Source organism: Arachis hypogaea, chromosome 19 (genome assembly GCF_003086295.3).
Source record: "Arachis hypogaea cultivar Tifrunner chromosome 19, arahy.Tifrunner.gnm2.J5K5, whole genome shotgun sequence".
Classification (NCBI taxonomy): Eukaryota; Viridiplantae; Streptophyta; class Magnoliopsida; order Fabales; family Fabaceae; genus Arachis; species Arachis hypogaea.
In genome coordinates this window covers 91,622,890-91,694,978 of record NC_092054.1, presented here as the reverse complement: position 1 = coordinate 91,694,978, position 72,089 = coordinate 91,622,890, and the positions used below count along the sequence as shown (strand labels likewise).

At 38.7% G+C, this 72,089-nt stretch overlaps 1 long non-coding RNA gene and 1 other non-coding gene across 2 annotated transcripts; both read right to left on the bottom strand.

Annotated features, from left to right (window-relative positions):
- Positions 1 to 29,782: 29,782 nt before the first annotated feature.
- On the bottom strand, positions 29,783 to 29,886 carry LOC112781972 (small nucleolar RNA R71). Its single transcript, XR_003192718.1, has one exon. It is a non-coding gene; the product is annotated as a small nucleolar RNA R71 (small nucleolar RNA).
- Positions 29,887 to 42,341: 12,455 nt separating this feature from the next.
- On the bottom strand, positions 42,342 to 46,203 carry LOC140181796 (uncharacterized). The gene is made up of 4 exons (XR_011877173.1): positions 46,124 to 46,203; positions 45,972 to 46,021; positions 45,265 to 45,854; positions 42,342 to 44,496 (listed from the first exon to the last, which is right to left on the bottom strand). It is a non-coding gene; the product is annotated as an uncharacterized lncRNA (long non-coding RNA).
- Between the last annotated feature and the right edge of the window lie 25,886 nt (positions 46,204 to 72,089).

The following is a 72,089-nucleotide window of genomic DNA, read 5'->3' as shown; positions in this document are numbered from 1 at the left end:
AATTTGACACCCATTTAACGAAAGGACTTGATTGATGCAAATCAAATCTTTTTAGGATTTAAATAGAACAGTTTAAACGTTGGGGACTAAAATAGAATTCACCCCAAACGTAGGGGACCAAAATAATAGTTTACCCTGTGGTAAAATATAGAACAAATGGGATTTAAAGGCTCAAAGTGGCTAACAAAGGTAATTGAAAGGGTAGGCTTAATTTGGATAAGTGAGCTAAACAATTAATGGCCTCAATCATATGCAAACATATAAATATAATAAACATTGGACATATAGGATGGAACAAAATATAGATCACAATCATAGAGAAGTAAACACACAAGAATAAAATAATTATGGTTAAATAATGTAACCATGCATAAAGGCTCAAATCTCACAGGTTGTGTGTTCTTTAGCTCAAAATTCATGTTCCAAATACAATTTCAAGCAAATTTAACATAAACATTTTAATTAAAATTAGTGAAATTTTGTTCCAAAGATAGAGTCTTACAAGAAACTTATTGTCTTTTCAATCAAGTAGAACATGCATGCAACTAATCTATTACTATGCAATTTATCCTATTCTACAAAAGAAAAACTAACTAAATATCCTAATTTATTGGTGTTTAGGGAAGAGAAATTACCTCCGGAAGTCAGGTACTGACCGACCTCCCCACACTTAAGTCTTTGCACCGTCCTCGGTGCCATCTGTCAGGAACAGGGGTGGGCTGGTAGCAGTATCTCCACAGTCGGGATCGTCATGGCTCCCTGTGCTGGTAAAGAAAGTAGAGTCCGGGGTGTCTGAGTCCTTGAATTTTTCCATAATCAGCTCCTTGAGGTATGTGAATCGGCGCTTGTTACGGCGCTCTCTCATCTTAGCTTTGTGTTCCTGCCGATCCAACCTTTCGAGTATCTGATGGAGCAGTTGGTCTGTTGTAGGTGCTTGTGGTACGAAAGGAGGAATGTCCTGAGCCGGTTCAGTGGGCTGACTTGTAGTGGCTGCTGAGGGTCTGATATATTTTCCATTAGGGACATATTGATCATCCCGTGGAAGTATAGCTTTGCTGTCCCTAGCTTTGAAGGAGACTCCGACTGTTGAGACAAGATCTGAGACCAAGGCAGGGAAAGGTAAGTTGCCCGCGATTTGTACGTGTCCCATGGCATTCTGGATGTGTCTTGGTAGGTTCAGAGGCTGGTCAGTAAGGATGCACCATAGTAGAACGGCCATGTCCGCAGTGAAGGAGGACTCGTGAGTGCTCAGAAAGACGTAATGGGACATGATCTGTGCCCATACGCGAGCCTCCAAGGTAAGTGCTGAAGCCGATATTCCCTTAGGGCTGGTACGATGGTATCCATAGATCCAATGGCTGTCAGGTAGTACGATAACTCTGAGAACGGCGTCCCAGTCAAATTGGTACATCTGGCACTTGAGTGCGGCTTCTTGAAAGGCATCCAATCCTTCTGGAACAGGGGGAAGACCTAAAGCTTTTTGAATGGCCTCTTCTGTAATGGGGACTTGCTTCTGACGGACAAAGACAGACTGCAGGGTTGGCAGGTGGAAGTTGGAGTAGAACTCGACTACCCAAGAAAGATTGACCTGCCTCGGCTGTCTCTGTAGGAAACCCCATTGTCTTTGTGCAATTTGTGGCTCAACAAATGTGGCAATATGGTTTGGGAGGAGAAGAAGGTATTCATTGTTGTAACTCCTTTTTGCCCGGATGGGGAACATCTGCTCACAGTAGTTATTAGGAAATTGCGCAGTGTCCTTTGCTGGGAAGGCTTTTTCTTTATCATCAACCTTTATAATCCTCTTAAGTCTCTTTGTTGAGGGCTTTACCGCATTTGAAGAGGGTTCTGCCACTAGTGCTCTCTTTGTTCCTCTCCTTACTGTTGATTTGGGAGTAGCTTTCTCTTTGCCCTTCTTGGTGGTCATTCTGAAAAAGGGAAGAGAAAGTAAATTAAATTCAAAGAGATAGAGCAAGGAAGAGAACGGAAAAGGGTGGTTATGAATGCACAGTAAAAGGTAAATGATGTTAACACATGGTCATGACTACATGTGAAAAGTCATTAATGGAAAATAGTTAGTGCATATGATGACAAGTGAATGCAAGGTGTTTATTGGCATGCTGGCAAAGGCATGAGTAGCATAGATCAAGCATCACTCGTAATAAACCATCACGTTTGTATTGACAATTAATTTCAATGAATACAATAGTAAAGAGAATTTGTGAAAAGCAAGCATTGAATAGTAGAGTAACGTAGAAAAATGCATAATGCCATATGGGCTTTTTCACAAACACATAGCATGCATGAGAATTAGGGTATAGAAAGTATTAAATTGAACATGCAAGCAATCCTTTAAAAAGTAATATATAATTGCCAAACAAATTTAGAACAATCCACAAGCATATAATGAGAAATAATGATTCAAATGAATTTCTAACACCAAGTAAAAAGGAAAAAGAAGGAAAAAAGAAAATATGGATAATGAAAGTAAAAAGAAAAGAAAAGAAGATAACATATAAAAATAAGAAGAATAATAGAAAAATAAGGGGAGGAAAGAAGAAAAGAAAACCCTTGTTAATGGGAGTGAGAGAGAGAGAGTGAGAGTGTAAAAGTTGAGAAAGAAGGAAGAAGGAAGAAGGGAGGAGGAAGAAATAAGGAGGGAAAAGAGAAAATAGGATTTGGGGAGAAGAAGATAAGATAAGTGGCAAATCAGGGAAGCTGTGCGGCGCAAGCGACACGGTCGCGTAAGGCACGCGGTCACGCGACTTGCGCTGATACTGATTGATGCGGTCGCGTCGGTCACGCGGTCGCGTGACCCGTTTTATGCCACTGGCGCAAGGGCAGCCTCGCGCTCGCACAACTCTATGTTCGAAATTATATTGTTGCCAAATCTTGGGTGACGCGATCGCGTGGGGCATGCGATTGCGTGAGTGGTCATGAAAAGGATATGACGTGGTCGCGTCGGTCATGCGGCCATGTGGGAAGGATTGTGTGTTCAGCACCAATCCAGCATCACTCTAGCACAACTTTCGGTCGTGCACCCTTTTTACATCGAAGTCCAGGGCACGCGGCCGCGTGGGTGACGCGGTTGCGTGGGAGGCCAATGTTCCCACTCGACGCGGACGCGTCGGTGACGCGGTCGCGTGGGGCAATTTATGCCATTGGCACACCTCCAGCCACACTCCTGCGTGACTCTCTGTTCGCTTTTTTATTTTCTCCCATCTCCTGCGACGCGAACACGTCAATGATGCGGTCGCGTCACGTGAAATTTTTTTTTTTTAAAGTAAAAGTATGTAAATGTAGATGCACGAAATGTACTAATAAAGAGAAGAGTTATTGAATAGGAAAATTAAAAATAAAGAAAAGAACGATCATACCATGGTGGGTTGTCTCCCACCTAGCACTTTGCTTTAACGTCCGTAAGTTGGACGCTCCACTAGCTCAGTTTTCGACTATGTGGGGATCTTCCAAGAGGAAGATCTTCAGCTCCTTGTTTTTCTTTAGCTGCTCACCATGGTACAGTTTTAAACGATGTCCATTGACTCTGATGAGTTCAGAGCTTGAAGGATGGCTTAGGTGATAAACTCCGTACGGTTTGGCCTTCTCTACTCTATATGGACCTTTCCATCTTGATCTCAACTTGCCTGGCATGAGCCTCAGTCGAGATTCGTAAAGGAGGACTAAATCTCCAGGTTGGAACTCTTTTCTCTTGATGTGCGGATCATGTACAGCCTTCATCTTCTCCTTGTATAGTCTCGAGTTCTCATAAGCTTCTAGGTGAAGGCTTTCCAATTCTTGCAGTTGCAATTTCCTTTCAGCTCCGGCTTCCTCAATTCCCATGTTGCACTCCTTTACTGCCCAAAAGGCTTTGTGCTCTACTTCAACAGGGAGATGACAAGCTTTTCCATAGACTAAGCGGAAAGGACTCATCCCAATGGGTGTCTTGTATGCGGTTCTGTATGCCCAAAGTGCATCTTGTAGCCTGGTGCTCCAGTCTCTTCTATGAAGTTTGACTATCTTCTGCAAGATACGCTTTATCTCTCTGTTTGACACCTCAGCTTGCCCATTAGTCTAAGGATGGTATGATGTTGCAACCTTATGAATGATCCCATGATTCTTCATTAACCCTGTTAGTCTCCTGTTACAAAAATGGGTGCCTTGATCACTCACGATTGCTCGTGGTGATCCAAAGCGACAAATAATGTGATTTCTCACAAAGGAAACAACAGTGTTAGCATCATCAGTGCGGGTAGGAATTGCTTCCACCCATTTGGAAATGTAATCCACAGCTAACAATATATAAAAATAACCATTAGAATTTGGAAATGGACCCATGAAGTCAATGCCCCAAACATAAAAAATTTCACAGAAAAGCATAATTTGTTGAGGCATCTCATCCCTCCTGGATATATTACCATATTTTTGGCATGGGAAACAAGATTTACAAAACTTAGCAGCGTCTCTAAAAAGTGTAGGCCACTAGAATCCACAGTCCAAGATTTTTCTGGCTGTTCTTTGGGGGCCAAAATGTCCTCCACTCTCAGATGAGTGACAGGCCTCTAAGATGGACTGGAATTCTGATTGAGGCACACACCGTCTAATTACTTGGTCAGCGCCATATCTCCATAAATATGGGTCATCCCATATATAATATTTAGACTCGCTTTTCAGCTTGTCTCTTTGATGCTTATAAAAGTTTGGGGGAAAGGTGCGGCTAACTAGATAATTAGCTACAGGTGCATACCAAGGGACTACCTCAGATACTGCTTGCATGTTATCAAATGGGAAACTATCAGCTATAGGAGTGGGGTCATCTGTAATGTGCTCAAGGCGACTCAAGTGGTTTGCCACTAAATTCTGGTTACCACTCCTATCCTTAATTTCTAAATCAAATTCTTGTAATAGCAGTATCCAACGTACAAGCCTTGGTTTGGGCTCCTTTTTAGCTAATAGATACTTTAGAGTTGCGTGGTCTGAGTACACTACTACTTTCGTACCAAGTAAATAGGCTCGGAATTTATCCAGAGCAAAAACAATAGCAAGAAGCTCTTTCTCAGTAGTAGTGTAATTGGACTGTGCGGCATCTAGAGCTTTAGACGCATAAGCAATAACAAAAGGATCCTTACCTTCACGCTGAGCCAGTGCTGCTCCTACAACATGTCCTAGTACAATACCTTGTTGTACTATAAAGTGACATTTTTCAAAATTAAATACAAGGTTTGTATTGACACATCTATCTAATACTCTAGATAATCTATCTAAGAAAAGGCTAAAGGAATCACCATAAACACTAAAATCATCCATAAAAACTTCCATACAGTCCTCAATAAGATCAGAGAAAAGACTCATCATGCACCTTTGGAAAGTAGCTGGTGCATTGCACAAGCCAAAGGGCATCCTCTTGTAAGCATAAGTCCCAAAAGGACATGTAAAAGTTGTCTTTTCCTGATCCTCAGGAGCTATATGAATCTGGAAATAACCTGTGTAACCATCTAAAAAACAATAATGTGATTTACCTGACAGGCGATCCAGCATTTGATCAATGAATGGAAGAGGATAGTGATCCTTACGGGTGGCCTGGTTGAGGCATCTGTAGTCAATACAGACCCTCCAAGCGTTCTGAACTCTGGTTGCAATGAGATCTCCATGCTTATTCTTCACTGTAGTGACTCCAGACTTCTTGGGCACCACTTGTACTGGGCTTACCCATTCACTGTCTGAGATGGGATAGATGATATCTGCCTCCAGTAGTCTGGTCACTTCCTTTTTGACAACCTCTAAGATAGTGGGGTTCAGTTTTCTCTGGGGTTGATGAACGGGCCTTGCTCCCTCTTCTAAAAATATTCTGTGCTCACATACTTGAGGGTTGATGCCTACTATATCCGCAAAACTCCATCCAATTGCCTTCTTGTGCCTCCTCAGCACACTAAGTAACTGCTCTTCTTGTTGAGAAGTGAGTTTCCTTGAAATGATAACTGGACTCTTTTGCTTGTCCTTAAGGTAAGCATATTTGAGGTGTAGAGGAAGGGGTTTTAACTCTAACTTCTGCTCATGGTCAGGCTCTGGATTGTCTGAAGCTGGTGAAAATGGCGAAGTGCCATCATTGTCGTTCAAGAGTATCCCCACACTCGGACCTTGTCCTGTGTGCTTCTCTTCTAACTCCTCCTGGTGAACTTCAGCTATGGTTTCGTCAATGATGTCACACTGGAAGATAGAATGATCTTCTGGAGGGTGCTTCATAACTTTGATGTCTTCAGGAAAGGTCTTCCAAGTAGGATTGATGATAGCTTCTCTGAGTCATTTTGGGACATCTCCAGAATATAAAAATCAGTGGGGAATGTAAGCCCCTTAATGCCTACTAATACATCTTCAGCAACTCCAACCACTGTAATAATGCTTTTATCTGCTAACACAAAACGAGCTGCCAACCTTTTTAAGGGAGGGAGCCTCAAAATATCATATATAGACAAAGGCATTATACTCACACATGCTCCTAAATCACATATGCAGTCAGAAATTATCACACCACCAATAGTAAAATTAACCATACAAGGACCTGGGTCACTACACTTTTCAGGTAAACCTCCCATTAAATTAGATATGGAACTACCTAAAGGAATAGTTTCTAATTCATTAATTTTGTCTTTATGTATACATAAATCTTTTAGAAACTTTGCATACTTAGGTACCTGTTGAATAACATCAAAAAGAGGAACAGTTACCTCAACCTTTTTGAATATCTCTACCATTTTTGGATCAGGTTCCAGCTGCTTCCTGGGCTTCCTTACAAGTTGTGGAAAAGGAATAGGAGTGGTGTCTTCTGCAGTGTCTGCGCCTTTTGATGCTTCCTCCTGTAGTTGAACTTCTTCTTTTTTAGCTATGTCCTGTATGTCTTCTTCCTCTTCAACATCTTCTATTTCCACTACCTCTTCAGCTGAGGTGTGTTCTGGTGGGCTTGGCTCCTCCTGGTTCCTCTCCTGCAGTGTGGTTCCGGACCTTAGGGTGATGGCATTAATGCCACCCTTGGGATTGGGTAATGGTTGAGAGAGAATTCCACTGGAGCTCAAAGGCTGGTTATTGGAGTTATTCATTGATCCAATCTGTGAGACAAGAGCTTGCAAAGTAGCGTTCAGACCATTTAGAGTGGCATTAATGTTATTTTCCATAGTCTGTTGTCTCCGATCAATAGATTGTAATAAGTCATCATTAGTAGATGAAGAAGGATAGGTAATTTGAGAGGTTTGCTGTTGGTATTCTGTGGTCCTTGGGATTGCCTCAGGTGAAGTGCTCTGTAAGGCTGGTATTAGTTCTGTTGCCTGTTGTTGTTATTATTCTACCTCTGATTTCTCTGATTATCTCTACCTCCTCTGTTGTTATTGTCCCTCCAATTCTGGTTAGAATTGTCCTGCCATGCATGGCTGTAATTGCCACCTTGATTGTACCCTTGGTTGGGGCGGTCATAGAAGTTATGAGTGGCTACCACGGTGTTGTCTTCTTGCTGGAGCTGCGGACATTCATTAGTATAGTGGCTATAATCAGCACAGATTTCGCAAACTCTCTATGGGACTAACTGTGGGTTTTGCTGTGGTGGAGAAGGTTGAGCTTGCTGAACTTATTGTTGATTCAATTGTATCTGCTTCAGCAAGTTGGTCATTTCACAGATACTCTGAGTTAGAGCAGCAGTCTCTCTGCTAGAGGATACTTCTACAATGGCTTTTGAACGGCCTTGTTTCTGCCTGTGATTCCGAGTAGATTCAGCTAAGTTGCTGATCAATTGCCATGCCTCATCAGTGGTCTTGTACTTCTTCATAGACCCATTGCTAGCACTTTCCAATGTGGTCTTATCTTGGGGCCTCATGCCCTATGTGACGTAATCGAGTAACACTATCTTGTCAATCATATAGTGGGGACATGCTTCCAGAAGATTATTAAAACGCTTCCAGTATTCATAGAGAGTCTCGGATTCATCCTGAACAATCATGGAAATGTCTTTCCTCAGTTTATCAGTAACTTCAGCTGGAAAGAACTTTTCCAAATATTCTCTTCTAAGTGTATCCCAGTTGGATACACTTGCTGTGGGTTGAGTGTAGTACCACTCTCTCGCCTTTCCCTCAAGAGAGAACGGGAAGGCTTTTAGCAAAATAGAAGTTTCATCTGCACCATCACACCTGATAGTAGAACAGGCTGCTTGAAAATCTCTCAGGTGCTTGATAGGCTCTTGAGCAGGTAAGCCATGAAACTTGGGCATCAAATTGAGCAGTGCAGTCTTTATTTCAAAGTCTGTAGCCACCGCTGGGTGATGCGCTTGAAACGGTTGCATTGTAAAATTAGGGGCTCCAGCCTCCTAGATAGTAACTCTCCTAGGTGCTGCCATGTCACCTATACGTAAATCAACCGAATCAGTAGAACGGGGGCTGGTTTCTTCCTCAAACGACGTATCAGATCCACCCTCAGAGAGGACTAACCGACGCCGAGCTTGCCTTATTTGTGAAATAGTTCTTTCAATCTCAGGATCGAATACTGGCAAGCTTGGATTAGGAAGTGAACACGTCATCTAACGAAAGAAACAAGCAGCTCATAGTAGCAAAATAAAATAAAATACAAATAAATAAAATTCCAATTAATAACTTTAGCACTCTATTGCAAGTCCCCGGCAATGGCGCCGAAAATTGACGTGGCGAAAATTGGCGAGTTAAGAATTGTTATAAGATATGCGTTGCAAGTATAGTTCTTAACCAACCAGAAATCCGCTTATCAATTTAGAAGGGTTGTCACAAAAATTAAAATTAAAATACTGGGAGTATGAATCCCAGGTCGTCTCCTAACGAGTTGCAGAAAGGTGTGCTATTTTATTAATCAGGTGTTTTCAAAAAGAGTTTGAGTTGAATAAACAGGAAATTAAATTGGAGAAATTAAGTAATTTAAATAAAAGCCTTGACTGGGAGTAGATTAGTTGGAAGCCCTATTCTTGTTGCAGTACTCTCAAGATTAATTGATAATTGAAGGTTGTTCTGTTTAGTTATCCCTTACTAGGTAAGGGAAAGTCAAACAAGTTGGAATGCTGTTTCTATTCACAAGTCCCAATCCGCTTACATGGAGGGACTGGCGTTAGTGACTAGAGAGCAATCCAACAATAAACCCAATTACAATTTCTCTTTTGAGCATTCCAACTCAAAGGTTCCGTTCAATCAACTCCCCATCAAGTTAGGGAACTACTCGCTCATTGTGAATGTAGAACTCATAACATAGGAAAGGGAATTAAAGAAAGACATGATAAATAAAACTTCAAAGGAATTAATTAAAAATAAAAGTAACTCTTGTATTAATAAATTCTAAAATAATCCAATAGTAAAATTGAGTAAATCAAAGGACATGGAAGAGTAAAGCCAAGTAAAGAAAATGAACTAGAATGATGAAGTCTTGATGAGGTAATAACTCTTCTCAATATCCCAATGCAAAGAGCAATAGAAATAAAAATCCTAAGAAGTATGAATGTGTAGAGAGAAAACTTAGAGGAGGAGTAAAACTAGATCTAAAAACTAAAAATTATGTAGAATGAATGTTGTTTTCTGGTTTCTGCATGTTCTCTGGCTCTAGTCTGCTTTTCTGGGACGAAAACTGGGTCAAAACAGGGCCCAAAATCGCCCCCAGCGAATTCTACAGATTATGCAGGTCGCGCATGTCATGTGATCGCGTCATTCATGCGGACGCGTCATTCGGCATTTTGCTTTGCCACGCGGGCGCGTCGTCCACGCTTCCGCGTCACTTGTGCTATTCCAATCCGCACGGTCGCGTGAGCAATGCGGCCGCATCACTGCGATTTCCTCTCTTTCGTGCGGTCGCGTGAGCCATGCGGCCGCGTCACTTCTCGCTGGTCATCTCTTCAATTTCTTGTGTTCCTTCCATTTTTGCAAGCTTCCTTTCCAATCTCCAACTCATTTATGCCCTATAAAGCCTGAAACACTTAACACAAAGATCACGACATCGAATGGAATAAAGGAGAATTAAAATACACAATTAAAAGTCTCTAGGAAGCAAGTTTTCAATCATGTAATAATTTTAGGAAGGAAATATAATTACATGCTAATCATATGAATAAGTGAGTAAAGATCATGATAAAACCACACAGTTAAACACATTATAAACCATAAAATAGTGGTTTATCACTACTTCTTCTTCAACCTTGTCTTGTACTTCATCTTCCTCTTCAGCATCTACCATTTCGACATCTTCTACTTCCACTGTGTCATCAATTGCAGCGTGTTCTATTGGGCTTGGCTCCTCCTGATTCCTCCCTGGCAGTGTGGTTCCAGACCTCAAAGTGATGGCATTGATGCGACCCTTGGGATTAGGTAAGGGTTGAGAAGGAATTCCACTGGAGCTTAAAGGTTGGTTAGTGGAAGTGGGTAATGAATCTATCCAGGCGGCGAGAGCTTGTAAAGTGGCATTCAGACCATTTAGAGTGGAGTTAAGTGTAATCTGCATCTCTTGTTGTCCCTGTGCAAGAGAACGTAGCATCTCGTCATTTGATGAGGAAGTGGGATAAGTAATCTGAGGTACTTGTTGCTGGTTTTGCTAGGGTACTTGTAATTGTCTTAAGTGAGGAGCTCTGTAAGGTTGGTTCTGATTTTGCTATCTGTTATTGTTATTCCACCTCTAGTTTCCATTATTGTCTCTGCCTCCTCTGTTATAGTTGTCCCTCCAGCCATGGTTAGAATTATCCCTCCAACCTTGGTTGGAGTTGTCTTGCCATCCTTGGTTACAGTACTCACCTTGGTTGTGGTTGCCGCCTTGTTGATTGTATCCTTAATTCGGGCGGTCATAGAAGTTATGAGTTGCTGCCACAGTATTGTCTTCTTGTTGGAGCTACGGGCATTCATCAGTATAATGACTATAATCAGCACATATGCCACATACTCTTTGGGGAACTAACTATTGGCTTTGCTGTGGTGGGGAAGGCTGAGCTTGTTGTTATTGATTCAACTGTAATTGCTTCAGTAGGTTGGTCATTTCACATATACTCTGTGTAAGAGCAGAATGCTTAGTGCTAGAGAAAATTTATGCAACAGCTTTTGAGTGGGTGCTCCTGTGCCTGTGATTCCTAGTAGACTCAGCTAAGCCGCTGATTAGTTGCCATGCTTCATCTGCGGTCTTGTACTTTTTCAGAGAACCATTACTAGCACCATCTAGTGTAGTCTTATCCCGAGGCTTCATGCCTTGAGTGAAATAGCTGATCAACACTAGTCTGTCAATCATGTCATGGGAGCATGCGTCCAGAAGGTTCTTAAATTGCTCTCAGTACTCATAGAGAGTTTCTGATTCACCTTGAACAATGCATGAGATCTCTTTTCTCAATCTATCCGTAACTTTAGATGGAAAATATTTTTCCAGAAATTCTCTCCTGAGCATATCCCAGTTAGTAACAGTTGCTTCAGGTTGGGAGTAGTACCACTCCCTCGTCTTTCCCTCAAGAGAAAACGGGAAGACAGTTAACAGAATAGAAGTTTCATTCGTACCCTAACACCTAACAGTAGAACAGGCTGTCTGAAAATCCCTAAGGTGCTTGATGGGTTCCTGAGCAGGTAAGCCATAAAACTTAGGCATCAAGTTGATTAGTGCAGTCTTTAGTTCAAAATCTGTAGCCAGAGCTGGATGATGCACTTGATACGACTGCATTGTAAAATCTGGGGCTCCAGCTTCCTGGATAGTAATCCTCCTAGGTGCTGCCATTCTATCTGCACGTGAATTAACTGAATCAATAGTAAAGGAGCTTGTTTTGCTCTCAGATGGTGGTTCAGATTCGCCCTCAGATGAGACTGGTGAATCGATAACAATCACTTCACCACCCTCAGAGGCTAACCGACGTCGAGCTCGCCTAATACGTGAAATAGTTCTTTCAATTTCAGGATCAAATACGGCTAATCTCAGATCAGGCAGTGAACGCGTCATTCAATGAAAGAAACATATAGCTCATGGTAATAAAATAAAAAAAATAAAATATGCAAATAAAAATAAAAATATGTACACCAATTAATAATTTAGCACACAATTGCAACTCCCGGCAACGGCGCCAAAAACTGGTGTGTGGCAGAAGTTAGGCCAATTAAGAGATTATAATATAATAGAACAGCGTTGCAAGTATAGCTCCTGACCAGCTAAAATCCGCCTCACCAATTTAGAAGAGTGTCACAAAAATTTAGAATATAAAAATACTGGGAGTATGAGTCCTAGGTCGTCTCCCAACGAGTTGCAAGGAAGGGTGCTATTTTATTAATTATGAGTTTCAAAGAGTTTTGAGAGTTGAATAATGAGCAATTTAAATAAATGTAAATGAAAGCAATAAAAACTAAGAACGATTATTAATATTCTAAATAAAAAGCCTTGACTGGGGGAATGATTAATTGGAAGTTCTATCCTTGTTGGGATCTCTTAAGTGTAGTATTAAAAAGGTTGTTGTTTTCACTTAGTTAACCCTTCTAAATAAAGGAAAGTCAAGTGATTGAGCTAACTCTTATTCACAAATCCTAGTCCTCTCCCATGGGAAGGTCTAGCGTTAGTAAATATAAAACTAGCCAACAATTTCCAGTTTAAACTAGCCTTCCAACTCAAGTGTCTCCTTTTAATCAACCCCGATGTCAAGTATGGAGTCTACTCCATTGACATAAATTTAACGCTCATAGAAATAATAGAAGAAGACATGATAAATTAAATAAAATAGGGATTCAAAATTAATCAAAAATAAAAGTAATCCTTTGCACTAACAATTCATGAAAATAATCCAATTACTACTTTAAACAGGAATTAAGAATATGGAATGAATAAAAGAGTAAGTAAGGAAATAAACTAGAATAGTATCTTCAATGGAGGTAATGACTCTTCAATATCCAAAAGCAAAAGTAATAAACTGGGAATGTCAAGAGAACCTAGAGGAAGAATAATTCACTCTAGATTTCCAATCTAAAAACCTAAAAAGTATCCTAATGAGAATGTGTGAATGTATCTAGAATTGGGTAAAGAGGTGTAAAGTTGTGTGTTGAGTCTCTGCATGTTCTATGGCTTTATTCTATGTTTCTGGGCCAAAAACTGGGTTAAAACGCAGCCCGAAATCGCCCTAGCATTTTCTGTTAATTATGCAGATCGCGCAGGTCACGCGTACGCATCATCCACGCGTTCGCATCATTCAGCGATTTTCCTTGTCACGCGTATGCGTCGTCCACACGTTCGCGTCATTCGTGCAAACTCCAATCCACGCGTACGCGTCAGGCACGCACACGCGTTGCTGTAATTTTCTCCATTTTGCGCGCTCGCCTGAGCCATGCGCGCGCGTCGGTGTTCGCTGGTCATCTCCTTAGTTTCTTGTGTTCCTTCCATTTTTGCAAGCTTCCTCTCCATTCTCTAAGCCATTCCTGCCCTATAAGGCCTGAAACACTTAACACACGGATCACGGCATCGAATGGTATAAAGGAGAATTAAAATATACTAACAAAAGATCTCTAGGAAGCAAGTTTTCAACCATATAATAAAACTAGGATGGAAAATGTAAAATCATGCAATTAGTATGAATAAGTGGGTGATGACTTGATGAAACCACTCAATAAAACACAAGATAAACCATGAAATAGTGGTTTATCAAGCTCTTATTGGGAGGCAACCCAACCATGAGTAGAGTACTTTTGTTTCTCTTTCTTTTGTTCTTTTAAATTGAGTTAATGTTAGTTTATTTTCATAGTTTTCCCTTGCTTTTTAAATGTTTGTGATCATTTGCACCACTTAGAACAGAGACAGAGACGCTTGAGATGGAAAATAGAATATCCTGGGGAGAGCCCCTTGCTGGCATTAAACGCCACACAAGGAGGAAGCTGGGTGTTCAACGCCCACTGTGAAGTACTTACTGGCGTTGAACGCCAGAATAGGAGCAACTGTGGCGTCTAACGCCCATTCAGCAAGAGCTCTGGACCAATTTTTCGTCCCCTTTGGGTGTTCAACGCCCATTCTTGGCGTTGAACGCTAGAATTTTTCATCCCTTTCTAACACTCTTACCTTATGTTTTCAGTTTTCTTTGTTTGAGGATAAGCAAACTTTTTAAGTTTGGTGTTGCAGACCGAGCTCTAGGTTTTTATTATCATCAATGGCACCATGGGAAGCTGGATCATCTTCACAGAAGCACAGCCTGAGCAACCATTAGTACTAAGGTGGTTGAGTTTCATTCCCCCTTTTCTTTCTGTTTTTCAGTATTTCATTCCATTTTTTTATTTCTATTCTAGATTTTGCATGATCAATCTTAGGATTCTACTTTAGTTGTTTATTTTCAAGTACTTCACGGTTATAAGATATCTAATGTATCCTTCACCAAATTTAAAAGAAATTTTTTTTAGAAGTGGTGAATGCATGATTTTCGAGTACATCATGACTATGTTCTAATTATTTTGATGTGGTTACTTTGCATTGATTTTCTGAATGTATGAATTAACTGTACATCTTTTATAGTGAAGTTAAGTGTATTGGCTCTTGAAGAACAGTGGATTTAGAAAAGTATTATTGATTCTCTGAAAAAAAAAAAATAATTGATTATTGGAGCAAAAGAAACAGCAAAAAAAGGCAAAGCAAAAAGAAAAAAAAAGAGAAGAGAAAAGGAAAAATCAAAAGAAAAAGCCAGAGAAAATTTCAATAAAGCTCAAAATAAAAGAAAAGGAGAGCTCGGATCCAAGGCTTTGAGCATCAATGGTTAGGAGGGCTTCAAAATAAAAAGGCCTAAAAGTTCAAATGAACTACTTTTCTTGACTATATGCTTGTAGCGTGAAGGTGTCAAGTGAAAAGCTTGAGACTGAACGGTTAAAGTCGTGATGCCATGCAAAAGAAAGAAAAGAGTACGCCTAAGAACCCTGGGTACCACTGTTTGGGAATTCTAGCAAAGTTGAATTACAATCTAATTGGGTTTACCCAGTTAAGTGCCTGTGACGTTTATGTATCTGATGGTAATACTGGAAAACAAGACGATTAGGGTCACGACTAGGCTCAAAGGTGCAAAGCACCAAAAGATGCTGTGGGTCAAGAATCAAGAAAAACTCAACTAGGAGAATCAATAATATCATCCAAATTCTAATTCCAAGAGATGTCAATATTTCTGACCTTCAAAGGAAAGTGAGATACCAAACATATTCAGAAATCAAGAAGCTAATTGCCCCCATTCAAATAAGTGGAGCTAAGCTTCATTGAGAGCTCTGAGAGTCATTTTAATCTGCTCTTCTTTATCCTATTTTGTTTTTGGTTGCTTGGGGATAAGCAACAGTTTAAGTTTGGTGTTCTGATGAGCGGATATTTTATACACTTGTTAATACCATTTTCTCATTGCTTTCAGTATGTTTAGTTAAGTTTTATTAAGTTTTAGTAGGTTTTAGTGCAAAAATTACTTTTTAGATGCTACTTTGAGATTTTGTGATTTTGCTATAATTTTAGATGATTTTTGGGAGATTCTGGCAATTTATGGAAAAGTCTGATTTAGAGGCTGAGAAAGGACTGCAGATGCTGTTAGATTTTGACCTCCATGCATTCAAATGAGCACATCAAGAGCTACAGAGATCCAAATAGAGTGTTCTCAACGGCGTTGGAAAATTAACTTCTAGGGCTTTCCAGAAATAGATAATAGTTCATACTTTGTTCTGAAAATGATGGTCCAAAATGGGCATTGAACGCCCATCTTACCCCCCTATCTGGAGTTTAACGCCCAAAAGGGAGCAAGCCTGGAGTTGCACACCCAAAAGGGAGCAAAGCTGGTGTCCAACTCCCCAAGGAAAGTCTCAACACGTGGATTCAATCAAATCTCAGCCCAAACACTCACCAAGTGGGTCCAAGAAGTGGATTTTCGCACCAAAAGTCTAGTTTGTCTTATTTCTGTAATTTCTAGTTACTAGATTAATATATATAGAACAAAGATCACCCTTGTTCAAGACTTTTTGTCATACTTTCGAATTCACCATTGTTTCTCTGTAAATCATGAGCAACTAAACCTCCTAGGTTCAGGTTAGGAGCTCTGCTGATTCTCATGGATTAATAATATTACTGTTTCTATTTCAATCTGTGTTTGATTCCATTCTAAAATGTATCTTCGTTCTTCAATCTATTGAAACCGGGTGGAACAAGTGTATGACCCGTTTTCTACATGTGTTCTTGTGAGTCCTTAGCAGGATAGTATCGAATCACAAGCTTGATTATATATCTCTTAGACGGCTAATCCACGACTTCGTTGGGGACATGGGATCATCTGTTCAACTGAGGTATGGGGCAATTAGGGCTTTTGTGGTATAAGCTAGGATCATAAAGCTTTATTTTCTAATCTAGAAGATCCGACCTTGTCTGTGGCATTTCGAGTAGGATCTTCAAGAGACTAAATTGCTAGAGCTTCGCCCTCGTTCAGATTGGATGACCATTAGCACCGGCGTTTGATCTGAAGCAGAGGAGATTAATGACCTCTACCCCCCGGTGTTAATCACTTACAGCACGCCATGGAATGAATCATCCATTATTGAAGTAGATAGTGAGAAAAGTTGATCCAGAAAGAGAAAGCATCTCCGAAGTCTCGACCGCTCTCTTATCATTGATTTAACACTAATCCGGTAACTCTTTTCTTATTATGTTTTATGCGTTTTTCTACAAAACAACCATCTTTTCTAATCACCTGACTGAGATCCTTAAGATAGCCATTGCTATCTCAATCCAAGAATCTCCGTGGGATTCCACCCTCACTCACCTGAGGTATTACTTGGACAACCCAGTGCACTTGCCAGTTTATCTGTGCAAAAGTTTGCAGAGTCAATTTCGCGCACCAGTTAGCCATGATAACTTTGTGCGTCCTTTGGGATTCCTCTTGCTTTCTTTGACGAATGATTGCTTAAAGTCGTTCCATTGCTTCCTTGAGATGATCCCTTGGCTCTTGTTCCACTTGGATAACATAATTAAGTTCATGTTTCTCTTGGATGAATGGATATGGATATTTTTCCATTGAGGGTTGTGGTGGAAAGGAGAATTCATCATGTGGTTGAAAGTTCTCATATATAGGAGGTGGTTCATCTTGGTAATGGTATGGAGGTGGTGGTTATTGAGGGTATTAGTGTGGGAATTGTGGTGGTTCTAGGTATGGTTCATATGGCTCATAAGGTTGTTGGTATGGTGGATATGGATTAGGATCATATGGAGGTGAATGGTGGAATGGGGCTTTTGAGTATGGTTGTTGAAAACAATGTTGAGGAGGAGGTTCATAGGCATATAGTGGTTGTGGTTGATAACCACAAGGAGGTCCACCACACACATTAGATTGGTATGCATCATGGTATGGCTCTTGCTCATAGCACATTAGAGGAGGTTATTGCCATGAAGGTTGATTATATGCTTGAGGCTCCTCCTACCTTTGATTGTTCCATCCTTGATGCATATTCTCATTAAAATTTCCATTTCCTACAACATGATTAGAACCAAACTCATATCGAAAGTGGTGAGAATTCATAGTAGCAAGAGAAAAGAAAAACAAATACTAATAAGAAATAAAGAAAACCAAATCCTAAAACTAGCAAAAACTAGCAAACAAACAAAAAATCAAGCTATTCACAATATTAACATATATACAATAACTAGTAACATGGCACACATGTGCAACTCCCTGGCAACGGTGCCAAAAACTTGACAAGAGGATTAGTGTCGACCTAGAATTCACTAAAAGAATCTCGTTGTAAGCATAGCCTAAACCAACAATTAATCCTCTAGTCAAAGTTAGAAAATGTGTCACAACAATAAAATCAATAACCGGGAGTGGAATCCCAGGTCATTTTCCCTAAGGGTGTGTGTGGTTCAAGTATTACTTTGTTACAAAGATTCCATTCCCATGAGCATCAAATATATCCAAGGGGAAGGTGGGAATCGAAATGATGAGATTTTTGATTCCCTGGAATCAAACTTGCTTGAAAATATCTTTTCAAACTTTGAACCAAACATAGGCATATGATATTCCCATTTTAAAATTCCTAGGAATTATTTCTAATTCCCCCAACCACACACACCATAAGAGTTGACATAAAATTGATGCCTGGGCATCTTGGCTAGTTTCACAAGCCATTTTTATTAAGTTTTAACTTAGTTTCATGCAGTATCTTCATCAATAAGCAAGCATTTGGATGAATTATTTGTGCATGTCTTGATTCATGAAACAATAGTAAATTATAATCATTTTCATGAGATTAACACAAGAACTAAGTGGTGTAATGAATGATGAATTATCTTGTGATTACTCATGAAATAGCAAGCTTTGAGGAACTTCTTTGCTTAATGGTAGGCAAGGCAAGAAGCAGAGGGAAAGCACAAAACAAGGACGTTGCCAACGTTGGCAACACTGGCAATAACGCCAGCATCAACGTTGCCAACGCTGGTAACGCCAGCTCAAGAGGGAACCAAGGGCATTGCCAACGTTTGTAACGCTGGCAATAACACTAGCATCACAATAACGCTGGTAAAATGCCAGTGCTAACGCCAGTTGGGGCAATCATGCAAGATTGAAGAGCGTTAGTATCGCTAATGCCAGTAACAACGTGCCTCTTGTGGCGTTGGTGAAGTTAACATTGGCTAATAACGCTAGGAGCACAATCAAAAGGGCGTTGCCAATGCCAACAACGCTAATGCCAATGCCAGGAGCAACCAGGAGGGCGTTACTAACGCCAACAATGCCAGTAGTAATGCCATGTCTAGTGTTAACAACGCCAATGTTACCCCAATAACGTCTTCAACAAATGCATTGAAAGATTGGGGCAGTGTGCATACGCACGACTAAGTGTGCGTACGCACAAGAGGAAAATTGGCAGCCATGCATATGAACAAGTCAGTACGCGTGCACACACAGGAAAGCGTTGGCAACGTTGATAACGCCAGTGGTAACGTTATGAGAAGGGCCTGAGTTTTCCTCACTTGCTTCAAGTAAGGCATGGCCCATATCCAGAGACTTGAAGACTCACTTGAAGTTAGAGAAGTAGTATAAATAAGTGGAGTTTTGAACTCCAAAAGGGGGGATCCCAGATTGGAAACTTTTCACCAATCATTAGCTAGATTTACTTTTCTCTCTTCTCTTTTTGCTTGTACTTAGTTTACTTTTCATGCACTTTTAATTTTTTTTTTTTTAGATTTTCTGGAGTCATGACCAACTAAACCCCACTTCATTGGGGGAGGGAGCTCTATTGTAATTTGATGGATCAATAGAATTCTTAATTTCTTCTTCTCTTCATCTTTCTTTGATTTGCTTGAAAGATTTCGTGCTTCATCTAATTATTCAATTGTCTTGGAAAAGAGATTGAATATACATGGATTCCATTGGAATCTTGGAAGAGGAATAATAGAATTATGCTAGAAATTCTTTCTCATACTAGACTAGATTGGGGATTGGTCGGATATAGTGACATATAATCCTCTTGATGCTTTGATCTAGAAAGGTGTGTGGTATAATCAGCGACCAAGTTTCATCTCTTCTCATGAGCAATTAGATCAATGAATTGGCAATTGTTCAAGTTTAGAGAGATTGAATTGCCAAGGAATTGGGGTTCAATCACTCATGATTGCCAAGAGATCAATGATGTTGCATGATTGAAGAAGATATAAGATTACATTGATATGGAGAATTCAATATCTCCTAAACCCAATGATCCTCCCTATTCTCATCTACCCCTTACTTTTATTATGTTGTTTACTTTTATGCTCATCATCACCTTCCCTTTTAAATTTTCAGTCATTTAAATTCCCTTTACTTTATGCAATTTACCTTTCAAGTAATTTATATTTCTGCAATTTAATTTCAGTCATTTACTTTAAGTCATTTACATTTCCCGCCATTTAAATTCTTGCGATCAAACTTTATTAATGCCTTGTTCAATTAGATTGTCCACTTGACTAAAATTGCTCAATCAATCAATCCATGTGGGATTCAACCTCACACTTGTGAGTTTTTACTTGACGATAACTCGGCATACTTGCTGAAGGGAATTTGTAGAGATACAAAATTCCATTATCAAAGATGCACATCATTGGTTGGGGGTTCTCTTGGAGTTTTTGGAGTTGAATGCAAGAAAAGTAAATGATTAGAAATTAAAGCAATGAACACTAACAATTAAGATAAAGAAGCTAAAAGATCAAGCAAGCAAGGGTGAATAACAATCAATCAATGTAAAAACCTTGGCTAGGAGTGAGAATTGGAATTCCTATCCTCATTATCATCATCAATTGTGACAAGAATTGTCCACTGCTCCCACTTAGTTAACCTCTAACAATGAAGGAAAGTCAAGTAGTATAATTGACTCTAATCCACACATCCTAGTCAAATCCTAGTGAGAGACTAGCTTTGGTGGAATTCAAGTCAACTAGCCACTTCCAATTCTCAATCAACAAAAGACTTTGATAATTCAAGAGTCTCCAATTGCTCAACCCCCAATCCAAGAGTAAAAATCTACTCCATAGCCATAAGTGACAATTCCTCAAACACTTGGTGAGCGAGAATGAAAGACATTATAAAATTGAGAAGATAATTCAAATTAAAGCTATCCACTACAAACAACTAACAATAACAAAGCAATTAACAACAATGAATATGAAATTCCTCAATGCATTAATAAAAATCAATCTCAACAAGATCCAAATTCAAGAACCAAAATAACTAAAATAACAAGAACACTAAATAAAATTAGAGGAGAGAAACTACAAATTAAAGCAATCTAAAATTGGAATTAACACAGATCTGACCAAAGGATCCAAGTGAAATTGAATTGAGAAACTAAAACCTAGAGAGAAGTGAGAGTCTCTCTTTCTAGAATTTAAACTAAAACTAAACTAAATAGATTTTGGTACTCTTAGATAGTGATTGAGGATTTAGTACCCTTGAGATCATTGATGTCCAGTTTTATTGGTGATCTAGGGTTGTTAGTGGTTATAGGGCCAACTATTTCCACTTGATTTAATCCTCCGATGTTAGAGGGCAACTGAAGAGAGAACTTTTGCATGGTCTAAAAATTCGCAGATAAATTCCCGTTGCAGGTATAGCTTCTAAACCAACAAAAGTCCTTTCTTAGAAAAGTTTTGGTAGTCACAAGTAACAAACCCAATAAAATTTATAAACCGACGTATTCAAACCTCGGGTCGTCTTCTCAAGGAATTGCAGGGAGGTATGTTCTTATTATTGGTTGAGTTTTGTAAATTGGGGGTTTTGAAAGTAAGGAACAAGTAATTTAAATGACAAGTAGAATAAATAAATAATTATAAAATAAACTCTCGGTAAGGTATGAAAATTCGGAAGTCCTATCCTAGTTATTCTTATGAGAATTGAGTTTAACCCCACTTAGTTAACCTAAAGCGAAGGAAAGTCAAGTGGACTAATTAGTTAGATTCCCAAGTCCTAGCCAACTCCAAAGGAAAGACTAGAGTTAGTGGAATTCCAGTCAATTAGAGGAATTAATCAACAATCACGATAAGTTTAATAACTCAAGAGCCTCTAGTTAATCAATTAAAGCTAAGAATATAGAAAAAAAAACTAAATAAGAATCATAAATCTGAAATACCTCAATTGTATTTAATAAAAGGAAATTAATCCAAACTTAAAGAGTTCATAAGCCGATTTGACAACATAAGTAATTAAATGAGAGCATTGAAGTATCTGAAAGTAGAAGAGAAATATAAAGTAAAAGAAATATTGAACCTGATGAAGAGTTGAAATCCTAAATCCTTTAAGCGGAATCCTAATCCTAAAACCTAAGAGAGAGGAGAGAACCTCTCCCTCTAAAAACTACATCTAAACTATGAAAAGTGAATAATTGAAGACCTCCTATGAATTGATGCATTTCTCCACTTAATAACCTCTAATCTGTGCTTTATGGACTTGGATCTGGGCCAAAAAAGGGTTTTAGAAATTGCTGGGAGCGTTTTCTGCAGTTTCTGGTGCGTGGCGTCTGTCACGCGTCCGCGTGGGTCACGCAGTCGCGTCATTCATCTTTTACCACCTCCCCACACTTAAACAATAGCATGTCCTCATGCTAAATCCAAGATAAAGAGTAAGGTGAAGTAGTGGAATTTCATGCAATGCATTCTATTCTAAATGCAAACTACCTAAATGCATCATGCAATTCTAATTATTATTCACCTGTATATAAAGCTTACATGTAGTTAAATTAATTCATATTCTCAAGGAATCATATATGCATAGCCAAACCTTAGATAATGTTAAAGCACTTTTACAGTTGAGATGGGTAAAAATAATTCACAAACTTGCAAGACAATTAACAGTTAAGCAGATATATATGGTGATGAGCTATTGAACCTTCACTGGATTTTGTGTTTACTCTCTAGTCAGTCAGTGTTTATTGGGTTAATCACTCTATTCTTTTTCTATCCTTACTTTCTATAACTTTGTTCTTCATATAACCAATCAACAATTATAGAATACAGGCATACAAAAATCATGAGGTCTTTTTTAAGGTTGTAATGGGGCCAGAGTAAAGGTAAGGGTATACGTATAAGGCTAAGTGAGCTAATAAGTGAATCCTTGATTAGTCTAAGATCTCACCTAACATACATACATACTTTATATAATTTTAAAGTTCCTTAACCTAATTGCCCAACTTTTTCCACTTTGTATTGCAAACTCATGCATTAAATTTAATTTTGTCCCATGTGCATTGATTCTCTTTATTTTGCAATTGGGAAATTTTTGTATATTCCCTTATTTAGATACTGAAAATGTAAAAATAATATTTTTTTAATCAATGCACATGGTAATTCAATTGTATTGATTTCACATGAGCATGCTTCCCAAATTTTTGTTTTTGGAACAACTTATTCTTTTTAAATTCCTACTTTGTTTCTATCATCCCATGTTCCTATAAATTCTCTATTCTTAAATTGTACACAATATCTATCTTAAGCTAACCAAGGATTCAACTTGGGATTTTTATTTTGTTTTTCTGCTTAAGGCTAGTAATGTGGTTTATAGAACAAGAGGGGATTAAAAAGCTCAAAGGGGGCTAACAAGGGTGGTGCACAAGGTAGGCTAATTTGGGATAAGTGAGGAAAAATTCAAATGATGGCCTCAATCATCTCTTGGTATGCATCTATATTCTATATTGGACATATAGATTAAAACAAAGTAAAGAACATCAGAATGAAAAAGAAGGGTAAAAACACACGCGAATGAAAATTATGGTTTGAATGTAACTTTACAATTAAGCTCAAGACTTACAGGCTGTGTGTTCTCCAGCTCAAAAATCATATATCAGTTATACGTGTCATGCAAGTAGAAATTAAGAGTTCCCATTTTCTCAATGTAAATTTTAGGGTGGCTATTAAAATCTTAGTGTTCCTCCTTGATGAAATATTTTTAACTAACTAACATGTTGTGCTATATATACAAGGTGTGTGGATTGTTTTAATTTACTAAAGTTTCTGGTTTACTCCTTTTATTTTCAATTAAACCAAACTATCATATGCTAAAAGGGTAAACTATACTAATTAATCCACATATTCTATAACTAATAAGTTTAGAATTGCAAACTAAACTAAATGGCTAAGATATAAACTAAAGTGCAAAATGCGGAAATAAAGTAAAAATATAGCAAAAGAACAATGTATAAGTACTGAAAAATAAAAATAAAGATAAAAATATAGAAAAAATAAACAAAATAAGATAAAAAAGAGTCTGTAGTGGTTTACCAAAAAGATACACCAGGGATGGCGACCTCCACACATTGAAAATATAGCATCGTCCTCGATGCTCACTCAAGCTGGGTGTGAAGGAGTGTCATCACTGGAAGGATGGGCTGCTGGAGTCTCTGTGGTAGCCTGAGGATCTGCAGACAGGATAAGGGTAGGAGGATCTGTCTGCTGCAGTGGAGGTGCTGACTGGAGAGGGATCTCTGGGTCTACGGCCTAAATCTGATGTGGCTCCTCATGCTGTGGCGCAGCCTGCTCTGGTCCTGCCTGCTCAGGTCCTGCCTGCTCAGCCTCTCTCTGTGCATGTTTCTCATCCTCATGCTCGTCTGCCTCCTCCTCAGATGGCTCTGATGGTGTGTCAGGCTCAGAGGGGATGTCGCCGCCAGACCGGATCATCAACTTGAGGTGCTCATAGCGTCGCTTATTGCGACGCTCAGATCTCTCATATCGCCGCCGGTTATGGTGCTCCATCTGGTCCAGCTGCTAAAATAAGCCATGCACGAGGTGGTAAACGGGCTCTGAGGCAGGTGGAGGTACAGTGGTGGTAGCTGGGGCAGCAGTAGATGAAGAAGGGGCAGCTGAAGGTGTGGCTGTCTCATCAGAAGTGGTGAGGAATGGGGGTTTGTAACCCAAAGCCTGAAACTTCCTGCTGTGAGGGATAATCTTCTTATAGTCGATAGCAGGTGGCTTCTCATCAGCAAGCTCCCAAGGCACGTCAGCTCGACGGCCGAGCTGGGTAATCAGATAAGGGAAAGGGAGAGTGCTTCGGACATGGACCCAGGCCATGTAATACCGGATGAATCATGGAAGATACAGGTCCTTACCCTCCATCACACACCAGATGAGGGTGATCATAGCAGTAGGCAGCTCCGTCTCATGAGTGCTCGGCATAACAAAGTTGCTCAGGATCTGGTGCCAGAGCCGAGCCTCATCATTCAGATACATCAGCTTGATTCCCTTAGGCATTGCTATGTTCTTTCCCATTACCCATGGGACAGTAGGATCAAGGGCTATCCTCTGCTTGATAGCATCCTAGTCAAATCTCAGAAAGCACATGTCCTCTTTAGCCTTTTGGTAACCGTCAGGCTGATCTGATTTAGGCTGAAGGTGGAGGATGTCCTCAATGGCTTCGTCAGTTACCAATATCTATTTCCCTCTGAGGTGCACTGCATCCAGGGTAGTCTTAAAATAGTTACAGTAGAACTCTCTGACCCAGGAAGCATTGACCTCTGTCAAGTTTCTCTCCAAGAAGAACCAGCCTCTCAGTTTTATCTTTTTGGAGGTGTACTGTTGTAGTTCCTCTGGAATTTTCAGAGTTCTCTCCAGGTACATGTTCCTGGAGGTGGCAAACACTGGATACTTTAGCTCACAGTATCTGTTTGTAAATTTAACCGGATCATTGGCAGTGAGGAGCTGGTCAGCCTTCTCCTGCGGGTAAAGTGCTTTTGACGCCAGGAGTCATCATGCATAATGTCCAGGATAGACATAGAGGATTCGCCTCTTTTCATTTTGCCAGTGGTTGCTTTGCCCTTTCCTTTGCGCTGAGGGTCAGACATCCTGAAAAGGCAGAAATTCTAGGATATAATTGAAGAACAAAGCAGGAAAATAAGTAGGCAAATAGAATAATAATAATATAAGCACATAGTGGCGAAAGAACAGTAGAATTATGAAATGAGTTAATTATATGTGCAATATGGATTGTATTTGAGTTAGAAATCTGAGATGAAAAATCACAATCCAAAATGTAATATAAGTGGAAATCATGTTAATTAGGAAAAACAATAATCATGCCTTGAGTTAGAAAGTTAAAGTAAATAGTTAAAAACCAAAAATAGAAGTTTGAAGGTTAGATCGGTTAGAATTGAAAAAGAGGTGAGAAAGTGGAAATTAGTAAGTTAGGAGAAAGAAAATTAAAGTGAGTGGCATGACAAATGTTCCCTAGGTAACAAGAAATTCACAAATTTAAAGAATGAAAAACTCATATTCAAGCAAAAATTTCAGTGTATTGATGATAAGTCAGAAGGATAGAAAAGTTGCAAAACTAACATGAAATCATCAATAGTACAAGTTATTAACTAAGGGATCAAAAGGAATAAGAATGCTAGCCCGGTTAGGCATGAATTGGTTTGGTTGTAGCCAAGTAAGGCAAAATAGTAAATTACCAAACTCAATACATGAAAATAATTTGCAGAAAATCGGGCAGCATTCCGGCTAAAATTGGATGATCCCGGAAATAAACAGCATGAAAAAAGTAGTTCATATAAATTAAAATAAAGCTGCAAATAGATACAGATAATATGAACATGAAAAAGTAATGTAACAGCAGCAAGAAACATGGAAGAATAATATATGAACAATATGAACATCATAGCAGAATCAAAATTGCGAAATAAAGAAACAGGTAGCAAGAACGGCGCAACTATCAGACCTAAATCCACTAACCACATCCTAGCTACCTAACCACCTAGAATCCACTACAAACATGCATCTCTAGCTAGCCTAATTCGAACATAATCTGAAAAATAAGCAAATAACTACAAGTGATAGAGAAATTGGTGTTCGACGGAACCTGGTGTGTGGAAGAACAAATTTATGGAACAGAGAGATGATGGGGGTGTGGTGGTGGTGGTGCTGACGCGGCGGTGATGGGCGGTTGGCGCAGCGGTGGGTGGCTGTTCGGTGGCAGGGGGTTCGGGTAGGGTTTAATGGTGGAGGGGGGTGGGTAAGAAGGGAGCGAAGGAGGTGAAGCTGTGGTGGTGGTCAGTGGTGGGAGGCGGCTGTCGGAGGTTGGCCGCTGATGCCAAGGCATCTTAGGCTAGTTTCACTAGCATTTTTTTGATAGTTTTAGTTGTTTTATGCATTTTCTTGAGCTTAAAGTAACCAAGAATGGTTAAAATAAGAACAAAGCAATGAACCATCCAAACAGTATGATTTTGATGCAAATTCCATGAGTTTTTAGTGATATTACTTGAATGCTATGAATGGAAGATTTCTCATGTAATTTTGCAAGACTTTGATGCAATTGTTTGAATGATTTCAGGGAAGAAGAGGCTAGGCAAGGAAGCAACAAAGTCAATAAAGGAAGCTTGAATATCACATGTGGAGTTTAAGTTCCAGTTTAAGCCTAAACTGGAGCTTAAACGCCAGAATCATGAAGGCTAAGAAATGCTGAAACTGAAGTTTAACCTCCAGTTTAACCTTAAACTGGAGGTTAAACGCCAGAATGAAAGTCTCACCAAAAGAAGCATTTCCACGTTTAACCTCCAGTTTAACCTTAAACTGGAGGTTAAACGCCAGAATGAGAATGCCAATCAGGAAGCATTTCCACGTTTAACCTCCAGTTTAACCTTAAACTGGAGGTTAAACGCCAGAAATGGGAAGTGTACCAGGGAGCCATTTCCACGTTTAAGCTCCAGTTTAACCTTAAACTGGAGCTTAAACGTGTTCGACCAAGTTTTCTCCTCCAGGGTTGCTTTCTCCATTTCCACGTTTAAGCTCCAGTTTAACCTTAAACTGGAGCTTAAACGTGTTCGACACCTCCAGGGCTACCTTTCTCAGCTTCCACGTTTAAGCTCCAGTTTAACCTTAAACTGGAGCTTAAACGTGTTCGACCTCCAAGATGCCTTCTTCCATTTCCACGTTTAAGCTCCAGTTTAACCTTAAACTGGAGCTTAAACGTGTTCGACCTCCAGGGCTGCCTTTTCTATCTCCACGTTTAAGCTTCAGTTTAACCTTAAACTGAAGCTTAAACGTGTTCGACTAAGTTACCCTCCCGGGCTGCCTTCTTCCATTTCCACGTTTAAGCTTCAGTTTAACCTTAAACTGAAGCTTAAACGTGCTTCCACAAAAGGCATCACTGGAAGTGTCTGGCGTTTAAGCTACAGTTTAAGCTTAAACTGCAACTTAAACGCCACTCTTGGAAAAGGTTTCTGGGCCAACAATATTGCGGTTTAAGTTAGTATTTGAGCACAAACATTAACTTAAACTTACTCTGGTATGAAACCCAATTGAATATCATGGTTTATGGGATTGGGCCTGAAGGATTGATGAGTCTGAAATTTCAATTTATTGAGTCATGTGTCATTATTTGATTATCACTAAGATTGGCTCAATGAATGTTACAGAATTTGGATCAACAGCCTCATCAAGATTATGGATCATAAACCCAAGGCAAAAGGAAAGCAGGGAGAGGCCTCAAAGCCCAAGAAACACAACAGAAGCTCAATATAGAAAGTGTATAAATAGGATAGAATTTAAGTTAGAGAGGACTTTTACCTTTTCATTGAGCTAGTTTTCATATCTTTGTAATTGAATTCAGAGCTATGACTCACTAAACCCCCTTTCATTGGGTTAGGGAGCTCTATTGTAATTCAATGAATCAATAATAGTTTATCTTCTTCTTCAATCTTTTCTCTTGAATTTTGTTAGAAAGCTTCTCGATCTAATTCCATTGGGTGGTTGTCTTGGGAAAGAAACTACCCATAATTGGAATCCTTCGGAACCTTGGGAAAGGAATGGAGGATTCATGCTAGAGAAGCTTTCTCACAGTGAATTGGATTGGGGTTTGGATGGATATTGTGACATGTAATCCTACCAAATTGTGGTTCATGAAACTGTGTGGTATAATCAGTGATCGAGCATCATCTCTTCTTATGAACATTTAAACCAAGGGATTGGGAATTTGTTTGTTTTTAGAGAGAATTGGTGAGCCAAGGGATTGGGATCCAATCATATAAGATTGCCAAGCAAAATTCAATGAACGCATTGGTTGAGGAAGAGATAAACATGTTTTGATTCGGAGATCTCAATATCTCCTATAACCCAATGAATTCCCCATTTCTGATTTCCAATTTCTCTTTACATTCTGCAATTAAATTCATGCAATCACCCCCATTCCCTTTTAATTTCAGCAATTTAGCTTCTGCTCTTTACTTCATGCAATTTAAGATTCCGCAATTTCAATTTCTTGTCATTTACGTTTCCCGCCAATTTTACATTCCGTAATTCTCATCTAAATCTTGATTCCGCTCAACTAGAACATACTTCTAATCCGAATTGCTCATTCAACCAATCCTTGTGGGATTCGACCTCACTCTATTGTGAGTTTTTACTTGACGATAACCGGTGCACTTGCCGGAAGGAATTTTGCCGATCGTGCAATTTCCTAAATCGTAGCATAACTAGTTTATGCGCATCAAGTTTATGGCGCCGTTGCCGGGGATTGGTTTTCGATTGACAATTCTCAAATTGGAAGTTAACTAGATTGAGCATTTTTTTTTGTTTGATTAATTCAGTACAAGTTACTTGTTGAATTTCAATTTCTGCACTCTGTTACATGCTTTCTTTCTTTATGCCTTTAAATTCAAGCAACTAACTCACTGACTCACTAACTGTTTGAATTAATTCCTCAACTGCTCTAACCATACTCTTCCATTAACCAAGAGTATTTCACTTGTTTGTTGCCTGTGCTGTGTTCTTATATGACAGGTAGGAGAGGAGAGACATCAACTCCTCCATATACCGAACCAGAGAGGAACCTTCATAGACTGAGAAGGGAAGCAAGAGGGAAGAGAGTACTGGGAGAAGAGGAATCTGAAGGAGAATCTGAGGACAATTTTGAGGAAGCTTTGGATCTCAACATGGATAGAGAAGTTCACAACCATGAGAGAGCTGATGGAAACAATGCCATTCCTGAGAGGAGGGTTCTTAGTTCATACATAAACCCAACCTTTGGGAATTGTGGTAGCAGCATCCAGAAACCACCCATTCAGGCCAACAATTTTGAGCTCAAACCACAGCTAATATCACTTGTAGAGAATCATTGTTCATTTGGTGGAAGTGCTAATGAAGACCCAAACCAACATCTCACAAAATTCCTGAGAATTTGCGACACTGTGAAGTCCAATGGAGTCCAGGAAGATGCATATAAACTGCTTTTGTTCCCATTTTCACTTAGGGACAAGGCAGCTAAGTGGCTGGAATCATTCCCAAGGGGGAGCCTAACAACCTGGGATGAGGTGGAAAGCAAGTTTCTGGCACGTTTCTACCCCCACAAAAGGTCAATAGGCTTCGATCTGAGGTTCAGACGTTTAGACAACAAGATGGTGAAACTCTCTACGAGGCATGGGAGAGATTCAAGGATTTGACAAGGAAATGCCCACCAGACATGTTCCATGACTGGGTGCAATTGCATATTTTCTATGATGGACTGTCTTATGAATCAAGGAAGGCTGTAGACCATTCATCAGGAGGTTCGTTGAACAGGAAAAAGACTGTGGAAGAAGCCATTGAAGTGATTGAGACAGTGGCTGAGAATGAGTACTACTATGCATCAGAGAGACACAACACTAAGGGAGTCATGGAGCTGAACCATGTTGATACAATTCTAGCCCAAAACAAGGTGTTTGCCAAGCAACTAGCAGAGCTTACCAGGCAATTAGAAACAAAGCAAGTGGCTGCAATACACACACAAGATCAAGAGGAAGTAAGCATTGAAGGAGGTGATTGGGAAGAGGCCAACTATGTGGGAAACCAACAAAGGCAATCATATGATCCACATTCCAACACTTACAATCCAGGATGGAAAAATCACCCAAACTTTGGGTGGGGAAACCAGCAAAACCAACATAACAAGTCCACATACCAAAACTCCAACCAAAGATCATACCAAGCCACACAAAACACTTACTCTCAACCACCATATCATAGCCAAAATAATCAACCTACCCAACCTAACCCGAACCAACAATTTCAAGATCAATTAAACAGGATAGAAGGAGTGCTGGCACACATGGGTCAGGACATAATTGAATTGAAAAGCTTCAGGGATGATGTGAGAACTACCTTATGAAACCATGGTGAAAAACTCAAGAGGATGGAGTCTCAAGTAGGAGAGCTATCTCAACAGGCCCCCAAATCAACTGCAGTGTTCCCTAGTGACACAGAAAAGAATCCTAAAGGGGAGCAAAAGGGAGTGAGATGGGAAGAATGCAAAGCCATCACCATATTGAAAGAAGTCTCAGAAGAAGAAGGAATCAGATCCTCAGAACAGGAGCCAGAAATCTTGAAGGAAGGTGTGGAGGAAGCTAAGCAGGAAAGTGAAACTGAGCAAGCCAAGGAACTGCAAAAAGGCACGATGGAAACATACCAACCAAAAGCACCATTTCCTCAGAGGTTAGGAGGAGGTGAAAAAGGGAAAACCTATTCAAGGTTTTTAGAGACATTTAAGTCTCTCCATATCAATATTCCCTTTCTTGAGATTCTCCATCAAATGCCTACACACATCAAGTATTTAAAGGAATTGTTGAGCAAGAAAAGAGTTTTGAAGGGAGGACAAACGGTGACAATGAACAAAGAATGCAGTGCCCTCATCAAGAAGGACACAGTCTCTAAAAAAACAGACCCAGGAAGTTTTCATATTCCTTGCATTATAGGAGAAACAAAAATTGACAGAGGATTCTGTGATCTAGGAGCTAGCATAAATGTGATGCCTCTAACTCTTATGAAGAAGCTACAACTGAATGAGGTGAGATCCACTGATGTAATCATACAACTGGCTGACAAAACTCAGAAGCAAGCTGAAGGGGTAGTTGAGAATGTGCTGGTGAAAGTGGGAGATTATTACTTCCCCACAGACTTTGTCATTTTGGACATGGAGGAAAGCTACCTACACCCTATCATTCTGGGAAGACCATTTCTAGCCACTACCAGAGCGCTCATAGATGTAGAACAAGGAGAGCTAATTCTGAGAATACATGATGAACAGCTCATTTTCAAAGTTTTCAAACCTGCATCTGAGCCTGAACCAGAACCTGAAAAGCCTAAGGATGATAGTAGCCATCTGTGTTTGGAGGAAAGTAATCCAGCAGCTGAAATTCTAAAACAGTCTTTGGAAGGCAAACAGGAGTTGCAAGAGTTAAAGCCACAAGAATCAATGGAAACAGATCAGAAGGATCCTCCTAGCATAAGGGTCAATGAAGAAATCCTCAAGAGAAAGGGAAGAATAATAGGGAAATTGCCAAGAGGGTGGAGAAACAAGAAAATTCCCACTGAAGGTTTTTCTCCGGGAGATAAAGTGATATCAAGTCATTATCTGCCAATCCCACCTGGCATCAAAACCATTCCTTCCCAGCTCCCTCAAGTGTTCACAATCAGGAAAGTTCTTTCTATGGAACATTTAGAGGTCATGAAGGAATCAAGTGGGGACGTTTGCATAGTGAGAGGAGAAGACGTCAAGCACTACAATCCACCCTAACAAGGGACAACCGTCAAGCTAGTGACGTTAAAGAAGCGCTTCATGGGAGGCAACCCATGTTTTTAATATCCTTACTCTTTTTTGTTTTGTTTTGCATCTAATAAAGCATGGTTTCTTATGCATGAACTTGAATCCTCAGGACAACTGCTGAAAGAGTGCACTAAACATTGCATATAAAATACAATTTATCTCTAAGTTTGGTGTGCCTGAGGGCACTCCAAACTTTATTCAAAATGCATTCAATTTTTCATGCAAAGAGCACAACCAAACATTAAGTTGGTGTTCCTCTTTGAGCACGGTTCATGAAAAGCAAGAAGTTCCTCTGGATTTCGAAATTCATGACAAGTAGACCATTCGCATGTTTTAATACTTTGGTTTCAATTACTTAGGGTAGTAAATTTGTTTAGAATCAAAGAGCCAAAGTGACTATGATTTATTAGAATTATGCACATTCATTAAGGACAACCAATATGGATTTCATGTCATTAGGAGACTTTACCAAACACTAAGTTTGGTGTCCAATAATAAGTGTGCATACATACAAAAGTCACGGCTATAAGCTCATGAAGTCAATCATTGATTTACATGTGCAAGTACTATTCATCATTCACATGGACCGAAAAATGATAGCAAACTTGTTTGTTTGTGCAGGTACAAAAGAAAAGACAAAAATGGAGGAAAAAGACAAAGGGAGGTACGGTACTTGGTCAAAAAGAAAAGTTCACAAGTCTTTGAAGCTAACACATGGGAAAAGGAAGTTCTGCAAGAAAAGATTGCTACATGTACAACCTAATGCACCCAGAATACTTCCAAGAAAATGAAAAGCAATTCGTCCTTCTCCCTAATTCATATATTTACCATCAAGCCACCCTTCACAAACCACCCTAGCCGTCCATTTTTCACTTACGGGCCCTATAAAGAACCACTTGGGGAACGAGTTCAACACCACCAAATCTCCTTCATGCACATTTTCTTCATCATAGCATAAACTATCTCTTGCCGAAAACAACCTCCCCACATTTCCAACAACACTTCTTGCTTCACCTTGTCAACTTTAGCTTGTCACTTACCCCAAGACTAAAGAACCAATGGCAACTTCATCTAGCCACAAAAGAAGAAAAGACAAGCAACCAATGGAGGAGAACAGGGAATTCGATGCAAGGAGATACAAATCAGTTTTCCATGAGATTCAAGCCGAATGGATGAGACCTAAAAGGGTACTAGCTGAGGTTCCCTTTGACCTTGAAAAGGATGAGTTCCCAGGTGTTTGGGAGAAGATCAAAAAGAGGAAGTGGGAGCTCCTGACTAAGCCAATCACTAAAATCAACATCAACTTGGTGAAGGAGTTCTATGCAAATGCAGTAAGGGAAGACTCAACCAAGAAACCCACATACAAAAGCTATGTGAGAGGGGTGGAAGTTGACTTCAGCCCCAAGGCAATCATGAAAACTCTTGGCCTGAAAAACATACATTTCAGCCAAGCAAGTTATGAGGAAAGGATGATAGGAGAACCTGACTACACGACTATTGCTGAAGATCTTTGTGCCATCAGAGCTGAATGGGTGAGAAAAACAAGAGGGGCTCCAAGAGTCTTGAGAAGGGGAGACCTAACACCTGAAGCTAAAGGGTGGTATGCAATAGTTAGGAGATCCATCCTACCCACTGCAAACTCTTCAGAAATAGTCCCTAAAAGAGCCATCTTGCTTCATTGCATTATGGTGGGAGGGGAGATCAAAGTTCATAAACTCATTGCTGAACAGATACAAGAGTTTAGTGAGAAAAGTGACCCTGAATCCTGGCTCCACTTCCCTAGCACCATCATTAGACTATGCATCGATGCCCAAGTACCACTTGAAGATGAAAGACCTAATTGGCTATATCCTGGATTGGCCATAACTGCGTATAGAATGACTCTTGGCCCAACTGCTCCAAGACATACAAGAAGAAGAAATGAAGAAGGGCCACAAGCGGAAGCAGAGCAAGAAGCAGAACAAGAAGGACAGGAAGGAGAAGACAGAGAAGAAGAGCAAGAAGAGCAAGCAATCCCAGAAAGAAGACAACGAATTCCCAGAGACCCCATGGATATGAGCAGAATGCAGGAAATCATGGAAGGAATGTCTCAACAATACATGAGGTCTCAGGAGAGACAAGAGGACTTTCACCTAAAAATGATGGATATGCAAAGGAACTTTGAATCAAGATTCTTAGATCTGCAAAGGGAACAGAATTTACACTTACAGGAATCCTTCAGCCACATATGCCAACACCAAGATGCCAATGTCTTGGCAATCAAGGAAGCCACCACTTTAAAGAATGCAAGATATTTAGTCCAAGCTGATTACAACATCAGTTCGCAAATCAAGCTTAACTACATAGGGGAACATCTACACAAGATGGACCCAGCATTCCCAGCTTTTGATGAGTATTTCAAAGGGAGGAAAGAAAGAGAAATAAACAAGGCAATGATCCTTGAAAAAGGAGTGGAAGAAACAATGAAAAAGGCTGGATTCTGGAAAAAGCTCATAAGAAAAGACAAAGGAAGCACAAGTGGTCAAAAAGAGGCAGGAAGCAAGAAGAAGCAGGATCCCAAGAATTAAGAAGAACCAAGCAATAAATAAGAGGTGGTCTCGTTCCTTAATAATCAAATGATAATTGGTGAATTGTCTTTATGAGCTTTCTTTCATCATAAGTCATTTAAGTTTTATGTGGAGTTTTTTTTTTAGTATGAGTGTCTGTTTATTGCTTTGAATAAAGTGAATGCCTAGATGTTTGGATATAACTTGACCTTCTTAAACAAGTGCTTGCCATGCTTGTTCTGTTTCCAAAAATAAAAGAAAAGTTTGAACAAAAGTAACTTGGCTAAATTAGTGACAAATCAAGTAGAATTAAGTGGTGGTATGCATGCTTGATTGTTCAGTCAGATCACTGGAAATAGAGTGTAGAATTATCATTTTTTATGTAGAAATTGAAAACTGTCTATGGATCTTGATGAATAAATGTCTTTGGCAATGAAAAAGAAAGAAAAAGAAGAAGAAAAAGCCACTGAAAAAGGGCAACCAAAAAGAAAAAAAAAATTGAGAAAATAAGCTAGGCACCAATGGTTTGAACTTCTGAGACAAATGCCTGTGGTGTTCATGTATTAAGGATATGCTTGGATGAATAGGTTCTGAGGAGTGTTTCAACACTTGGTAACTTGGGTTAACTAACCCGGGATTATCAACCAAAAGTCCATTATCAAGAGCAACCTAAATACAAAACATTTAGTCACACAAAGAGGTGCTGGGCACCAATGTCTCAAGAAGAAATGTGAACTAAAATGCCTGAAGTGGATATGTGTAGTGCACTGATAAGAAAAAGAAAATGCCAAAGGCTTGTGCAACACATGACACCAAGCAAACAAGGAGCAAAGGAGCTCTAAGAAAAAGAAAAGAAAAACAAAGAAGAGAAAAGTGCCAAGGACATAAGAATAACAAGAGGCCATAGCAGTGTTTGATGGATGCAATGAAAAAGTGATAATCTTACCTGATAAGTATGAAAAAGTGATGCTGCAACTTTTTGCATAAAACCCTTCTGATAAACTTCAAATGCCTGCTAATATAGCCAATGTAATTGCTTTCTGTTTCATACTTTCTTCTCAAATAACTCAGGACTTGCTTAGGGACAAGCAAGTATTAAGTTTGGTGTTGTGATGCCAAGGCATCTTAGGCTAGTTTCACTAGCATTTTTTTGATAGTTTTAGTTGTTTTATGCATTTTCTTGAGCTTAAAGTAACCAAGAATGGTTAAAATAAGAACAAAGCAATGAACCATCCAAACAGTATGATTTTGATGCAAATTCCATGAGTTTTTAGTGATATTACTTGAATGCTATGAATGGAAGATTTCTCATGTAATTTTGCAAGACTTTGATGCAATTGTTTGAATGATTTCAGGGAAGAAGAGGCTAGGCAAGGAAGCAACAAAGTCAATAAAGGAAGCTTGAATATCACATGTGGAGTTTAAGTTCCAGTTTAAGCCTAAACTGGAGCTTAAACGCCAGAATCATGAAGGCTAAGAAATGCTGAAACTGAAGTTTAACCTCCAGTTTAACCTTAAACTGGAGGTTAAACGCCAGAATGAAAGTCTCACCAAAAGAAGCATTTCCACGTTTAACCTCCAGTTTAACCTTAAACTGGAGGTTAAACGCCAGAATGAGAATGCCAATCAGGAAGCATTTCCACGTTTAACCTCCAGTTTAACCTTAAACTGGAGGTTAAACGCCAGAAATGGGAAGTGTACCAGGGAGCCATTTCCACGTTTAAGCTCCAGTTTAACCTTAAACTGGAGCTTAAACGTGTTCGACCAAGTTTTCTCCTCCAGGGTTGCTTTCTCCATTTCCACGTTTAAGCTCCAGTTTAACCTTAAACTGGAGCTTAAACGTGTTCGACACCTCCAGGGCTACCTTTCTCAGCTTCCACGTTTAAGCTCCAGTTTAACCTTAAACTGGAGCTTAAACGTGTTCGACCTCCAAGATGCCTTCTTCCATTTCCACGTTTAAGCTCCAGTTTAACCTTAAACTGGAGCTTAAACGTGTTCGACCTCCAGGGCTGCCTTTTCTATCTCCACGTTTAAGCTTCAGTTTAACCTTAAACTGAAGCTTAAACGTGTTCGACTAAGTTACCCTCCAGGGCTGCCTTCTTCCATTTCCACGTTTAAGCTTCAGTTTAACCTTAAACTGAAGCTTAAACGTGCTTCCACAAAAGGCATCACTGGAAGTGTCTGGCGTTTAAGCTACAGTTTAAGCTTAAACTGCAACTTAAACGCCACTCTTGGAAAAGGTTTCTGGGCCAACAATATTGCGGTTTAAGTTAGTATTTGAGCACAAACATTAACTTAAACTTACTCTGGTATGAAACCCAATTGAATATCATGGTTTATGGGATTGGGCCTGAAGGATTGATGAGTCTGAAATTTCAATTTATTGAGTCATGTGTCATTATTTGATTATCACTAAGATTGGCTCAATGAATGTTACAGAATTTGGATCAACAGCCTCATCAAGATTATGGATCATAAACCCAAGGCAAAAGGAAAGCAGGGAGAGGCCTCAAAGCCCAAGAAACACAACAGAAGCTCAATATAGAAAGTGTATAAATAGGATAGAATTTAAGTTAGAGAGGACTTTTACCTTTTCATTGAGCTAGTTTTCATATCTTTGTAATTGAATTCAGAGCTATGACTCACTAAACCCTCTTTCATTGGGTTAGGGAGCTCTATTGTAATTCAATGAATCAATAATAGTTTATCTTCTTCTTCAATCTTTTCTCTTGAATTTTGTTAGAAAGCTTCTCGATCTAATTCCATTGGGTGGTTGTCTTGGGAAAGAAACTACCCATAATTGGAATCCTTCGGAACCTTGGGAAAGGAATGGAGGATTCATGCTAGAGAAGCTTTCTCACAGTGAATTGGATTGGGGTTTGGATGGATATTGTGACATGTAATCCTACCAAATTGTGGTTCATGAAACTGTGTGGTATAATCAGTGATCGAGCATCATCTCTTCTTATGAACATTTAAACCAAGGGATTGGGAATTTGTTTGTTTTTAGAGAGAATTGGTGAGCCAAGGGATTGGGATCCAATCATATAAGATTGCCAAGCAAAATTCAATGAACGCATTGGTTGAGGAAGAGATAAACATGTTTTGATTCGGAGATCTCAATATCTCCTATAACCCAATGAATTCCCCATTTCTGATTTCCAATTTCTCTTTACATTCTGCAATTAAATTCATGCAATCACCCCCATTCCCTTTTAATTTCAGCAATTTAGCTTCTGCTCTTTACTTCATGCAATTTAAGATTCCGCAATTTCAATTTCTTGTCATTTACGTTTCCCGCCAATTTTACATTCCGTAATTCTCATCTAAATCTTGATTCCGCTCAACTAGAACATACTTCTAATCCGAATTGCTCATTCAACCAATCCTTGTGGGATTCGACCTCACTCTATTGTGAGTTTTTACTTGACGATAACCGGTGCACTTGCCGGAAGGAATTTTGCCGATCGTGCAATTTCCTAAATCGTAGCATAACTAGTTTATGCGCATCAGCCGCGGTAGGGGGCAGTGGTGGTGGAAGGAAAAGAGGAAGAAGGAGGAGAGGGAAGGAAGAAGAGAGGGGGGTGTCAGTGGGTGGTGCGGTGGGGTTAGGGTTCGCGTGACTTGGGGTTAGTGGATTCAAATCCACGCGAACGCGTGGGCGCGATCGCGTGGATAGGGAGAAATGGGATTGACGCAATCGCGTGGAATGGGTAAAAGATGAATGACGCGGTCACGTGAGGCACGCGACCACGTTGCTGAAATTTGTGCTAGACGCACACTTCCAGCGTCGTTTCAGCGCAACTCTCTGTCTTCAATTAGGGGGCCATAATATCCATGCGACGCGGACGCGTCGCTCACGCTTTTGCGTGGGATGAGTGTTTTGCAAGTGACGCGTTCGCGTCAGGGACGTGGACACGTGGGCCGTTTTGTGCTAAACGCACACTAGCCGCACGATTCCAGCCCAGATTTCTGGGCGTTGGATTTTTACGCCGATTTCCAGATCACGCGTTCGCGTAAGGGACGCGGACGCGTAGGAGGTATTTTTTGCAACTGACGCAAACGCGTTAGCGACGCGGTCGCGTGGAACAATTTTTGCCAAAGGCACGCCTCCAGCCACGCATTCGCGTGACTTTCTGTTCACTTTCCTTTTCTTCCTAATGCACTTTGTGACGCGGACGCGTCAGCGACGCTTACGCGTCGCGTGCATTTTTTTTTTTTTAGTAATTATGCAGTACGCAATGCTGATGCAAATGCTATGAATAATATTCAGGTTCAATGAAAATAATATAACATAAAAACAAACAACACGAAATAAAAATTAAAAAAGAAACGACCATACCATGGTGGGTTGTCTCCCACCTAGCACTTTTAGTTAAAGTCCTTAAGTTGGACATTTGATGAGCTTCCTGTTATGGTGGCTTATGCTTAAATTCATCCAGAAATCTCCACCAATGTTTGGAATGCCAACAGCCTCCGGGGTCCCAAACTAGGTATGTGAAGCTTTTGAGCAGCTTCAAATAGATTCTCATGCTCCCGGGGTGATGAATGTCAGAATATTTTCTAGGATCCCAAACTTTGTTTTTAAATCCGCCTTCGTCTTGATCTATATTCTTCCATCCGGGCGGTTAAGAAATTGTCTTCTCACCAAGATGACTAAACGTCTTCCGAGACCCATTCAATTGAACTTGGTACCAATCCGTGCACTTCGAATTGAAGCGTGGAACCTTATTGAATCTTGCACACCAGTTCTGAGTACGAGCCATTTCCCTCTTACTCTTAAAGCCGCAGAGACCTCTAAGCTGGCCATCTGTTTCAAGCAAACCATATTCAAGTGGAAAAGTAAAGGTAAAGGTTAAGGATTGTACCCACTTGAAGCTTGTATTAGGTGGTAATGGCCTTCGGATAGGTGTTTCCAGTGGTTCTGTAAGCTCTACTCCCTTGTATTTTTCTGTGAATTCCTCCACTTCCTTACAAAATTCTTCAACTGCAACTGCGTCCTGATCAAAGTCTTCTATGTCTTCCCCGTCACTTAAGTCATACGTTGGAGGTTGAGAGAAATCTACCTCGACGTCATCTTCATATTCACTTGGATAAGGTTCTCCAGGCTCATGGAGTTCAGTTGCAGATGCAAGTTCATGACTAGGAGAGGTTGATTCATGATCATCACTGCTTGTGGAATCAATTTCTTGGTCTGTTCCGTCCAATTTTTCACAAGGTATATGCTTTGGAGGTTGTGCACTATCCTCCTTGGCATCAAATTCGAATGTCTCGGCGGAATTCTTCACAGTTCTCGATTCCCATGGAGGTTCAGCGTCTCCTAAATCTTCAACCATTTCTTCCTCTACAGCTATCATGGCTTCCTCCACCTGTTCTAATACAAAGTCATGCTCCTCATTGTCCACCGAAGTTTCTAGGGTCTCCTTCATGCTACGCTCTTCTTTTGATTCTCCACATACATCTGTGGGAGTATTTTGAGCGCTCAGACGTCGGGAAGCTATTATATTTACTACCTTAGTTAAGGCAGTAGTGAGTTCCAATACGCCCCTTTGCATATTCGCTTGCCCTTGAAGAAGAACACGAAGTTTGTCATTCATTGGAGGTTGGGGTGGGTATGAGGGTTCATTGGTTGGGGAAGAGGGTTCAAAATAAGAATGTGGTGGTTCTTGGGAGTAATTGGATTGGAATTGTGGTGGATAAGGGTCATACGGTGGTGAATGGTGAAAAGGAGCTTGTGAGTGTGGTGGTTCAAAGCTACATTGAGAGGATAGTCTATAAGCACAGGGTGGGGCTTGTTGGTAATTACAAGGGGGTCCACCATATCTATCAGCTTGGTATGCATTGTAGAGTGGTCCTTGCCCATGATATCTTGGAGGGTGTTGTTGCCTAAAAGGTTGATCAGATCCTCTTGGCTCCATCCATCTTTGACTGCTTAGACCTTGATGTATATTCCTGTTATAGCTTTCATTTCTTTCAACAAATTTAGAACCAAACTCAAGTGAGAGGGATGAGAATTCATAGTAGCTAATAGAAATAAAATGGAAAAACAAAAACAAATAAACAAGTAAAAGAAAAATCTTTACAATAACCAATAATAAGGCACACGTTTCCAATTCCCCGGCAACGGCGCCATTTTGAAGAGAGAACTTTTGCGTGGTCTAGAAATTCGCAGATAAATCCTCGTTGCAGGTATAGCTTCTAAACCAACAAAAGTCCTTTCTTAGAAAAGTTTTGGTTGTCACAGGTAACAAACCCAATAAAATTTATAAACCGAAGTATTCAAACCTCGGGTCGTCTTCTCAAGGAATTGCAGGGAGGTATGTTCTTATTATTGGTTATGAGTTTTGTAAATTGCGGGTTTTGAAAGTAAAGAACAAGTAATTTAAATGACAAGTAGAATAAATAAATAACTATAAAATAAACTCTCGGCAAGGTATGAAAATTCGGAAGTCTTATCCTAGTTATTCTTATGAGAATTGAGTTTAACCCCACTTAGTTAACCTAAAGCGAAGGAAAGTCAAGTGGACTAATTAGTTAGATTCCGAAGTCCTAGCCAACTCCTAAGGAAAGACTAGAGTTAGTGGAATTCTAATCAATTAGAGGAATTAATCAACAATCATGATAAGTTTAACAACTCAAGAGCCTCTAGTTAATCAATTAAAGCCAAGAATATAGAAAAAAAAAACTAAATAAGAATCATAAATCTGAAATACCTTAATTGTATTTAATAAAAGGAAATTAATCCAAACATAAAGAGTTCATAAGCCGATTTGACAACATAAGTAATTAAATGAGAGCATTGAAGTATCTGAAAGTAGAAGAGAAATATAAAGTAAAAGAAATATTGAACCTGATGAAGAGTTGAAATCCTAAATCCTTTAAGAGGAATCCTAATCCTAAAACCTAAGAGAGAGGAGAGAACCTCTCCCTCTAAAAGCTACATCTAAACTATGAAAAGTGAATAATTGAAGACCTCCTATGAATGGATACATTCCCGCACTTTATAACCTCTAATCTGTGCTTTCTGGACTTGGATCTGGGCCAAAAGAATGTTTTGGAAATCGCTGGGAGCATTTTCTGCAGTTTCTGGTGCGTAGCATCTGTCACGCATCCGCGTGGGTCACGCAGTCGCGTCATCTGGAGTTTTCCTTATCACGCGTTCGCTTCGGTCACCCATATGGGTCATCTGTGTTCTGCTCAAGGCACGCATCCGCATCAGTCACGAGTTCGCGTCACTGCCTTTTTGCGCTAGGTATGCGGCCGCGTCGTCCATGCGTTCGCGTCGCTGCCAGTTTCTTCAAAAACTCCATTTTGTGCTTTCCTTCCATTTTTGTATGTTTCCTTTCCATCCTTTAAATCATTCCTGCCTTAGGAGATCTGAAATACTTAACACACAAATCACGGCATCGAATGGTAATAAAAAATATTTAAAATAAATATTTTTAAAGCATAGGAAACATGTTTTCACATATATCACATAATAAGGAAGGGAAAGTAAAACCATGCAATTTCACATGAATAAGTGGGTGAAGGATTGAATAAATCACTTGAATTGAGCACAAAATATATCATAAAATATAGGTTTATCAGCAACTAAGTGGAATTAACTCTTTGTAATTGCCATATTGTGGTCAATAATCCAATATAGGATACCTTGACTCTTGATCTTTGCCAAGAACCATATTAGTTATTAGTTTATTTTCTTGTAATTTATATTTTATTATTAATCAAACCCAAAACCCCCAAAAATATACACTCATAACCAATAATATGCACACTTCCCTGCAATTCCTAGAGAGAGTTAGAATTCTAGAGAGAGAATCTCTCTTCTCTTTCTAGATTTTAAGGTTCTTTAGTTTTATTTCTTTTAGATCTAGATCTCAATCTTCCTTCAATTTAGTTTTTCTTTACTTTTATTTGTTCTAGTACTTTAGTTCATTTATTTCTCTTGTTAATTTCTTTAGTTTACTAATTTAGTTTATGAACTCTTTTGTTATTCTCAATTTCCTTTGAATGCAATTTTATGTTTCCATGTCTTTTTATGTTTACCTTAGTTGCTATTATTAATTTCTTGTTTATGTTAGTTATAGTTTTCATTAATTCTTGCATTTTATGGTGTTTCTCTTTATTGCATTCTATGTGTTTGATGAAATGTTTCTTTTAGTTATGAGTTAGATTTTCCTATTCTTGCCTTGGGTTGGTAACTTGGGTGATCTTGAGTTACCAATGTCCAAATGATTGATAATTGGTTTCCATTGACACTAGTCTTCACTAAGTTAATTAGCGAGTGGATAGGACTAATGGGTTAGGATTAATGAAACTCATTTGACTTTCCTTCAATTGTTAGAGGATGACAAAATGGGATTGATCCTTGCAATTATCATATTGTGGTTGGTAACAAGGATAGTGATCCTTAACCATCAACCATTACCAAGACCTTTTACCATTTGAATTTCCTTTCCTTCTTTAGTTAATTTCACAAAAATAATTTTGCTGTAAGTATAGTCCAAACCAACAATTAATCCTCAATCAAAGTTTAATTTGTTTATCACAAGTACAAACCTCAATAAAAATAACCGAAGTATTTAAAGCTCGGGTCGTCTCTCAAGGAATGGCAGGGAAGTGTGCATATTATTGGTTATGAATGTATATTTTTGGGGGTTTTGGGTTTGATTAACAATAAAATATAAATTGCAAGAAAATAAACTAACAACTAATATTGGTCTTGGCAAGGATCAAAAGTCAAGGTATCCTATCTTGGATTATTGACCACAACATGGCAATTACAAAGAGTTAATTCCACTTAGTTGCCCTCTAACATCGGAGGATTAAGTCAAGTGGACATAGTTGGCCCTAGAACCACTAACAACCCTAAATCACCAATAAAACTGTACATCAATGATCTCAAGGGTACTAAATCCTCAATCACTAGCCAAGAGTACCAAAATCTATTCTAAAATTCAACCAAGCACTTTGCATGCTTTTCTCTTCACTTCTTCCATACAATCCTTACCTTATAAACCTGAAATCACTCGACAAACATATCAAGGCAACGAATGAAATTAAAGTGAATTAAATTTAACTAATTAAAGGCCTAAAAAACATGTTTTTAACCATTAAGCACAATTAGGATAAATTTATGAAACCATGCTATTTTGTTGAATAAATGGAAGAAAAGTTAACAAAATCTACGAAATACAATACAAAATAAACCACAAAATTGGAGCTTATCACCAATCGTAACAAAATTTCATAAACATTGTGCATAATAAGTGGACAACAAGTCACCAACACAGCATATAGTACCTCAATTAAGAATGCATCCAAATGTGATTGTTTAATATCAACTTTTGCAAGCAAAAATAAAAAAGTTAAACAATCATAGGGATTGAAACATTAAGCAGTTAAGTCAATTAAGACAAACATACAAATATAATTTTACAAATTCTTGAATAGCCACTAACTTTATCTTTCAAAGTTAAACAATCATAGAGATTGACACATGTTTATTAGGGAAGATTGCATCTCCATCACCGTAAGTAAAAAAGTAACTAGATCTGATAATGTCTAACTTATCAAAGCTAATAATCTATGTTCTCCAAGTAAGAAAAGTGATCCCTTAGAGATTACACATTTGTTGAATCCAACATACATTACAAGTTCCAAATTATTGTTATTATAAGTTAAATATGAAGCTGCGAAGTTCTAACAGCAACACAGACTTTCTTAATAATAAAACGGATTAACAGTAGGCTTTTTCCTATGAAATTCGCATTCCCTTAATACAAAACATATTAAAGACCAGTCATTTGCTTACCAAATGTGTAGGGACATGGAAATGTTGAACCTTCCCGTAATGTGTTCCGGTACAAGACAATAGTATCATTAATGCATTCCCAGTTTGCGGTTTCATTTGCAGTAGTTTCCTTCTCATTCAAAGGCCTTAGCCTTATCAAGACAAGAATCTAAATGAACATTCTCTTCCAACAAAAATTAATATTAATAAAGAAATGACGTTTAATACGAAAACAATTCTGTACTATCATTTCACATTGATTTTTGTCATGGTCCAGCCTTTACCTTCATTTTTTAAATTCATGCTTATTTAATTGAAATGAAATATTATACCGCCATATTGGGTTTCTAAACTAATCACACTTATAACAGTATGATCCTCTATACTTGTTCCCTATTTGTATAAAAACAAACACCAAACCAAATAAAATCCAAAAATTGCAGACTAAACATAACACTAGAATAAGGAAGAACTAACAAAACAGAACATCTCTCTTTTCACATTTGGATAAGATGAAACACTAAACCAAATAAAACCCAAAAACTGGAAACTCTGAACAATTAAATTAAACCATCAATACCAATCAACAAAAATTAAACAAAATCAAAACCCTGATCGTTAATGCTTAAAGTACGAAGCAAATTAACCTGCTGATAGTTGATGTAGAAAAACTAGAAGAATAGAACAGGCAAAGTACTAGCAGTTCAGCACCACCTAGCAGTAGCTGAGCACTACCACAGTTGTAGCAGAACAGAACCAAACATCGAGAAGTTTAAAGAAAAAAAGCTAAACCAAATATCAAAATAGAACAAAAAATAGTTTAGAAAAATAAAAAAATGAAAAACCAAGAAAATCAAAACAACAAATCAAATTCAAAAATAAATAATCAGATCAAGAAAAAAATTGACCAAATAATTTACCACGCTCCAAACGCTGAACATGGCTAACAGTTGCCACTGACGGGTGGCAAGGAGGAGGGTTAAGAGAGGGAAACGGAGGTGCGACGAGTGAGGGAAAGGGAGACGGCGGCGCGACGACTTCAGAGAGGTAGACGACAATGGGACGGGTGTTGAGCCATGGAGGGACACGGAAGGAGTGCCGACGAAGGGAACACCGACCGAGTGGTTGTGAGAGAGGTTGAAAAACGAGTGTTATTGGGAGCGAGAGTGAAAGCGCCAGTGAAGAACGACCACTACTCCTACGTGAGAAGGATGGAGGAGGAGGAGAAAAGCGATGTCGCTGGGACTCACGAATGCGCCAAGAGAGCGACGACAAACCCACCGCCGCTGTTGCTGTCCTGTGTCTCAACATGAGAAGGATGGAGGAGGAGTGCTCGAATAAAGACAATGAGGGAGATGGGGAGGCGTTTCTACTACGCGAATTAGGGTTAGGGGAATGATGAATAAGGGTTTTGTTATTGCATTGTCACGCTGAGACACAATGCAATATAGATATATAAATCTTTATTTGCAGCATCTGAAACTTTTACTCCATAAATTTTCTCCCAAACCTATCAAGAAAATGATGAAGAAATATCTAAAGAAAATAAAACATATATCCAGGAAAAAAAGCTAAAAATTAATCTTTTTAATTGGAATTTGCTGAAACAGATGTCCATGAAATTTACTTTAATTAATGATGTACTATCATCTTCTCCACAAGAAACATTTGAGATCCCTAAAATGTAAATTTGGTGAGTCATGTGAGCTGAAAGAGCTAGGTTGTTCTTAATGAAAAGGATCATCAAAATCACTGTTTAGTTTTCAAAGATTTTTGTACCATGAATAAGTTGTTGATGAGTAGTAGCCAAAAGTGGAAGTGGAAAAGTAAGTGACTTGGCCATATCCAAAATGATTTCCTTGAATAAAGAAAAGTCAATAGCCATAATGAAAATATCAAATATTAAAAGGAATAACAATAACCAAAAGAATTAAAAACAGAAAGTTAAAAGAGCCAATTTTAAAAATCAAAAGACATTAATACAAATATACAATATTGTAGCTCTTTTCCAACCAGAAAGAAACAAGCAGTAAATAATTTATATCACTAGCACATTTACTCCTCACATAAGAGCTTTCTGGTGTTAGAGCATGTAAAAAGTACAGTTCTAATCAATCCGTGTGCTAAAACTAAAATTTAATTTGAAGAAGACAAGCGGTCAGAATCAAACTCTATTTCACTTGGTAATAAACTTGCCCATGATACCATAGTATTTAATTTATCATGATGTGTATTCTCATACATAATAAATTTATCATAACGTGTCAATTTGATTGGTGATCCTTAGAATTGAATATCATAACGTGTAAATTTATCATAACATAATACATTTTCATACGTAATAAAATTTAATTTGATTGCTCATAAAAAAATTATGAATAAGATACCTACAAACTCTATGCATTAGCAATTACAGGTTAAGTCAATTTGATTGGTGATTCTTAGAATTGAAATCTCATATTTAATTGGCAAGAAAAACTTAGCAAGGGTTGCATAAAGTTAATGCTAACCTTCTCAATAAACGAAGCAGGGTAACATAGGTAAGTATACTCAAATGATGTCTCATGATATCCATATCCATAAAAAAACTGTGACAACTGTAAAGCCTAGTAGATAGATAATTTAAAATTATACGACAACCATGGATAAATAAATAATCATGGATAAAAAAGGAACTCATTCCATCTTTCATAAAATCTCATATAATCTTAGTACAACTAGAACCAGTATCAAGGTCCAAGGAGGACCCCTCTTGAGGAATTATTTCTTTATTTTCCATAACACAAAAGGGAAATATAATTGTAGCTGCTCGCTGAGGAATTATTTCTCTTGAGGAATTTTATGAAATGACAGTTTCTCTTAATGCTTACAATGTTATAGCTGCTCGCTGTGCGGCCGAATATCTTGAGATGACTGAAGATATTGATTTGGGGAACATAGTTTTTAAAATTGAAGTGTTGCTGGAATTTTCTGTTGCTGGAAGGATTCTATAATTGTCCTCCAAACTTGTAATTCTTTTCTGCCATGGTCTGAGGATCTGAATATCATTGAGAGATGCATAGGTTCCATAACTTCTAAAATTGTTGTTGATCCGACGAACGTGTTCTGGTCCTAAACTTATAATAGGAAACTAACAGAGAGAAATAAACTTGGGCCATGGATTCCTTACTCCCACTTTTATGTGAGAGTATCATTAGCCAACATTAAAATAATTATAAAATATACCCTTTTTTTTAAAAAAACTTACTAATTAGATTTTGATCCCACAAATTTTTGGTTTCTTAACTTTTTTCCTTTTCTTTTTTATTTCAGATTCAGAAGCATCCAGAAAAGAGAAGCAGCTAGGTTTTTCATCCAATTTCAATCCCTGTCATTCTCATCCTCTTCCTCTACTGCAAATTTCGTTCGTATATCCTCGCCGCCGCAACACGCCTCCGCCGCCACCGCAACCTACTGCCACCGCCGCGCCCTGCTTCCGCCGCCTCTGCGCAAGACTCTGCCTCAACGCTTGGAGGTTAGTTAATGATTATGCCTTTTCAATTCATGGATGCCTTTTCTCTTCCTCCTCCTTTGTCGTCTCTCTCGTCCGCTCATCTTCACAAAGCAACCCGTATTAGTTAAAAAAGAATGTACATGTTGGTTTTGATATGTTATGTCCTTGTCTTGTTGATTGCAAGAATGTTAGAGTTTTTTCCGCCCCTTCACTCTCTCTGATTTGATTTGCAATGATTTTATAGGAACCGGAGTGCCAAAATATGTATAGTTATGCTATGGAGGAAGCTCTTGGGTAGGATAGGATTGAGCTGATTGTTGACCCCAGAAATTTTGCCTTGGTTGATGATATTGTAGTGAAAATACTGTAGGGATAGGGTTCTTCCCCGTCGTTGAATCCAACGCGTTGCAGTTTCGCGTTGTCTTCTGACACCGAAAGTTCGAAAAAAGATTGAGAACTTATGTGATTTTTGGTGTTAGAGGTTTTGTTTCAAACAAAATCTAGCTCCTTTTGATGTTGAATTTCAGTATTCCTAATTGTTGTTCTTTTTAACTGTGACTGTGAATGAACTATATATTTTTCATTATTCACTATCACTCTGTAAATTCTGATTCTGAGACAATTTTTTACTTTGTACAGTATATCTTAGATTCTTAGTTGACTTGGGCATGCTATGTGTTAATCTTTCCCTAATTAATATGCAGTGCAATGGTTATGTGGTGTGGTTGTGCGCAAAGAACAAATGATTGTGATTTTTTAAATGGGGAATACAATTAATGTGAATCTTTATGTCAATAATTAGAATTGTTCATCCATTCAGAGGCTCTAATCTATGGTGGTTTGAGTTGTGGAGGTCCTACTCTTTTTATGCTACATTTTTTGAATGCTACTTGGAAATGTTTTGCAGAATGCGGAATAGAGAAGAAAGTGAGAAAAGGGCAAGGATTAAGCATATGTTCTGAGTTGTTTGCTCATGCATGATCTTTCCAAGGTGATTGTTGTGGTCAGAAAATTCTGTTTTTGTTAGTGATTTTCTTAGTCTAGAGACTTAAGAGAGATTTGCTGACATGGGCAAATGAATTCCTTGGTTGTACTAACATTCATATGATCGGTCCTCTTGAACCCTTTGGTGGCTATTGCGAATGCTGCTTAGTTTCAGAATTTGCACTTAATTAGAGTGTGTTTGGAAACTTTAATGAGATGGAATTAAATTAAATTCTAGAAAGAATAGATTTGCAATTCAATTCTCACCCCACTTCTTAAATTTGGAATAAAAAGAATTAAATGGAAAAAGAATGGTTAAAATATATGTAATATTATTATGTTACCCTCATATTGAGGGAAGGGAGAAAAGAAAAGAGAAATGGAAATATTTGAAAAATCAAATTATGTTAGAGTTAGTTTAGATATTTTAACTTTAAATTCAAATTTCATTAGGTTGTATTTATGATTTATTTTGGGCTTGAAGACGAGAATTAAAATTCTCAAAAATGTTTTAATTCATGTAATTTTTATGTTTTAAAAGCAAGAAAAATAATTTAATTCTCAAGAAAATTCTAATTTTATGCTTTCTAAACACATTTTTAATCTTTATCCTTACTTACACCAAAAAAAAATCTTTATCCTTACTTTATTCCGCATTAACAAGTTCCTTCATAAACAATTATTAGAATATCAATCCAATTTCTCACTCAAATTCAACGAAAATATCATTAGCCTTAATTTTGTAAGAAAAAACTTGGGGCACTGTAATTATGATAAATTGATTAACTTCCTTTCCTAAGAGTTTAATTCACGATTGTATTGAAGTGGCGATCCACTATCTAAACAAGTGTAACTCAATTATGATAATAACACTTGCCTCATTCCCCAACTGACGGTAAACGGGTAAATCATACATACATATACAAAGTACGTCAAGTTCCCGTATGTTTTGGCCGAAAGCTCCGCTATAGTTGCTGAGGTTTGGAAATCATTTTCAGCAACATGGTAATGGCATTCAATTTCAATGGTTTGAAACGGGGGAAATGTCTAGGTGAAAGCTTATAAAAGCAAGAGAACCAATAGCGCGCACAAAGAATAAATCCATTTTTACACATGAAATTATGCCTAGTATATTTTCATCTCATATCATACTGTAATAGTCATCTTCATCACTCATCTCCATGAAACACAATATGGCTAATACAAACACGAAGAAAGATGAAAGCTCCATTGCAAAGGGTCCCCAACCAATAACACCAGAATGCTTTAGAATGCTTGGAATGACAATGCTTCCAATAGTTGAGAATCCAGTCAAGAACTTGGCTAAATTCACCTAGCTGCTCCATCATTCATCATACCACAAAACAAAAAGTTGAATGATTAATAACCTTGGCTCAGTATACAATCTTATCTTTTTTCTTTTTAAATTGTTTTTCAATTAATGCTTGAATAATAACAGTTTACCTGCTATTAGATTCAGAAAACACACAAGAACCATTAGACCCCGCAAAGAACAGCAGAGGCAGTGGGAGTAGCACATATGTTATAGCTGCAAGAAAATAAAACACCAAATGTAATAACAAACCAGGAATGTTCGGTCACATTAACATCTCATTCCCTTAAATCTTCAAGAAATAAATACAGAGATGCTTTATCTCACCACTTAGCATCGGCCACCAATTATTATACAAAGTACATGCCTATTACATAACACAGATGCAACTAGGTAAGCAACAATTACTTCGTTACCAATAAGATGTGATGCATTTATTAACAATGAGAAAAACATGGACCAAAATTTGCAAGACAATTCCCCCAGAGACTAAGATTGCCAAAGAGGCAAGTTTTCCCGTGCTTAGGCAAGAACGCAAATATCCTGATAAGTCTGCCATCTCCAACTCATCTCATGTTACACAGAAAAAGGGCTGGAGCAAGAAATCTCATTACCATAATTCTATATGGATATTAAATCAGAAGAAAATACTAAACCAAAACCAATTCTAATTTCTAATAAAGCTGTCATAGATAAGATGAAGGTGTAAACCAACCACACTGATATTCAAAAGTTTGGTTTTATTCTATCACAATGCCTGCTGCATAAGCACAGAGAAAGAAAATCTAGTGATTTGAGATCAGCATCAGGTAAGTCCAATGCAATATTAAAACAATAAAAACAGCAACAGCAGCAGCTATGTAAATTCATGACATAATGAAGAGAACAAAGGCCATATTTTTTATGAGATAGATAAAATACAATATGATTTCAAACCTAATTCACCTAATAGACATTACATTGTTTCAATCACAATTTGCCATACAAGATATCACTTCTCTTTATTATTAAACAAGTGAATGACATTTTCACACCTTTTCACAAACAAGCCTTTGTATATCTGAAATGTTTTAAACATATAATAGTACCTAAAAGTCAAAAACCCAATCCCACATATTATTTTCATTTTCATTTTGAGATCACAGCTATTTTTAGATTATTGGAACTCTAAAACTAGCGATCAACGGTAATACAAATTGAGAATGATTTCATGTTCATGTTCTAGAAATATACAACAATTGAATTATGTAGTGTTGTTGTGATGTAATTAATATGACAAAAACAAAAAGGAGACACTACTTCAGAAACAAAAATATAATTGAATGTCAGTAAAATTTAGATAGTAATTTTGCAGCTATAGTACCACTTGTGTGTGCATGCTAGATTTGTCGAATCCTTTATTTCTCACATAAAATTGACACAAGTTCATTCGTAAGCCATAAGAATATCACTTTAAGAGAATTGAAAATTAATGTATAATATTCAGAAAAACAAATAAGCGAGACTTTGAAGAACAAAATCAAAAGCTTAAAGGACAACTGCACATTTGAATTAAACAAAGAGTACGAAAGCAACTAACGGAGATTAAAACACATAAAGGGGTAATTAACAATAAAATATATCGTATACAAGAGATAGGGTGAAAATTATTCCTAATAGAAAATTAGGTTGCGGCGGCGGGGGAAGCGAGTTGTGCGGCGGCAGGGAAGCGGGTTGCGCGGCGTCAGGGGAAGCTGGTTGCGGCGACAGCTGAAGTGAACGTGAGAGACTGCAGAGGGAGAGGAAGAGAGAATGGCAACGGTGATTGAAAAAGGGAGAAAACCCTAGTAGAACAAATGTCTCACCACTACTTTGAATCTAAAATTAAAGAAAAAAAGAAAAATGTGTAAAAAAAAATAATTAGAAGGGTCACTATCTAATTATTGGTTTTTTCAAAAATAAAAAAAGGGGTTCTTTCTATAATTATTTTAATGTTGGCTAATGATACTCCCACATAAAAGTGGGAGTAAGGAATCCATGACCCTTGTTGAGATAGGACGACTAGCTCCAATTTATTTCTTATTAATACTCTTAAAACCAATCTTATTATTAGATACCTCAAGATTGACCATACATCGTACCATTTTTGTTAATCTTATAAGATATGGTTTGCCTTTTTAGACAAATCGATAACTTAATTATTTCTCAAGTTTTAGCACTTCGGTTCTTCATAAGAAAAGACAAACTTCAATTTAGATGCAAATGATTTTGTATATAGCACTAGTTAATAATAATTATGAAAAATCATAAATTAACCAACTCAGTTTCATGCACTGCACGTAGATGAGATAAAAAATGAAGATATATAACTATGTACCAACAAGAGATTCAGATGAAAACATATCAATTTGTTAAATAAAAGAATCTTGGAACTCATTCCTTGATTGAATGAGAAGAAGTTACAAAATATATGTGCAGAAGATTTAATTGTCTATACTCATATACACATTTTCCTTAGCTAAGTCAGTGTATGTACTCTTATTAATTAAATAAATGAAAGAACAAAAGAATTTGTCATAATGTATCGTATGTATGTTGATCCTAAAAGAGCTTGCTGGCGAATTCATCAACACAAGAAGAAGCAGATTTTGAGGCAAGTTCCCTCAACTGTGATACACTTCTTTCCAATTTCATTACCACCTTCATTTCAAACAGATTTCCATTTTCAAACAGTTTGTAACTCAAGTAATGTTAATTTCATGGCCCCTAAATTGTTTTGAAAAGATAGAAACTGCATAGAAAAATTGATAACCCTAAAAATGGCACAGAAAAATTGAGTCCTAAGCAACAAAATCATAAATCCGAGTATACCTCTTTATCACCATGGAACGTTGCCTGGGAAAACCCGGTGGTTGCTCCGAGAAGAATCTCACGGATGATGATGTTAGACACGGTGGCGAAGAGCTGGAAGAAAACGCCAATGGTGGCCAAAGGAGGAGGAGAAGCGCATAGGAACGAGGGGAAGCTTCGGAAGTGAAATTGGCGGAGGTGTATGAAGCAACGGGGTAGGAAAAGGAGCGCGAGGAGGACGGCATTTGGTTTCTGGAGGAAGGTGAAACCATAGAGAATAACATTGCTAAAAAAATAGCTACTAAAAAATAGCTGCTAAACGTTATATATTTTTTGCGGCCATTAAAACGATTTTTACCAGCAAATGTTATAATTACCGCTAAAATTTTTTAACGATAAAGCATAAGACGACTAATATTTAATTGCCAGTAAATATGTTAGCAACTTTTTTTTATTGCCGCTAAAAGTAATTTTTGTTATAGTTCACTGAAACAGAGAAAATCTAAACGCGAGTTTCATCAAGTTGTATGTTCCAACTTGTACTTAACTGACAATTTTATCTTCGATTTTAAAATTTGCTGACTTGTCTTCGTCAAATTGCTTTGATCAATCAAACTTTGTAAGCTTCTTATTCTTTCTACTTTCTTCAATTTTCTAATTCCACTTAAACTTGAGCTATAGGTGTGCTTTGAAAGCTTTGACAAGTTGTGGTTTGTCTGATTTATATATTGACCATAAAAAGTTCACCTACGCTCCATACATCATGATATTTTCATTACTAGAAAAACATCTTGTATCAAGTTATAAACTTATCTTCAATCTTCTTGATATTTTAACTTTGACCAGAAAAAAAATTGACTCTTTCTATCACATACACTATACATGCAGCATGCACACACGCATGTACACACAATATAAAATACAATCCCGCTAAAAAATTAAGAGGGATCTAACCAACAATAAGCCAATAAATATTTTTAAATTATATTCTATAATCTAAGCTAATTAATAATATTAATTATCATTAATTAGTGGTTATTTAAATTTCTTTATTTAGAAGATACAAAATTAATGATTATTAATTGCTTCTTCTTACTCTAATTCACATTTTACCATTTATTACGCAAACACTAATTCCTCTTTCCAAAAAAAACTTCGAAACTCCAAAAAACACAAAGCACCAAAATATAAGATAAAGAATCATCCAAATCCTAAGAAAAAAACATACAAAACATAGGAAAAAGAATCATTTAAAACTAATAAAAAGAATTATCCAAATCCTAAGAAAACAACGTACAAAACATGGGAAAAGAATCATCACAAAAATAAAAAGAGAAATCCGAAATGTAGAAAAATGAAACATAAAAAACTAGTTAAAAAATCATTCAAAACCAAATAGAAGGAGAAGAAGAAGAGTCGCAGGGTGGCCGGCGACGACTGATGAGAGAACTTTTGCGTGGTCTAGAAATTTGCAGATAAATCATCATTGCAAGTATAGTTTCTATACCAAGAGAAGTCTTTTCATACAAACGTTTTGGTTGTCACAAGTAACAAACCCCTTTAAATTTGATAATTGAGTATTTAAACCTCGGGTCGTCTTCTCAAGGAACTGCAAGGAAGTATGTTCTTATTATTGGTTATGGAGGTTGTAAATTGGGGTTTTGAGAATGAGGAGCGAATGGTTTAATTAGCAATTAATGTAAATGAGGAACAAGTAATTTAAATGGCAAGTAAAATAAATAGATGACTGTAAATAAACTTTTGGCAAGGTATGAGAAATTAGAGGTCCTATCCTAGCCATCCTTATCAATGATGATGAAAATTGAATCTTAATTCCACTTTGTTAACCTTTACTAAGATAAAGGAAGGTCAAGGGATTAATTGGTTTGATCTTCGGATCCTATTTATTTCCTAAGAAAAGATTGGGATTATTGAAGTTCAATTTAATTAACAAAGATAACAATTATCAATCATGTTTGAGTTTGATAACTCCTGAGTTACTGATTTCATAACCAAGACCAAAAGGAGAAAAGTAAATCTACTGGAATAAAAATGTCTTCAGATGGGAATAACAATAATGTAAATAAAATAAAGCAATAATAAACTGAAATACCTCAAATAACATTAATTCAAAAAGAGTAATCTGTAACATAGAAGAATTCATAAATAAAATTGCAAAGTAAATAGAAGGGAATATTGAACCTGATAAAGAGATAATCTTGAAAGCGCATAAAATCCTAATTCTAAATCCTAATCCTAAAGAGAGAGGAGAGAATCTCCCTCTCAAAACTAAATCTAAATCATTAAAAATAACTAAAGTGGAGACTCTCCTATAATGGATGCGTTCCCCCACTTCATAACCTCTGGTCTATGCCTTCTGGACTTGGATTTGGGCCAAAAAGGGCTTCAGAATTCGCTATGAGCATTTTCTGCAATTTCTGGTGCGTGGCCTCTGTCACGCGTCCGCGTGGGTCACGCGGTCGCGTCATTCGGAGTTTTCCTTGTCACGCGGTCACGTCAGTCATGCGACCATGTCATATGTGTTTTGCTCGAGGCGCGCGGTCGCGTAAGTCATGCGGCCGCGTCAATGCCTTTTCGCGCTGGCATGCGGCCGCGTCGCTCATGCGATCGCGTGGCTGCCAGTTTCTTCAAAAGCTTTGTTTTGTGCTTTCCTTCCATTTTTGTATGTTTCCTTTCCATCCTTTAAGTCATTCCTGCCTTAGAAGATCCGAAACTACTCAACACACTAATCACGGCATCGAATGGAAAAAAAGGTAATTAAAATAATTAATTTTAAAGCATAGAAAACATGTTTTTCACATACATCACATAATAAGGAAGGGAAAGTAAAACCATGCAATTAATATGAATAAGTGAGTGAAGGATTGAATAAATCACTCAAACTAAGCATAAAATATATCATAAAATATGGGTTTATCAACGACGTCTTGGACGGCGTTGCGTGGATAGTTGGGGGACTTGCGATGGCATGTTGCGACGAGTGGAGGAGTCGCCATGCATCGGAGTAGTTGATCGCGCATCGCGAATGGGGACCTGGTGGTGGCTGTGTCGCGAAGGATGGAGAGTCGTGGTGTGCGAGTGGCGAGCGATGGGGAGTCGCGAGCGGCAAGGGTGCATCGAGCGAGTGATGGGGAGTCGCAATGGGATGCGAGGAGGGTGAAGTAGAAGCACGATGGTGGATGTCTTTCCTGCGCGAACGGCAGATGCGGTGGCGGAGAAGGATGTAAGGACGACCGGTGATGGCGCACGAGGACGGTGCTGTGGCGATGCTAGTGGCGCGAGGACAAAACCGCGGTAGTGTGGGGGGCATTGAGAAGAGGGATTAGAATTTGTGGTTTTGTGTGGTAAATGGTGAGTGGAAATGAAAATAAATTAGGGTAAGTTTTGATTAAAAAATATCATTAATTTTAATTAATTAAATTTTGAATTTAAAAAAATAATTTAAAATTTATCATTATTAATTGAGTTGTTCAGTTCTTGACTGGTGGACACTTAGCTCTCTATACTTTTCCTACAAAATAAGATTTTACGTTCAAACAACTAATTGTATAAAGAATGAATATTGCCGCTACACTTATTTTTATAATGTTATTTTTTTTTAACAAATTTATATAAATATACAATGCAAAAAATCATATATCTAATTATATCATAACAAATTAAAGTGGAATTATAATTATATAATATTTGAAAATTACTCCTTTCATTTATACTATTTCTTTAAAATTAAAAAATTCTATGTATATTTAAAATCAATTATCAAGTTAATCATTGTATAATAATTTACACATTTTTTTAACTAGATAATCAACCATAAAAATAATTACACCTGCCATAATAAAATAATTAAATTTACAATAGACAAATAAATAAAATTTTTTATAGTAATATAATTTTTTTTTATAAAATACTAAATATGTATTTTTTTTTGCAATCACTACCAGAAAGTTTTAAAATAGCGACTGATTTTAACGACCAACAAAATCGGTCACTATTAGCGACCGATTTTGGAACCAATCAAACTTTTCTAGGATTTAAAAAAAATCGGTTGCTAAATCGGTCGCTAAATTTCAATTAGTAACCACCCACTCTTGGTTGCTAAATTGTTCGCTCAAATAAAAATTAGTGACTGATTTAGCTACTGATGACAAATCCAATCTAATCGGTCGCTAAAATCGGTTGCTATTTTTTTTACCTTAGCGACTGAATTAGCAACCGTAACGAAAAACAAGCTTTTAGGGTATGTTGGTGGCTAAATCGGTCGCGATTTTTAATTTAGCAACCGATTTTGCGACAAATATAAAAACAAGCTCTAGGGTGGTTGGTCGCTAAATCGGTTGTTGAGTGTTAACATAGCGACCGATTTAGCGACCATCTATAAAATGCTGGTTTTAAAGCATTCGGTCTCTAAATTGGCTGCTATTTTATAATATAGCGACCAAATTAGCAAGCGACTTAAATTAGTTGGTCGCTAATTCGGTCGCTAAGGTAGCGGTCACTATATCGGTTGCTAAGGGTTAATATAGCGACCGATTTTAGTGACCAACTATAAAATCTTAGCATTAGAGCAGTTGGTCACTAAATCAGTCGCTATTAGCGACCGAATTTGCAACCAACTAAAAAATAAAAGTTACAAATTAATTAGTTGCTAAATCGGTGACTGTTTTAAATAATAGGAACAAACTAGATTTCAAAATAAATTAAAAAAACTATCACTTTTCAACCCTAACCCTAAGCTCTCTCCTCACACAACGTCCCTCTCGCCGCCTCCCTCACTCTCCGGCGGAGTGGACAGAGAAATCACTTTCCTTCGAGTCCTGTTTAGAGCCTGTTTTGCTCGCCCCCACAGCTCCGCGATTTTCATCGCCGCCATTCTTAGCTCTTTCTACATTGATGCTAACTCAAACGGCAATTATGCACCCGCAACCACCACTGCAATTTCACCGTTCTTGTTCTCCATGTTCATTCTCACTTCTTCAGATCCAGATCCGATCCTTGTTATAATATTCAATTTGCCCTGCGAATCTTGATTTTTATGTTCTTCGTGAATGTAAGCCAATCTGTTCTCCTGAAAATGCAATTTCAGTAATACGATCTCCATCTGCGTTTCGATGACTCTCTCCTTATACATGTTCAGTTCAATTTTTGCCTTCTGTAATTCGCTGGTTACCGATTCTATTGCTTCATTCACACTGTTTATTTCTTCCTTTGCACTAATTGCCTCTTCTTTTAACTGATTCATATATATCTTCATTATTCCATTTTGTGTCGATTGATCCATGATCTTTCTCTCATTTAGTTCTATGTGATTTCTCATATTATCCAATTCTTGTCCTGCTAACGCTATTCTTTCGTCCTTCTAAGACAACACTGCAGCAAAATTCTATCTCTCTTGTAACACTCTAATTACCGTAAGCCTTAACTCGTGTCGTAAAGCAAGGGTTAATCAAAGGTTATGACAGTTCTAAGCTCATATATATAATATATAGAAAGAATTAATATAAAAATAGAAGCCCGATGAAGGATATAGCTCAAAAATAGGATTAAAAAAGCGCAAAACGTACTAACAGAGCTACTAACTTAAGGCACAAGATATAGATATAATATAGCAAAAGATAAGAGTATAATATCAGAAGAATCTAGCCACGGCTCGCGGAGTTTAAGCCGACTAGCCATATATACAGACAAACAGAAATTGAAGTTTGAAATAGCTTATACAAGTTTTTCTCTCTCAATATAAGCCTCTAGGCAAAAACAAAATACAAAAGTGAGAGATATAAACAAAATAAACAAAAAGACATCCAAAACAGATAGGGATCCTCCGCTTCTGTGACCATCCAAGCAACTCACCGAGGTGGGTTGCGACTTGCATCTGAAAAACACAATAGAAATATGGTATGAGAACCAAAAAGATTCAATCTTAAGGCATAACTAAAAACAGAAAAGCATATACAAAACCTTAACATAAATTAAACCTTAACATAATTAAAAGGGTAATCTAACTTAGAGGATTTTCTAGTCTAATAGTTCTCCGCTGTCCCACAGCCTTCGCCAACCTATCCTCCATGCAATCCCATCGCCACCGCCTTCCGACCTCCTCAATCCGAGTAGAAAACACAAATAATATCAATGCAAGTAAAACACAAGTAGAAGCATATAAGGCAAGTAAATCAAGTAAGCAAGTAGACATGTTATACAATTTAGGCATACAATTTCAAGTCGCCAAAGCATACAAACAAATAGAAGATGCACATGATGAATGCCTGTCCTACTGGCTGTGATATGGTGATGTCGGTTCAATTGTCAACCCGACACACCTCCATGGAGATGTCGCCCTTCGGAATCATCATTGGAAACCCCCGAGATATGGTGCTCGGATCACCATCCAGGATTTTGTGCATGCACTCTCTATTGATCCGAAGGGATGCGAGCGGGATACTCTTGCCATAGACCTTACATCTCAACGTAAGCTGGATTAACCACCGTCCTTACGCCGCCGCTGCTACCTCGACAGGTGGGATTAACCACCGTCCCTACCAGGCGCATAGTGTCTCGTCATTTCTCAATATAAAACAGTAGTTCAGTGGTTTTCAGAAATCATTTTTAGTAGATCATGGATTCATCATTCCATTTCGAGTCCTCGACTCATCTCAGCCACTGTAAATTCACATTTCCATTCCGAGTCCTCGTCTAATCTTAACTACTGTCAATTCAACATTTTCATTCTGAACTCATCAGTTCATCAATTCTCAATTCATATTCCATTCTTCCTTCTCACTCCACTACCCATCCTCAGTACACCAGAAACCTAAGCCTCCATTTTCTAATTTTTTAAGATAAATACCAATTAATTCTACTTAAGGCTTTTCCCATGTTTTGATACCCAAATGTAAGCCCAGGAGTCTTAGAATGGTGTAATAGAAGTATACAAACTTGTTGGGAAAGTCAAATAGTTTAAAAACAAAGTTTAAGTTATAAAACAGAGCGTGTGCATACGCACAGAGGTGTGCGTGCGCACGCACAGGAGATTTTTCAAAATGTGTGTGTACGCATAGGGGTGTGCGTACGCACAAGTTCAATTTTTCACAGTTCTGTTTGCTCGCACAAGCTGTGCTAGCGCCTCCAACAGACTGCCTTTCCCAACGTGTGCGTGCTTACAGGTTGTAAATTTTCATTGGTTGAGTGCGCGCACAGGCTGTGCTAGTGCTGCCAACAGCAAGCCTTCCCCCGTGTGTGCATGCGCACATGTTTAAATTTTCACAGGGGTGTGCATGCGCACAGGGCTGTGCGTGCGCACATAGCAGAAATCACAAAATTCTGTAACTTTGCAGATTTTCAGATTTTGACACCAAACTTTGAATGATCATAACTTCCTCTACAGAAACCCAAATTTTACAAACTTTATATCAATTTGAAGAGTTTTCAATGGAATTTAATTCTAAACACATTTCAACACATTTTGAAAATTGAGGCACAAGTTATGACCCATCAAAATTAACTAAAAACTAGTTTTTACCAAAAGCTCACCGAGCTTCAATTTTCCACAATACTCATCCAAAATCCAACCAAACCATACCAAATTCCAATTCAGATCACAACTCACCCTTTGTATCACGTTCCACTATTTATACCAAACTTTCCTTCACATTTCAATATTCTCAACCTCAATTATCAATTATATATATAACATTATAAACAATCCTCCCCCAACACATTCATCAATCATATTTTCTCAATACCAAGCATCATAATCAATCTCATTTCATCTCAATCTAAATGATTTACACTATCTTTATCAAATTCAACATCATAATTCGTCAGCATACTCAAACATCATCAATCTATCATAATTTATCATAATTCATCATTCAACAACTCAACAACCATCTTAATTCAATCCTATCCTATAGGCCACTAGCCTAAGTGTCCATGAATATTATATATTATAAAGAGAAAACCGAAACCATACCTTGGCCGATTCCCAATATACACTAAAAACCCCAAATGAGCACAAGTTGATCTTTCAACCACAATCTAAGCCACCAAACAACTCCAACAAGCACCCACAAGCTCCAATAATTGCCAATAATCACAACCTCAAGCTATAATACACATAAATCATAACTAATCAACCTAGGGCTCAATTTAATCATAATCTCACAAGAGTTCAAGAGCAACTCAGCTTACCCAATAGTTTTGGATGCCAAATCCAAAGGTAATGAAAGGCTAGAGTGTACCTAACACCCAAAATCACAAAATTCCACTTAATCAAAAGCCATAAATTTTCGAAAGTTTAAAGAGAAAAAATGAGAGAATTTCGTGGTTACCTTACCAATTTCTTGGATTTGTTTTGTAGAGCTCTTCGTAAGGAACGCGTGGCTGCAAATGGTGCGGCGATCGGAGCTCTATAGCTCAAGATATGAGCTTGGGAAGCTCTATGTGAATAGTGCTCTATCTCTTCTCCTCTCCCTCTTTTCTTTTCAGCTGAGTGGGGGTGTTTGTCAGTGTGTTGTTCTTGAAATGGGTTCACTTATGAACCTATTTATATGTTGGGCTTGGGCCCAACTTGGGCCCGGTCTAACCCGTTAGCGTTTTTAGCCCGTTCAGCGCAACTTTGGGCCAAACCTTTAAAATTAATGCCCGATTTTCTATTTCTAATATTTTTCTAAGGTTTTTGACTATTTTCACTATTTCTCGCACAGTACCGGGAAGACTTGAACCGGTTCAACTGGTTCGGCTGCCGGTTCGCGATTTTTCATGGTTTTTCCCCAAAAATACATTTTCTAACTCAGAAAAACCTACTGAGTCCATAAATCACATTTAAATCCTCAAATTCTCACTCTAAATATTTGGAACCTAATCTGAGCAACTTAATTATCTAATTAGGCGGTTAATTAGGCTCGGTTTTAATATTCTCCCCACCAAATAAGAAATTTTGCCCTCAAAATTTAGTGATTACCTGAGAATAGCTTAGGATAATCCTTTCGCATCTCGGACTCCAATTCCCAAGTATGCTCCTCAACCCCTGCTCTCTTCCAAGCAACCTTAACCAATGAAACTTCCTTTCCTCGCAGCTTCTTCACACTTGTGTTGTCGATACGCACCGGTGTTACTTGAAATGTCAAGTTCTCCCTCAACTCGACCGACTTAGTCTCTAACACATGAGCCACATCCGACGTGTACTTACGAAGTTGTCACACGTGAAACACGTCATGCAAGTTAGATAAGTGAGGTGGCAAGGCTACTTGATAAGCCACCGGCCCGAATCGCCTCAAAATCTCAAATGGTCCAATGAACCTCAGATTCAACTTCTTTGTTTTGATTGCTCTTCCAATCCCAGTCGTCAGTGTAACACTCAAAAATACATCCTCTCCCACTTCAAACTCTAACAGTTTCCTTCTCTGATCTGCATAATTTTTCTATCAGCTCTGGGCAGTCAAAATCCTTGCACGAATCTTCTTAATGTTCTCAGTAGTCTCTGCTACCAAATCAAGATCCAAAACACTTGCTTCACCGGTTTTATACCAACAAAGTGGAGATTGAAACTTCCGTCCATACAAGGCTTCATACGGAGCCATCCTAATGCTCGCATGAAAGCTATTGTTATACACAAACTCCATCAATGGCATGTAATGGTCCCAACTTCCAGGTTGATCCAATACACACGCTTTTAGCATATCTTCCAACGTCTGAATAGTCCTCTCTGACTGTCCATCCGTTTGTGGATGATATGCATTGCTGAGACATAGCTTCGTACCGAAAGCCATTTGGAAAGCTCCCCAAAACCTTGATGTGAATCGGGGATCACGGTCCGACACTATGCTCAATGGCACACCGTGCAATCTTATGATTTTCTTGATATACAATCTTGCCAACTCCTCCATAGAATAGTTTACTCAGATAGGCAGAAAATGAGCGAATTTGGTTAAGCGATCCACGATCACCCAAACTGTATCAAATCTCGACCTAGTCCTCGGTAAACCGGTCACAAAATCTATCGCAATTCCTTCCCACTTCCACTGAGGGATCTCAAGTGACTGTAGCATTCCCGATGGTTTCTGATGCTCTATCTTTACCTTCTGGCACGTCAAGCACTTAGACACAACTATAGCTACATCACCTTTCATCCCAGGCCACCAGAACATCTTCTTTAAGTCATAATACATCTTTGTACTTCCGGGATGAGTTGAAAACACGCTGTTGTGAGCTTCTGATAACAAATCTTACCTCAAACTCCCAACATCCGGTATACAAATTCTCCCCTTGTATCTCCACAACCCTTCATCATCCTTAGTAAACTCTCCATGCCTCTTCTCACCAACTGGTTGAAATAATTGCTAAAGCTTTTGCTCATCTTGCTGAGCCTTCTGAATTTCTTTTTTAAATGTACTCAAAATCTGCAACTGATTCAAACAAGCTCTTCTGGCAACTTCACCAATATCTAGCTTAAGATCCACAAACTTATCCACTAGCTCCTCTTCCTTGATTCTCATCCAAGAAATTGTCAAGGACTTTCGACTCAATGCATTTGCTACCACATTCGCCTTTCCAGGATGATAACTCAATCTAAAATTATAATCCTTAAGCAACTCCATCCACCTTCTCTGACGCATATTAAGCTCTTTCTGATCAAAGATGTACTTGAGACTCTTATGATCAGAAAAGACACTAAACCTCACTCCATACAAGTGGTGTCTCAAAATCTTTAATGCAAACACAATCGTCGTAAATTCCAAGTCATGAGTTGGGTAATTCACCTCATGCGGTCTTAGTTGACGCGATGTGTAAGCCACCATATTCCGGTGTTGCATCAACACGCAACCTGTTCCGGGGTTTACCTGAAACTGGAGGTCGATCTTGGATGAGATCTTCGGTACTAGTCGGAGATGATGTGTCCGGTTGGCTGGTGGCGGCCAGAGCTGTTGTGTCCAACTTGTTGGACTTGCTGCACTGCTGATCCTTGGCCACCGGAGGGTGGGGGGTACCTGAAAGAGACTCCGATGCTTAAGTTAGCACGGGTATTAAGCAGGTTTTATGTAGAATCAGAGTATGAGTTATACCTGGGTGCTCCAGTGTATTTATAGTAGTGTGGGCTGACCATTCGGATAAGATAAGTTAGTTATCTTATCTTATCTTATCCTGTTCTGGATGAAGTCAGCTTATCTTCAAGGGAACCGCCTTTATCTCTATAAGCTGGGATTGCCTTTGGATTTGGGTCGTGTTCCTCTATTTGGGCCCTTTATTGGGCTTTCATGCCGATATGGCCGAGTTCTTTGTAACGAAGTCGGTCCGCTTGACCTTAACAGGTCAGTCGCTGCATTGTTTGATCATCCCAGGTCGGATAGCTCGACCCAGGGTATGAACAGTGCCCCTGCTTGAGCTCGGTCTTCTTTGTCGAGGTCGAGTCCTTGACTTCGGTCCTTCTCGTAGCGAAGCCGAACTCAAGCATTTTGTCGACTTCTTTTGTAGCAGCTTTTGAATGTAGAACGTTTTCCTCTACAGGCGCGCGCTTTTATATCGGTGCTTTGGGAACGTGCGAGGGTTTAATGCCTTTTAATTTTAGCATTAATTGCCTCGTTTCCTTTTGGCTCTTTATTTTAATTTTGAAAACCCAGAAACGGTTTCTCTTCTTTCGCCCTTTTCGTAACTTCTTCGCATTTTTCCCTTCATTCTCTCGCTTTCAAATTTTCTTTGTGTTGCGGCATTTGTTTGATTTTTCTGAAGCCTCTGCCTGGAGTTCGTGGTTTCGCGTTTCAGCCCAGCGACGTTTTCTTTTGCTCGTGTCTTTTCTTTTGCTTCGAGGTAGTGATTCCAGATTTTGCCATCCCTCTTCACCTTCCCTGAAGTCTTGCTGCCTTTTCAGGTTGGTACTAACTTTATTGCTTCTTTCACAGCTTCATATTTAGATTTTTGGTGAAGCTTTTACTTTTGCATGTTTTGAAAGTTTGAACCTTTTCGTGATTTTGCATCTGTTTGTCGCTGTAAATGCGTTTTTCTTGGCTTTCTTTTGTGTGTTCCTCTGGCATTTCCGTCGAGGCTTTATATGGTTTTTGTTTGTTGCTTCTGATTTTTTACTATCTGATAGAAACTCTGCATCCGTTCCTTGCTTTGCTTGATTGCTTTTTGTCTGATTTCTCAAAAGTTCGTACCTTTGATGATTTCTATTTGACGTGTTTTGATGTTTTGGGAATGCTTTTTGCTTGGTTGACTGTGATGACTTATGCTTCTGGAAATGCTTGCTTGTTTGAAGTCTTTTTCTTGTTTGTAAGATGCTGGGGTGAGAGCTGTAGATTTTCCTGGAAACCTTGCTTTGTTACTGCCTCCAAAGGATGCCCCAAGATTTTGGTTTGAGTCTTGGGGTTTTCCTTTTCTGTGTGATCACCTGCATCGTATTGAGTTGTTTTCTCCTTTGTCCGAGATGTTTTTAGTAATCCCCTCTTCTTTTCTTACTTGTAGGATTAGTTAGCCTCATGTCTTCTCGCAATAACATTGTAGAGATGTCTTCCAGAGTTCTCGAGGGGATGTCCGATTGGCTGGACTCCCTTGTTTTATTGTGTGTTTCTATTGTGGATGCTGAATTTTGCATAGAGCTGAGGAAGCGCCATAGGATTTGTGCTAACAGTGCCTGCGAGGGTGATTATGAGCTTGTTGCTCCTGATTCCGATGAGAGAGTTTGTTTTCCGACTTCCGTCGAGGGGGAGCGTCCCTCTTTCTATGCTTATGAATACTTCTTCAGCCAATTGAACGTTACTTTTCCTTTTACTGCTTTTGAAACTGACTTGTTGTGGTCCTGCAATATTGCTCCGTCCCAGCTTCATCCAAACTCTTGGGGTTTTATCAAAATATTTCAACTTCTTTGTCAGGAGTTGGACATGACACCTTCTGAAACTCTTTTCCTTTATCTTTTTGTCGCGGCCAAACCTGGAGGTTCCTCCAAAAAGAAAGCTTCCTGGGTCTCTTTCAGGTCGGCCCAGGGGCATAAAGTTTTTGCCATGTATGATGAGTTGTTTAAAGATTTTAAGAACTATTTCTTCCGAGTCCGTGCCGTTGAGGGGGTTCGCCCCTTTTTTCTTGATGAAAATGATGAGCCTGCTTTTCCTCTGGAGTGGCAAAAGAATGTAAGAGTGCCACGTTACACATGGGAAATGCTTAGTGAGGTTGAGCGGGCCTTTGTAGTTGCTCTTGAAGATTTGTGGGGGAAGCCACCCCACCTGGACTGGTAGCACAAATTGCGAATCACACTTTTCACAACTCGTACCACTAACCAGCAAGTGCACTGGGTCGTCCAAGTAATACCTTACGTGAGTAAGGGTCAAATCCCACGGAGATTGTTGGTTTGAAGCAATCTATGGTTATCTTGTAAATCTTAGTCAGGAAGTCAATTATGTTCATCAATTGAATTGTGAGTAACCAGTAGAGCATAAATTAAAAGTTACTTGTTGTGCAGTAATGGAGAATATGTTGGAGTTTTGGAGATGCTTTGTCTTCTGAATCTCTGCTTTCCTCTGTCTTCTTGTTCACGCACGCACGTTCTCCTATGGCAAGCTGTGGGTTGGTGGATCACCGTTGTCAATGGCTACCTTCCATCCTTCCAGTGAAAACTACGCTCACGCGCTCTGTCACAGCACGGCTAATCACCGGTTGGTTCTCGATCTGGTTGGAATAGGATTTACTATCCTTTTGCGTCTGTCACTAACGCCCAGCCTTCAGGAGTTTGAAGCTCGTCACAGTCATTCAATCCTTGAATCCTACTCGGAATACCACAGACAAGGTTTAGACTTTCCGGATTCTCATGAATGCCGCCATCAGTTCTAGCTTATACCACGGAGATTCTGATTAAGGAATCTCAGAGATACTCATTCAATCAGATATAGAACGGAGGTGGTTGTCAGGCACACGTTCATGGTTTGAGGAAGGTGATGAATGTCACGGGTCATAACCTTCATCACAGTTAAGCGCGAATGAACATCTTAGATAGGAACAAGAGTGTTTGAATGGAAAACAGAAATACTTGCATTAATTCATTGAGACACAGCAGAGCTCCTCACCCCCAACAATGGGGTTTAGAGACTCATGCCATCAGAGAATACAAAGTTTAGATCTGAAATGTCATGAGATACAAAATAAGTCTCTAAAAGTTGTTTAAATACTAAACTAGTAGCCTAGGATTACAAAATATGAGTGGACTATGATGGATGATGCAGAGATCCACTTCTGGGGCCCACTTGGTGTGCTGGGGCCCACTTGGTGTGTGCTAGGGCTGAGACTTTAAGCAATCCACGTGCAGAGGCCATTTGTGGAGTTGAACACCAGTTTTTGTGCCAGTTTGGGCGTTCAACTCCAGTTTTTGATCCTTTTTTGGCGGTGAACGCCAGAATTGGGCAAAGAACTGGCGTTGAACGCCAGTTTACGTCGTCTATCCTTGTGCAAAGTATGGACTATTATATATTGCTGGAAAGCCCTGGATGTCTACTTTCCAACGCAATTGGAAGCATGCCATTTCGAGTTCTGTAGCTCCAGAAAATCCACTTTGAGTGCAGGGAGGTCAGAATCCAACAGCATCAGCAGTCCTTTTTCAGCCTGAATCAGATTTTTTTGCTCAGCTCCTTCAATTTCAGCCAGAAAAATACCTGAAATTACAGAAAAACACACAACTCATAGTAAAGTCTAGAAATATAAATTTTTCCTAAAAACTACTAGAAATAGACTAAAAACTAACTAAAACATACTCTAACTATATGAAATTATCCCCAAAAAGCGTATAAAATATCCGCTCATCACAACACCAAACTTAAACTGTTGCTTGTCCTCAAGCAACTAGACAAATAAAATAGAAGACTAATAGGTTGAGAAGCAATAATATCTCAGAGTTTTTTATTGAAGCTCAGATCCTAATTAGATGAGCGGGACTAGTAGGTTTTTGCTTCTGAACAATTTTGGCATCTCACTTTATCCATTGAAGCTCAGAGTGATTGGCATCTATAGGAACTCAGAATTCAGATAGTGTTATTGATTCTCTTAGTTCAGTGTGATGATTCTTGAACACAGCTTCTTTATGAGTCTTGGCCATGGCCCTAAGCACTTTGTTTTCCAGTATTACTACCGGATACATAAATGCCACAGACACATAACTGGGTGAACATTTTCAGATTGTGACTCAGCTTTGCTAAAGTCCCCAGTTAGAGGTGTCCAGAGTTCTTAAGCACACTCTTCTTTTTGCTTGGACCTTGACTTTAACCGCTCAGTCTCAAGTTTTCACTTGACACCTTCACGCCACAAGCACATGGTTAGGGACAGCTTGGTTTAGCCGCTTAGGCCAGGATTTTATTCCTTCGTGGCCCTCCTATCCACTGATGCTCAAAGCCTTGGGATCCTTTTCATTACCCTTGCCTTTTGGTTTTAAGGGCTATTGGCTCTTTCTGCTTGCTTTTTCTTTTTCTTTCTATATTATTTTTTTTTCTGCAAGCTTTGTTCTTTGCTGCTTTTTCTTGCTTCAAGAATTATTTTTTATGATTTTTCAGATTATCAATAACATGTCTCATGTTCATCATTCTTTCAAGAGCCAACATATTTAACAGTCTTAAGCAACAAATTCAAAAGACATATGCACTGTTCAAGCATTCAATCAGAAGACAGAAAGCATTGCCACCACATTTAACTAATTAGAATTTCTCTTATTAAAACTCGAAATTTTATTGCTTCTTATTCAAAAGATCTACTACTTTATTCATGTTTGCTGATGATGAGAAAAATAAACTATAGCTTAATTGGAGATAAAATCAAAATAGATACTAATTACTACTATATGACTCTTAAGGTAAAATTAAAATAAGAACAGTTATCACAGAGTTAAGGCTAAGATTAGAACTCAACAACCTTGAGGTTTGGGAAGTGGATGTTCCTCTAGTCTGTGAGGTGCTTGGTCCTTCAAGAGAGAATTTCTGCGCTTTAGTTCCTTTAAATCACGCCCTTGCTCCTCTTGGAGTGGGTTGTTTTCCTTTAGGGGCCATGATCTTAGTGATCACGGATAAGCACACCAAACTTAGAGCTTTGCTTGTCCTCAAGCAAAAGAAAAAGAAGGAGATGGGTAGAAGGAGAGCTCCTCCCCACCATCCTGGCGTTTGAACGCCCAAACACTGCCTGTTTTGGGCGTTCAACGCCCAAATGCTGCTCTCCTGGGCATTCAACGCCCAGTTGTTGCCCTTTTCTGGCGTTGAATGCCAGATGGCTATCCTTACTGGCGTTCAGTGCCCACTGGATGCCCATTTTGGGCGCTGAACGCCCAAAATGGCCTTCACTAGCGTTTTCTTGCCAGTAAGCTCCTTATCTTTATTTTGTGTGTAGATTCCTTCTGTAACCCTGTAAACTTATGCAAATGATTCTTTACCTTAGTGTCAGTGAACTTTATATAAACAAATAAAAATAAAAATAGGGCAAAATGCTTAGAGGATTATTGCCCCATGGCTGGGTTGCCTCCCAGCAAGCGCTTCTTTATTGTCTTTAGCTGGACCTTGCTGAGCTTTTAATCTAGCTTCAGCCTTGAGCATTCTTTCTCAGTGTTGCCTTCAAGATAATGCTTGATTCGCTGTCCATTGACAATGAACTTCTTATCAGAATCAATATCTTGAAGCTCCACATAACCATATGGTGACACACTTGTAATCACGTATGGTCCCCTCCACCGGGATTTCAGTTTCCCAGGGAATAGCCTGAGTCTAGAGTTAAACAATAGGACCTTCTGTCCTGGTTCAAAGATTCTAGATGATAGCTTTCTGTCAGGCCATTTTTTTGATTTTTCTTTATAAAGCTTGGCATTTTCGAAAGCTGTGAATCTGAATTCCTCTAGCTCATTTAGCTGGAGCAATCGTTTTTCTCCTGCTAATTTGGCATCTAAGTTTAGGAATCTGGTTGCCCAATAAGCTTTATGTTCCAGTTCCACGGGCAGGTGACATGCCTTACCATACACAAGTTGGTATGGAGAGGTCCCTATAGGGGTCTTGAATGCTGTTCTGTAAGCCCACAGAGCATCATCCAAGCTCCTTGCCCAATCCTTTCTACAGGTATTTACTGTCCGTTCCAGGATTCTCTTTAATTCTCTGTTAGAGACTTCAGCCTGCCCATTGGTTTGTGGATGATATGGAGTGGCCACCTTGTGGCGAATTCCATACCGAACCATGGCAGAGTAAAGCTGTTTATTGCAGAAGTGAGTGCCCCCATCACTGATTAACACTCTAGGGACACCAAACCTGCTAAAGATATGTTTCTGGAGGAACTTCAACATTGTTTTAGTATCATTGGTGGGTGTGACAATAGCCTCAACCCATTTTGATACATAGTCAACTGCCACCAGAATATAAGTGTTTGAGTATGATGGTGGGAAAGGTCCCATGAAGTCAATTCCCCATACATCAAACAACTCTATTTCCAAGATTCCTTGTTGAGGCATGGCATAACCATGAGGCAGATTACCAGCTCTTTGGGAACTGTCACAATTACGTACAAACTCTCGGGAATCTTTATAGAGTGTGGGCCAATAGAAGCCACATTGGAGGACCTTGGTGGCTTTTCGCTCACCTCCGAAATGGCCACCATATTGAGATCCGTGGCAATGCCATAGGATTCTCTGTGCTTCCTCTCTGGGGACACACCTACGGATAATTCCGTCTGCACATCTCTTAAAGAGATAAGGTTCGTCCCACAAGTAGTACTTTGCATCAGTAGCTAATTTCTTCTTTTGTATTCTATTGTACTCCTTGGGTATGAACCTTGCAGCTTTATAGTTTGCAATATCGGCAAACCATGGTGCTTCCTGAATGGCAAATAGATGCTCATCAGGGAACGTCTCAGAGATCTCAAGAAAGGGGAGGGACGTCCCTTTCACTGGCTCTATCCGGGACAGATGATCAGCCACTTGGTTCTCTGTCCCTTTTCTGTCTCTTATTTCTATATCAAACTCTTGCAGAAGCAATACCCATCTGATGAGCCTGGGTTTTGAATCCTGCTTTGTGAGTAGATACTTAAGAGCAGCATGGTCAGTGTACACAATCACCTTTGATCCTACTAAGTAGGATCTGAACTTGTCAATGGCGTAAACCACTGCAAGTAATTCCTTTTCTGTGGTTGTGTAATTTTTCTGGGCATCATTTAAAATGCGACTGGCATAATAAATGACATGCAGAAGCTTGTCATGCCTCTGTCCCAGTACTGCACCAATGGCATGATCACTGGCATCACACATTAACTCAAATGGCAATGTCCAGTCTGGTGCAGAAATGACTGGTGCTGTGACCAGCTTAGCTTTCAGCGCTTCAAACGCCTGTAGGCATGCTGTGTCAAACAAAAATGGCGTGTCAGCAGCTAGCAGATTGCTTAGGGGTTTTGCGATTTTTGAAAAATCCTTTATAAACCTCCTATAGAATCCTGCATGCCCCAGAAAGCTTCTGATTGCCTTAACATTGGTAGGTGGTGGTAATTTTTCAATTACCTCTATTTTTGCTTGATCTACCTCTATTCCCTTGTTTGAGATTTTATGCCCAAGAACAATTCCTTCAGTCACCATGAAGTGACACTTTTCCCAGTTTAAAACTAGGTTGGTTTCTTGGCATCTTTTCAGAACAAGTTTCAGGTGATCAAGATAGGAGCTGAATGAGTCTCTATATACTGAGAAGTCATCCATGAAGACTTCCAGAAATTTTTCCACCATGTCAGAGAAAATAGAGAGCATGCATCTCTGGAAGGTTGCAGGTGCATTGCATAGCCCAAAGGGCATCCTTCTATAAGCAAACACTCCGGATGGACATGTGAATGCTGTTTTCTCTTGATCCTGGGGATCTACTGCAATCTGGTTATAGCCTGAGTAGCCATCCAAAAAGCAGTAATAATCATGACCTGCTAGTCTCTCTAGCATCTGGTCTATGAATGGTAAAGGAAAATGATCCTTTCTGGTGGCTGTATTGAGCCTTCTGTAGTCAATACACATGCGCCACCCTGTAACTGTTCTTGTAGGAACCAGTTCATTTTTTTCATTATGAATCACTGTCATGCCTCCCTTTTTTGGGACGACTTGAACAGGGCTCACCCAGGGG